Genomic DNA, 71,006 nt, shown 5'->3' with positions numbered 1-71,006 from the left:
ATACAATTCTTAAATTTCGTGTCAATATTCATTTAAAATCTAAAAAATTACTTCAGGTGGAACAAGAAAATCACAGGACCTCATCTAAAGGTGCTTGACCAACAACCCCTGAGCTCCCTAAATAGTGTCAATCAAATTATTTGTTTCCATAAGCAGTTCACTGCTACAGGAAAGAAATAAATACAATAAACCACAGACCCTCTTTGAAAAATTAGTTAAGAATACAATAAACCATAGCCCCTCTTTGAAAAATTAGTTAGTAACAAGATTATAAAATAAAAAAAAGTGGCAACAAATAAGCAAGTGCTTTCTCATCAAATTGAATGTTTCTTGCTGGCTTCAACTTTATCCTATATCGTCCATGATATATGGCTGGGTGTGACAACCACCAGATTCTCTCATGGTATTCTTGTGAGAGCTACAATATATAGAAAGGAATATATAAAAAACATATACGTGATTAGTACTGTATTGACTTCTCTATCATCATCCTAATCATCATCACGAGCCTTATCCCAACTATTTAAGGTCGGCTACATGAATTGTGTTCCGCGATTCCACTTTATTAAGGGCCATACCCTCAATCAGACCATAAGTCCCCATATCTTTTCGCACTACTTCCATTCATGTCCTTTGGGCCTTCCCCTTGCCCTTTAGAGCCCTCCAACTTGAACCAAATCACCCCTCCTTACTAAAGTTGTTCTAGGTTGACGCTGCATATCACCAAACCACCAAAGTTTATTTGCCCTCATCTTATCGCCTATTGGAGCTCACCCTAAGTTTCGGTGAATGTATTAATTCTGAATTCCAACTTTCTTTGTCTTGACATTTATCCATCTCAACATCCTCATCTCAGCTATACACATTCTATGGATATGTTGTTTCTTGATTGCTGAACATTCAGTCACATAAAACAGGGCTGGTCTTACAACCGTCCTATAGAATTTCCACTTTAGTTTCATTGGTATGCAACAATCATAAGACTCCAAAAGCACATCTCTACTTCATCCACTAAGTTCTAATTCTATGAGCATCTATCTTCCTCAATCACTCATTTCTCATGAATTATCGATCCAAGATATCAAAAATAATCTCTTTTAGGTACTTTTTGGCCATCAATCTTAACTAATTCCCCGTTTCTACTCCTATCATTACCAAACTTGCATCCCACATATTTTGTTTTAGTCCCGCTAATTTTAAAACATTTAAATTCTAAAGCATCCCTCAAAAGTTCTAACTTTGTGTTAACGTTGTCTCTAGTCTCGTCAATCAAAACTACGTCATTTGCAAACAACATACACCACAGGACCACATCTTGAAGATGCCTAGTCAACTTGTCCATAACAAAATATGAGATATGACCTCAACATTGACCTCCTGATTGTAGGCCTATTGTCACTAAAAACCCACTTGTCTCTCCAGTAGTTGTCATCACATTAGTTAGTGCTCCCTAGTACATATCCCTAACCATGTCATTTTAAATCATTCCAATATAGCCAATGAAAGCACACTTCATTTCTCTTTGGAGTCTACTTGTTAAGCAACATACTGGAACGAGGAGATTCTGGAACTAGAACACAAGTTGAGTATTGAAGGAATTTAGTTTTTTTAATGAATAAGAATTGAAGGATGCATAAATAATATGGTCTAAGCCCATAACCTTATGTTCATGGTTACCAAAAATCTTCAATTAAGTGATATTTCTTCTTTCTACATTCCACTTTGTAGCCTTCTAGAACTATCTCAGCAATATCATTTCTTGGAGCACTCACAATTTAAGAATAATTTTACTTTTTCAAGGGAAGTGATTCAAGCCAGAGAAAATCTCACAGTATGCATTAAAAATACATTCCTTAACATCATGTAATTCAAGCCAGAGAAAATCTCAATGATTTTTAAAAATAAGATTTTTACACCTTCATGACCCCACAGTAATATGATTTAGCCAAAAATGAAAAATGGAGGATTAGTTATATTTTCTCTTTGGTGTTGCATGCCCAATATCATATTTATGTCCATTAGTGATCCCCAGGTAAATTAATAATCAATATCCCAACAAATCATGCCTACTGAACTGCTCAGTAGGAATTTGATATAATTACCCAATGGAATAAGAAATCTTACATACTTTTGAATAATAGAGAAACCGTACTGCAATGACAAAGGAAGCACGCCAACGGCACTGCAAACTGCCATAATATGCCACATGCAGTGACTATCAGTCAATAAACATCAGAGATTGTGACACTATCCAAATATCATACTCAAAAAGTTCACTGCTAACTAGACTTACCACTATAGCGACCTCCAACCCAATCCCAAAACGCAAAAGCATTGTCAGGGTTGATCCCGAACTTCTCCACAAGCTGAAACATAATAAGATGGTGACAAGCAAATATTCAGTAACATTATAATAGCCAATATATAAACAGGCAACCATTCCAGGTTGTGCATTTATACAGTTTCACTAGTCATGATTGATGAATTGATGACCTTGGAGATAAAGACTCGTACCAAAAGGCCCAAATCCAAGCATGGTAACAAAGAAAAGACACGTAAAATTATGATGAATTTTTACCATAATCACTCACACAAAAGTTCTGAGTATGGACAATGACCCCCATAAGGCATGCTGCAAATGTATCAAGGTCACTTCTCCAAATCCCTTTAATCATTTATATTGGCTTCTTCTGACAAATATTCTTTCCCTTCAGTAAACCTTCTATATTATCAATCCAACTCCACCATGCACCTTCAACTTGTAGGGACAAAGAAGGAAAAGGGTAGCGCAAGCACAGTTTCTATGGTTTCCTCTTTGAGGCTCTGCCTCAGCCCTTCGTCCCTCATCATTCTAATTATCTATTTTTTTCAAATTGCCACGAGAGCTGATGCATTACATGCATCAATAAGCTAGGATAAGGAATCCCAATAGTTGGCATTCAATTCCCTTTGTTTCAAAACAATCCATGTCGCTGCTCTTTACAATTTACAAAATTATTGACCCAATTTTTTGGTACACCCTTAACCTAAGTCATCTGGTTCATCATCAAGATGGTGAGTATACACATATATTTCACAATAGTATTAACTTCATGGATAGATAGTCCACCATCTGATTAGGAATATCAAATAGTACACCAGAGAACTTTTCTAGACTTGTAATCCGAAAAGTCAATATACTTTTGTGTTAACAAAACAGGCGAAGTTAAATTTAAACAATCAAAGGCCTGAACAAAATCCAAAATTATGCACGAATAGATATGTTCAGAAATGATACAAAAGCAAATATGCAGGAAATGACAATTCAAAATATCATGCATGGACTAAATATTGATATGAAACCAGCCAAGGGAACAAGGGGGACATTTGTAACTACAAGAATCATGAGAATGAATAAACCACGTACAAACACAGGCACAAAACAAGAAAGCAAGATAGTAAAATGGAATTGAAAGTAGTACCGTGAGGTTAGTACTGACTGCTACCATATGCTTTGCAACTGCTTTGGGCCTGCAGTCAGTTGAGCAAAAGCTAATTAGAAATGCCCGTGAAAACAAACAATGATCCAGAGCAATATCTGCAACAAAACCACAATCTCACCCAAGAGCCGATACAATCCATTCCCTCAAAGTTCGAGCATTCAACATTGTTTCAGCTGTAGTAAAAGTCTTTGAAACCACGACAACTGTAGATCTCCAGAAAAAGAGAGATGTTAAAAAAAAAAAAAAATAGTAACAATTCGTTGATGTAAATATGGAACATTGGAAGCATAAAAAGATAGAAATCCATCCACCTACCCAATGTAGTTTCAGGGTTCAGTCCAGTGATATTTCGAGCAACGTCAATTGGATCAACATTTGCAAGACTAAGAAAGGCAATAAGTTAGAACCCCAGAACCTAAAATTTAGCAACGTATTATACTGAGCGAAGCTGCAAAAACTCAACTCATAAGTGATGGCCATAAACGAACAAGCTTAAATTAGAAAAGCATAGTTCGGGTTATAAATGCTAATGCTCCTTTGTATCATCACATGTTTTTGCCTTAAGACATTAAAGAGTTATTGATCCTATGTCTCAAATGGAATTGCAATTATGAACTTACAAGCGAAGCTGTCGACCTTTTGCACATTTTGCAGCCTCTGGATCTGCAAAGATTTTGTATTCGAGTGCAGAATTACACACTGAAACTCCAATCACATGCTCAAAAAGTATTTGTAACAATAGGAAAATCAAAATACAACTAGACCAGCCCTAAGATGGGCTAATTTATTTATTAACAGAAAGAAAAAAGGCATGTTTAATCTTTAGCTAACTAGTTATCTCTCAATGCTTTGTTTATCACATTTGGAAAAGGAAATGGGCCACCATCAGGCAGACTATCACAGTACCACCCTAGTTGAATACCATTGCTATAAATGTTAGGGATGTGTGTTACTCATCCAGCAACAAAACCCCCCATGCAAACGCTAACATACACACACAAGCTCATGCACACACACACGCAAAAAAAAAAAATGCCATTCTTACAAAATGCCACCCACCCAATAATGAACACAGACTGTCCATTTTTTGGATGGTCAGATATGGGTCACAAAGGTCAAAATCACTTTTTTTTTGAAAGTGAGTTTTTTTAAATCCTTTTATGCTGTACTCGCTTTTTGGCTCAAAGTTCTATCAGCATATGCCCATTTGAGCTACCAGAGTTTGCGGGACCCTAAATTTTGCACACATGTTGATCTCAACTAGTCGAACAAAATAAAAAGTAAAGCAAAGAAAAAAAATTTGAACTTGCGCAAAAATGGTCCACCATATTCAGCGTATGCAGACTGTCCCTTTGATGGATGGTGGGTCTTGCCATTCAAGAATTCAAAATGACAGCTTTTTTTCTTTTTCTTTTTTTCAATTGCCTCTTTCTAGCATCAAAGATATTCAGCAAAATTTTCAGAAAAGATCCCACCAGCTATATGTTAAGTCAACAGCCTCACATTGTAGTATAAGCCTGTTAATCTTCTTCCTACATCCGTAAGTGCGTTTGTGTGTGTCTTGAAAGCAAAATCAGTACCTGTTTGAAGAGCAGTGTGCACAAATAAAGGACCTAAGAAACTGCCACCAATACCAACAGAAACAACATCTGTTAATGGTTTTCCTGTCACTCCGACCTGCAAATATATATGTAAGAGAGCCTACACCAAATAATATCATAAATCAAATGAGGTTGAAAGATTGTGCGCGTCGTACCCAAGAACCGCTTCGAACCCTTTCAGTAAAGTCCTTGATTTTGTCAAGAACTTTCCAAACATCCGTAACCACATTTTTCCCATCACAATTGATGACAGAATCTCTTGGAGCTCGAAGAGCCACGTGAAGTACCGGCCTGTCCTCAGTGCTGTTTATCTGTAGAAGCATTCTCAAGTAACACAAATACCATATGAATTATTTAAACAAAGATGAAGAGCCCACCAGTCATCTCCCCACTGCACAGAATATAGTAGAGGAAAGAACAATATACATACATGTTCTCCATTGTACATGTTGTTAATCTTCTGCCTCAGATGAGCTGCCTATAAAGGACATTTAAAGAGTATTTATATATAGATATTGAGCTTGCTTTGGATCAATGAGCTATCAAGCTAGGCTGTAGAAACAAAAACACCAAAGAACAAACCTCAGCAAGTTTAAAGAGTTTGTCCAAGGTCTCCTGAGAAATCCTTTGTCGAGAATAGTCCAACAGTATCCCATCAAACTCCCTATAAATGAAAATACGAGCCCGACATATTCCCACAATGAGAAACATTTTAGATGCATTACAGAAGAAGGAAAACTTCTAATGAGACCATTTACCTTCTGTCAAAAAAGTAAAAACATCCTAACCTGTTTGATGCGAAAGTGGACAGCTTCGAGCGTACCATAGACCACGCTCAAAATCATGAAAGTTTTAGCAAGACTTTGTGACCCCTGCCCATTTGATTTTACATCCGAAGGCTTGGGGTAATTTTTTACCTTTTATTTATGAAAGGTAAATAATCTCATTGTATTCATTCCCTCATAAAATCCTTAAATTTGCCACATAGTATTCATTCAAACATACAGCTCTAAAATAGAAAAAGGAAAGTATACTACAATCCAATGGACTGTGGAGAGAAAACAGTCCACAGGGACATCGCTATCCATGGACATGATTTGATGATGGAGATACAGCAGACACACCACAACAAGACAATCACAAAATGGTTGGTCCCATTCTCTACATCACCATCCATCATTACAATCAATGGTGATGACCCAATAGACTACTATCTTTCAACGGCACATTAAATTGTGGCATACTTCCTCGACAAAAAAATACTTGCAGAGTTTTTGGGTGACATACATCATCATTGATTTACAGCGTTCAGAATCATTCATAAGATCCCGTAAATGGGTTTTGTTGATATCCTCCACATGGACCTATATAGCAAATAATTGTACGTGATACATCTCTAAAACATAATAATTACGACAAGCAATTAGGGCATAAAGCATTGCATTAGCCATGGGTAAATACACACCTTTAAGTCCTTCCACGGTTGTGTATCACTAATGAGAGTGGGGGGTGCCATCAAACTCTGAAAGAGCTACAAAAACTTTAAAGGCAATAAACCTTTAAATATTTCACAATTTCCCCATTCACAATCATAACTACAATTCACCTCAATCATCATAGATAATCAATTTTCTCTCAAACTTCATGGCAATGATTAGTTCTGTTTTGCCTAGAAAAACTCTTCTATACATCAAGTAGTCAGGACTAATTAAACTTGCTATTTAGTCTTCAACCATTTCCTGAACTAAAATTCCACAACGAACTCAACAAATTTCCTGCTGATTTCCTTGAGAAATGCTGTTATTTACAAAAAGTTCCACTTAATCTATAGGTCTCTTTTTTTTGTTCACTGGTTCTACAACTACATTCTCAATGGTCAGATAAAACCCTGTGCTTGATATTGAAAAATAAAAAGTAAGCTTAATCCAAATCTATGCCAAAAAGGAAAGCAACACTGCAATGTTTTTCTTTCTTCTCTTCACGACCAACAAAAGAACTATAATTGAAGAAAAAAAAAAAAAAAAAACTAACAATGAATCAAATTTAAGCAATCTCACTGATTATCTCATATTCCGACGATCACAATCACAGAAAAAACGACACCAATCCGTTATGATTGTCACCTGTGCAGTAGAGAAACCAGATTAAAAAAGAACTGGAAAATGAGAGAACTGCGAAATTTACCTGGAGTGGAGAGAGGAAGGCTTGAAGATGGAGGGATGAGGAGTAAGGTTTGTAGAGAGAGAGAGAGAGAAGAGATTCTAGAGAGAGAGACGATGGGTTTTGTAGAACGGGACTCAAGGATACGAAGGAATAAAGGAGTAAAAGGAAAATGCGTTTTTATAGATGTGGACTACCGGGATCAAGGAAATGTTCGTTTAAACCTTGGGTTTATAGAGAGTTTGTGCATGGAGAGAGAGAAAGTGTCGTATGTGTCCTACGTGGCGTGCAGTGTGCACTAATAGAGAGAGATTGTCCGCATGGAGAGAGAGAAAGTGTCGTATGTGTCCTACGTGGCGTGCAGTGTGCACTAATAGAGAGAGATTGTCCGGTGAGAGTTTGTAGAGAGAGAGAGAGGAGAGTTTGTAGAGAGAGAGAGAGGAGAGTTTGTAGAGAGAGAGAGAGGAGAGTTTGTTAAGAGAGAGAGAGTCTCATATGCGTGCTGCCGCTGTACAGAGTGCACTACGGGAGAGGGAGCAAAAATAGTGAGCGTCCATGTTTTCAAGATCGGATCGATCGTCGAATGAGCGAAAATTTCTGTGCAGTTGTATGGGCCAATTTGGATGGGCCGTTTAGTCACATGACACTTTCTCTTTCTACTCACCCTCACTCTTACTCTCTATACCTCTCTCCACCCATTCTCTCTCTACCCGTTTCTCCCTTTCTCTCTCTACCCTCCCTCACCATTTCTCTCTCCACATTCTCTATTCCCTGAAATTTCTTTGCCCAAGAAAACCTTGACTTTGAATCATCAAATCTCATTACAAAAACCAGACACCATTGATGCCAAAGCCTCTTCAGCTTGATTAGAACCCCAATTGTTCTCTAATCCAGGAAGCTTTCTTTAATGGCGGAGAGGGGCTTTAGGACTGTGAAAATGGAGGCTGGAACGCCATTATCGTCCTCTTTGATCTCTTGAATAGAGAGAGAAAGAAAGAAGACCGGAGGATAGATGTAGAAATATAAAGTAAGAGAGGGTGTTTAAGCTTCTCCAAACGTTTGCATAAGGCTATAAAAAGTTTTAAGGTTTCAAAACCCTTGGATATTCATTGTGGATAGGAACAAACTGAGAAGGACATGACATAGGAGTCCAAAAATGTAAACAAACATGATTGAGAGCTTGTTCCATTGGATAAGAACGAACAAGGTATCGAGAAAGAAGGTTTCCTTTTCTTTTTCCTTTTTTTTTTTTTTTAGCATTTCACTAGTGAAGGGATCCCCAGAAAAATGTAAATCCAGATGTCGTGGTGCCCCTGACCCTAGCCTTGAGCCCATCCCATTTTTTCATACTGAAAAATAAATAAATCCCACTAAATTTGACCCTACCAAATTCAAAGGATGTAATTAGCTGCTTGATATGGATAGAAAACACAAAAAAAAAAGAAAAGAAAAAAAAGATGTTTGATTTGCTTTTGTTGAGTAGAATGGCATCCCATGTTCTACTCACCCAAAAAAAAAGTGCATCCCAAGTTCTTTTTTTGGGATGGAAGAAAGTGGGGGATACTTTGGAACATTCAGTTAGGGATGTGGTTTCTATATAGAAATGTGTCCACCTCTTAACCATGTAATATCTAACATGGAGATGATGAATATAAATAAATAAATAAAATTTAAAATTTTAAAATAATAATTCCATTAAAAAAACATTTGAATCGTTGGTTTCGGGTCCATCTTTAAGATAATGGTTGCTTTATACCTCAAAGACTGCAAATGTAGAAATGCAGCCCCGGCCGCATGAAACAATTTATGTTGATTCCTCTTTTCTTTGGTTGGAATTTGTAATATGCAAATCTTCCATCATAACGCTATTTTTAGTATATAATCCTTCCATCCATAACGCTAATGTAGAGCATGTTTCTTGGAACATGTCAGGAGTTTAATTCTAGCCTTTAAAACCAATGTGTTATTATTTTCTATCTTTCATTTTTGGCAAGTAATGAAGCTCTCAGTTTTAAATTAATAAAACGGTTGTTTTAACTGAATTTGATGGCATTCAGCCAACTTTTTTTGCCACAATGTAGTAGCTTCTTACAGGTGATGGACCTCTCAGTTCTAAACTAGAAATCTAGACTCTAAATAATTTGCTATGGATTCAAGGAGGAAGATGACTGTGATCCCATGGCCATTTCTTTTGGTTTTCTTCCTTCCTCTTGTTACATTTATGGGGCAAACACAAGAAAAATCAATAAGTAAATGATTGAATGGGAATATGCATGCCTTTTCAAGGTTCCTAAGCAAACATTTATTTTGGTTAGTATGACTATAGGATCTTATTGGGCAAAAACCAAACCAAACCAACCATTGAAGTGTGACTGAGTTAATGGATGCATCTTAATTATTATGCAAAGTTGATGAGAGCTAATCTCCAACTATGCCTTTAAGAGTCACAGCACAACACACACATACATACGCACACACACAGAATCAACTTATGAAACTAACTCCCAATAGTGACCTCCCTTCTTGAGAAATACGTGTTGCTGATGCAAAAATAAACTCCTTTAGTCATTGTTTGCGAAGAAATTCATGAAATTGACATGGATTAGGAGATACCATGTTAAGTTTCATGATTTACAATGAACCTTTATGATACAGATATGTTTGATGAGTTTCTAGGGCTCTGTCCTTTTGAAAATTGCCATGCTCTTGTGAGCTGCATATGGATCAATTTTATCATTGGAACCGTCGAGTTTTAAGCTCATTCTAAGCGAAGCAATAGGATATGTTTACATTGTTTAATTCATTATCAGCTTACAAAGGATAGATGGTTTTCCTCATCATATGTCCATGCACAATCACATAAATATTGAACGTCATAATCTGCATGGTGTAGAGTGAACCAAACAAACAAGATAGGAACATTAAATCTGCAACTAAGTAACATTTGAGAGTGAGAGAGAGATGCCAAAAAAGGTTAATTAGTTAGGTCCTACAGAAAACAAAACAATAAAGAGACTATTAGATTACTTTGCCATAATCTAAGGTTCAAATTGGAAGCTTAACAAGAAAAAAGTTTGTTGTCGATAAATATCAAAAGAAAATTATGCGAATCAATCCAAGGCTATGTATGCATAGGGGCCATGTAAATTGCACATGAGCACAGAGCACACAAACTTATCTATTGATAGCAGCCTGGTATGCATAATAAATTGGCAAAATAGTGAGAATAACATAGTGTTTCAAAACTAGGATTGGCGGGGCAGATCATTCACTGGAGATCCACGTCAGATCGACGCTTCAAATCAGGTCTAGATCGATTCCAATCATTGATCCAAGAGAATATTTTAAAATAAAAATTAAACAAAAATTAATAAAGGTTTATGGGGTAGGGATTTGGAGGGACCGAAAAAAAAAGCTAGATAAGCTTTAATAAATAAATAAATAAATATAAAGGGGGTTCTGGGGAACTAGGTTGAGATTCATATCATCTTGGAATTAGTTTGGTCTCAACCGATGGATTATCTTGTTCATGAAGATTATAAAAAGAGAATAGTATTTCCTTTGCCAAAGAGAAAATCATTAAAACATGGTGGGGAAAAATAAAAAGAATTCAGTGGGTCCACAAATACTTTTGCTACTATGAAATTTGAAACACATCTCAGTATTTGTTAGATGTCCATATTTGGAACTCTAAACATGCAAACTTTGATACTTCACTAGGATTCAATGGTTAGTAAGAAAGATAAGTGGAAATAAGATAAAAATAGAGCCTACTGAAATAAGATAAAAATATTGCCTACAAGAGAGTGCCAACAAGAAAGACATGAAAATTTGAAAGTGAACCACCACGGCTAAAACTACACCACCAGAACCCTCTAGAACGAGCTTAACAATTTCTGCGATAACCCCACCCAAACCCAAAAAGAACCCACGTCTCTTCATCTCACCCAATGAGTAAGACTTGGGATAAATGGGAACCAAAAACCAGTGACTTTCATGTTCACTTTCCACATCACTCAAAACTCCCATTTCTCTCCATTGAACTAATAATTTTATTAGAACATCTTCAGCAAACACCCTTGAAAACCACCCATCTACCCAAAAAATCATCATCATTTCCCTTTAATCTATGTAGCCTTTCAATCTCTGTATCTAGGTCCTTAATTGACAACAAGAATAACCTAATATTGAGCAATTAGCTTAGGTCAAATGGCTCCTGCACCATAAAACTTGCTAGTGAACTGCCTGGTTCACTGTATGGACTCTTGGATAATCATTCTTCGCAATTGCTAAGCCAACTTGCCAAGAATTGGTACACAGCTTGGCTGGTGCCAAAGTCTAAACCAATGGTTTAAAAACCGGATCGGTGACCCGGATCGGGCTTTTCAAAAACCGATACGGATCGGCGAATCGGCGATCCGGATCGGCAAATCGGCGATCCGGATAGGAATAGGGTGAATCGGTCAGAATAAAGCTTCAAAAAAATCCGAAAAAATTATTAAAATTCATTATAAATATTGGGTTTTAGGAATTCAATAAAAAATGAGGGTACTCCATTAAGAATTTTCATGTTTTTGAATGAATATGCGAATATTGATATGTTCTTTCCCTGCATGAACCGCCATTCAGCTTTTAGTTTACAGTATTTCGTGCTCATCCCTACACTGTTGCTGTTGGGACTCGATATGTGAATAATATGGCTTGGATAGGGTGGCCTCAGAATCATCATCTCTCTCGTTTTCTCTTCGAATAATATGGATTAAAAAAAAAAAAAACAAATTTTCAAAAAAATCGATCATGGATTAAAAAAAAAATCACAAATTTTCAAAAAATTCTATCATGGATTACAAAAAAAAAGTCGATCATGGATTAAACAAAAAAAATCACAAATTTTCAAAAAATTCAATCATGGATTACATAAAATTAGATCATGGATTACATAAAATTCGATCATGGATTACATAAAATTCGATCATGGATTACAAAAAAAAACAAACAAAAAAAACAAAAAATTCAATCGTGGATTACAAAAAAAGAAAAAAATAGTTCGATCATGGATTACAAAAAATTCAATCATGGATTACAAAAAACTCTATCATGGGTTACAAAAAAAGCAAAAAACAAAAAATTCAATCATGGATTAAAAAAAAACAAACAAACATTTCGATCATGGATTACAAAAAAAAAACAAACATTTCGATCATATATTACAAAACATTCGATCATGGATTACAAAAAATTCTATCATGGGTTACAAAAAAAAAAAAAAAAACAAAAAAATCGATCATGGATTACAAGAAAAGAAAACAAACATTTCGATCATGGATTACAAAATATTCTATTATGGGTTACAAAAAACCAAAAAATTCGATCATGGATTACAAAAAAATCTATCATGGATTACCAAAAAAAAAAAAAAAAAAAAAAAAAAAAAAAAAAAAAAAAAAAACCGTACGGAATCGCCGATTCACTGTTCGGACTCGCCGATTCCGTACAGTGAATCGGCGATTTACTGTACAGAATCGTCCGGTTCTCTCTAGAACCGGACGATTTCCGATTTTTGGGCGATCCGGTTCCTTTTTCACTATTTCCGAGTCGAACCGGGCGAGTCCGGTTCGACTCGGCGTTTTTTAAAACGCTGGTCTAAACCGATTTCAGGTTTTTAAACACGGGTTAGATCTGGACCCAAATAGTTCTAACCTCTCTTTTTTTTCAGCTCAAAAGAGAGAAAATAGTGAAGCCTTAAAAAAAATCTATTAAAGTATACAACATAGAAATCAGAACATGCAGAACAAAAAGAAGAAGACGAAGAAGAAGAAAATAAAGAAATAATAGAAAATGAAGAAACCATAGAAGAACATGGATTGTAGTTGGGGCCATATTGAAATCAGAACTGAAAACTAGTCATTTTAGCAAAATATAGAAGAACATATTCATGAACAAGTATCAGTTATAAACAACCACAAAACTAAGGTGTCCAACACGAGAGAGAGAAAACAACGGAATATAGAACCCTAAATGAACCCAAAAAAAGGAGGAATGACGTGCAATACCTAAACTCTCAATGAACTTCATCACTCAGAATAGAAATATTGCCAAGCCAAAGCACAGGGCAAGACCAGCAAGTGTTGCTGTTGAAATTCTTCATATCTACACTAACAATTTCCATCCACTTCTTTTCAGTCAGAATCCACGCCTTCACAGTTGAGCCTTTATCCATTTTTGCAACATAGATTATATCCACCTTTTCTAAAATTTTGACGGTATGTTTGCTGCCCTCGACCTTTGGTAGATGCAATTGAATCTCTACTTTCTCTGTTTTCATGTCTAAAGCCACCAAATAATTGCTATCTGCAGATATGTAATAACAAACAGAACCAATAGACACCATGTCAGACTCTGATCCCGAAGCCTTACGAACACTGCTTCGAGTTCTAGGCTTCCTCCATTTTCCCTTTGATGAATCAAATACTCGGTTTTCTTCAAAGTTTTTGATCCAGTCATCACTGCAAATCCCCACCATTATCTTGAAATCACGACTTTCAGAATGAAACCCAAAAAAGGCATCAACCGAGAAATCCTTCTTGAATTGATCAGGAAAGTAGGGGATAGCAGTGAATTTACCAGTTGCAGGGTTAGCAAATAGAAGACATCGATCACTGAAATCCCACCGTTGTTTTCACTGTTAAAAATGAATGCATAGGATGTCATTGCTGACCACGGTCCGAGAACCCAGGCTTGAATGGAGGCTTGGAAGCACCCAAGGAGCTCGGATCTTAGTCTTACGACACGATAACTCGTTGTCGGTGTCGTGAAGATACATTACACAGTCATCCATAGAGAGAAACAGAGTCATCCATAGAGAGAAAGAAAGTAAAGGGATTGGATAGTGCAGATGAGCTGGAGAGAGCGTGGATTCGAGCAAACGAAGGAGAGGATAAGAAACAACAGATTGAAAGCAAATAATGCTCTTCACTGGTAATAGCAAAAGGATCTTCTCCATGAGCTCATTTGGGAGAACATTAGAGAGTCGATCTTTACCCAACTTGACAGAGACGTGAATTGTAGCGATCTCTTTACCAGAGACAACACGAGGGGTTACATCGTTTTGGAACAAAGTAATCATCAATTGTAGCAATTGAAGTCAAAATTATATACTCTCTCTCTCTCTCTATTTGCTCTTCTTCTCAAGATACTGTAGCTCTCTGATATTTCTCTGGATTCCACTCTCTAATTGTGGTCAATCTCCATTATACTCCTCTCTCTCTCTAAACTACTCTTTTTCTCTCTAAATTATACTCTCTCTCTATGATCTACTCTCTCTATTTACCTCTCTAATCTATTCTTTTCCTCATTTATTTGTCTCTAAATTCTACTATATCTCTCTCTATTTCTCTCTCTAGTTCTCTCTAAATTCTACTCTCTAATCTACTATTTCTCTCTCTAGTTCTCTCTAAATTCTACTCTCTCTAATCTACTATTTCTCTCTCTAGTTCTCTCAAAATTCTACTCTCTCTAATCTACTATTTCTCTCTCTAGTTCTCTCTAATCTACTATTTCTCTCTCTAGTTCTCTCTAATCTACTATTTCTCTCTCTAGTTCTCTCTAAATTCTACTCTCTCTAATCTACTATTTCTCTCTCTAAATTCTACTCTCTAATTTCTGTCACGATCTATTCTGCTTGCTCCCTCTCTCAAGCCGCGCTCGCCCCTTCGTTTCTTTCTCTACTTCAGGGAAATACCCATTTATATTGAGGAATAAAGGCGGGAAAAATCAGCGAGTAAAAGAGCGGGAAAAATGGACAAAAAATAGTCGAAATTGCCCCTAATATTTTACAGGAAAATCGGCGGATAAAAAGCGGGAAAAAAACTTCGACATTAAAATCTTACAGAAAGACGTGTTTTCCCAGTTATACAAAGACGAAAATACCCTCGTTTGTGCACATGCAACTGAAATTTAAAGAAATAGAATTTAGCATATTGGGTTTATACACTATGAAACCATTCATTTTTCATTAGAGGAAGTCAAAATTGCCATTAGTTACTCGATGTTAAATTTGACGTCTTGGGATGCCACACAAACTTTGAGGTTTTTTTTTTTGGAAAAATTGCATAAAATTCTAAAAAATAGACTTTTTAAGCAATTTATCCAACCTAATTTTTTTTAGCAACTTTTTTCTCAAAACCATGTTTCCTAGCAAATAACTCCAACTAAAGCAAAAAAAAAACAAAATACCCCTCGTTTGGAAAAAAAAAAGAAACTAAAATACGGTTCGTCACATCACCATGGTGGTCCGGCGTTTGGAAAAGGTCATTCCGCCGTTTTACAAGTGTGGTCCGACACTTGTTTATGGATTAATGAGCAGTATGATATTTGTGAGCGATATTGTTCGGCAAAATTGTGTCTGGAACAGGTAGCCCAGTAGTGTACAGTTTTAGTTCGGTAGAATGGATGGGTACGACAATATACAACCGCAATTCGACGTTCCTTTTATTGGGATTCGAAAAAGAAAATTTAGGGTGAGATAAAGTGCCTAGAAAGTCTACTTTTAGGTTTCCTGTAATTTTCTCTATTTTTTTTTTACTTTGAATCTAATTAATAACACCCTTACAACCACCCAATTGAAATCTAATTGACAAAGAATAATTGTGACCTCCTTTTATTAAAAGTAAAAAACAATTGTTCCATGTGGCAGGGACCGCATTTCCATATTTGTGGTTCCTGATATATAAAGCATTTACTTTAAAGATGGATGCAAATATGTGATTCATCTAAAAATAATTGAAATCAACGGTCCAAATGTTCTATAAATAAAATTATTATTTTTAATTTTTAAAATTTATTTATTCTTTCATATTCATGATCTCTATGCTAGGATCCTTAAAAATTAGGTCAAAAAATCCATCTCAAAAATAGATTTCTCAAAAGTAGATTTTTAAGAGTTGACTCACTAATTCAAAGTCCAAAAATAAATAGTCTCTATGTATACTTTTCCTGTTATAAGCACACAAGATAGCTTGAATGAGAATGTTAGAAAGGGAAAAAGAAACCTAGAAATTAGTTGACGGGATTGCCATATCCCCTCCCTTATCTATTTGCCTTGGTGTTGCAAACAACCTTCCATCCATGAGAAATTTATGTCTTTCATCAATGGGAACCGAGGCTCTAACCAATCAAATTAGAGCCTACCTTCAAAAGTGTTGAGAAATGTGGTTTCAATACTTAAAATGTTTGTGAGTCTTAAAATATATTTTTATCTTCAAAAATATGCATATCAACATATCTATGAAAACTTGAAAACCTTGAAAATTGACGGTAAAAAAATGTGTTACAAAATATACTATTTCCAAAACTTGAAATCCATTTTTTTTCTCATGTTCATGCATCTTGATGTCTAGATGATCAACTTGATGATATTTGTACATCAAAACAACCTTTTCCAATGAAATTTTTGATGTAGGCTCTAATTTGATTGTTCAGAGCCTCGGCTCTATATAAACTTTTCCCTTCATGAATTCCTGAGAAATTGATTTCTTTCTTCACTAGAAACCTCATTAGGCACAAAAACTTTTGGACAATGAGACCTTTTCTTCACCAGAAGCCTTAGTAGGAAAAGAAACTTGGACAATGAGACCTTAGTAGGCATAGAAACTCAGATGTTGTGGGACTAGGGCAAGCAACTGGCTAGGTTTGGGGTGGGCCATTCTTGGCCTAGCCCAACTTTAGTCCCTAAAGAGCTGACTGGCTTGAGGCTGGCCTCCCTGACCATGCCAAATTGGCCATGGCCCAATCCCGGCCTTGACCCTTTCAAGGCTGGGCTGGGCTAAATACGACCCAATAAAGAAAAATTAAGAAAAAAGAAGAAAGTGTTGGGCTTGGCCAACCCGGTTGTGGATGTGATTCAAGCAAGATAGACTCTGCCTTACCTGTGTAGGCTGTAGTGACCTTCCTCTTGGACAATATCTTTTGGCTCGGGCCCTAAAGTTTTGGGTCAGGTTGACAGGATCAGGCAAGGCGACCCAGCTCTTTGCCCGGCCTATGCAGCATGTTACCACCCTCACCTTTCGGCCCCAGGGGGCATTACTTGACCATACTCACTTTATTATCTCATATAATCACATAACACTTAGCCTCTCTACCTATAGAACTTGGACTCACTTACTTTTTGAATAATCATGCAGTAAGCGTAGTTTTTAGTCCAGTTAATCTCTTTAAACCACCGTCCAAGTTGACTCGCTCCAATACCATATCCTTGTTAGTCCAAGTTCAAAAGCCAAAAATACCATATCCAATTACATATCTTAATTGGTTTGGTTTGAAAGGAGCAGACAGCCTATGCAAGCATGTGAAGTGTAAAGTATGCCAATTAAGCATATTTCCACGCGCAACCACGCGTATAGCACGCGCTTCGCGTGTTTTGTAAATGCACCATTACTCTCACCTTTGTTCTAAAAATACAAAGCACGAGAACACCCACACCTAAATACTCGTTAATTTACATTCTCTTTTTCATTATGGGGCTAAAAGCCCTTCTCTCTCTTTATAAATAAAAAACTTAAGCAAAACCACACAAAACATAATCTTATTTTGATAAAGAAGTATTTTTATGAAACCAAAAATACTAACAATCCATTCTCTCTCTACTAGTGCTGCACGAAACTTTTTCCCATATTCTACACATTGCAAGACACGCATACCATATTTTTGCACAAGCACTGTACTTTTTTCAAACCCTTTTCTTGCAAAGCTTAAGGATTTCTCCAATGGATTCTCCCTTGGATTTTATAGTTTTTTTAGCTTGAAGAGAGAGTATTTGGGTTGAACACATTTTGCAAATTGCAAAGTCATTTAACTGTGTTTGAATTAAGTCTTCGTTTTAACAATCCTAAAACTGAGTGTTTAAGCTTCTCCAAACCTTTCTGTTGGGTGATGCAAAGTTTAAAGGTTTCTAAACCCTTGGATATTCATTATGTACAGGCGCAAACTGAGACAGATATAACAGGAGTCAAAAAATGTGAATAAACGTGATTGAGAGCATGTTCCATTGGATGAGAAAGAACAAGGCATTGGGAAAGAAGGTTTTTTTTTTTTGCCATTTCACTGGGGAAGGGGTCCCCAACTGTGGTAGGAATGTAACTTGGCACCCCTTGACCACCTGACTTTGAGCCTATTTCTGGTACTAAGAAAGAAATTTAAGTTAGAGAGATATATGTTGATTTCTCTCTTCTTTGGTTGGAATTTGTAGTATGCAGATCTTCCATCAATAATGCTATTTTTAATATGTAATCCTCCCATCCATAATGCTAATGTAGAACATGTTTCTTGGAACATATAAGAAGTTTAATTCCAACCTTTAAAACCAATGTGCTATTATTTTCTTTCATTCTTTCATTTTTGACAAATAATGAAGCTCTCAGTTCTAATAACTGGTTGTTTTAACTGAATTTGCTGGTCTTCAGCCAAATTTTTTGGCCACAATGTAGTAGTTTCCTACATGTAATGGACCTCTCAGTTCTAAAGGAGGAACTTTTTTATTGTAAATAATTTGTTATGGATTCAAGGAGGAAGATGACTGATCCCATGGCCATTGAATTTAAACCCACTTCCATTTGGAGCCATGACACATGAACTTCTTCTCTACATATTCTCTTTTGGTTTTCATCCTTCCTCTTGTTACATTTCTGGGTCAACAAAGTATAAATAATAAATAAATGATTGAATGGGAATATATGAACACGTTCACAAGATCGTTAAGCAAACATTTGTTTTGGTTTGGATGGTTATAGGATCTTATTGGACAAAAACCAAGCATTGAAGTGTGACTGAATTAATGGATGCATCTTGTTTATGATACAAAGTTGATGACAGCTAATTTCCTACTATGCCTTAAAGAGTCCGAGCACAACACAACACACACACACAGAAAATGAGCTCCTTTAGTCCTTGTTTGTGGAGACATCTATGACATTGACATGGATTAGGAGATATCATGTTAAGCTTCATGATTTACAATGACCCTTTTTATAACAGATGTCTTTGATGAATTTCTAGTGCTCTCTGTCATTTCAAAAATTCCCATGCTCTTGGGAGCTGCATATGGATCAATCTTATCATTGGAACTCTTGAGTTTTAAGCTTCCTTCTAAGCGAAGCAATAGGATATGTTTACAACTGTTTAATTCATTATCAGCTTACAAAGCATAGATGGTTTTTGTCAGCATATGTTCATGCACAATCATAGAAATATTGAATGTCATTCTGTATGGTGTAGAGTGAACCAAACAAACAAGAAGTTAGGAACATTAAATCTACGATTAAGTACCAGTGGAGAGTGAGAAAGAGAGATGCCAAAAAAGGGTTATTAATTGGCTCCTACTTCCTACAGAAAACAAAACAAAGATACTATTAGATTTCATTGCCATGATCTAAGGTTTAAATTGGAAGATTAGCAATAAAAAAGATTACTGTTGATAAATATCACAAGAAAATTTTGCGAACCAATGCAAGGCTAAGCATAGGGGCATTGAGTGTTCAAAACCAGGATCAGTGGGGCAGATCATTCACTCAGAGATCCATGTCGGATCAACAATTCAGATTGGGTCTAGATTGAATCAATGATCCAAAAAATTATTTTAAATAATTAAAATAAAATAGAGGTTTATCAGGTGGGGATTTAGAGGGATCTAAAAAAAATTAGATAAGCTTTAAAAAGAAAAAAGGAAAAGAAAAGAATTATACAAGGGGGGTTTTGGGGGGAACCAGGTTAAGACTTATATTATCCCACCACTTTGGTCTCGACCAATTCTCATCTGGATCAATCATCCAGCTGGAAAGTCACTAGGTTTTAAAACAGCGGAATATTTTGTTAATGAAGAATATAAAAGAGATCAGTATTTCCTTTACCAAAAATAAACTCATTAAAGCATGGTGGGGAAAAATAAAAAGAATTTCGTGGGCTTACCATGAAATTAGACAATATGGAGATACTTGTACAGTGGACAGATCTCAGTATTTGTTAGATTTCCATATTTGCAGCTCTAAATGTGCAAACTTTGATACTTCACCTGGATTCAGTGGTTAGTAAGAAAGATCACTGGAACTAAGATAAAAATATAGCCCGCTGAAATAAGATAAAAATATTACCTACAAAAGAGTGCCAACAAGAAAGACATGAAAATTCCAAAGTGAACCACCCCACCCAAACCCTAAAAGAACCCACAAATGTGCTACTCTCAAATTTACCTAATGACACAAAAAGGGTGTAAAATCAAAACATATTTCATTATTGAATAACACAACCAATTTCCATGATGAAGGCAACCAAAAACCATTGAAAAAAAGAGAAAGGCAAAACAACACAAATTTGATTATCTCAATTCATAGGACAACACAAGAGAGGAGAGTAGAAATAAAATCCAAAACTGAAAATAGACAGAGTAGTAAAAGAAATAACCCAAAAAAAAAAAGACAAAAAAAAAAAAAAAAAAAAACAAATTTGATACCCACCATCCAACAGATAAACAAGAACAAATCAAACCAGCATCTCACAAACAAATGTATCAGATAATAAGCAATTAACTATCTCAAACTTCAAACTCTAGCTTTATGTTAAGGGATGCGTTTATCTTAACAATTCCCAAAAACACAGCAGACAAATATGGCTTACAACATAAACATTAGCTTTCCCTCTCATGATGAGGTTTTTGGGTGAAGAGGGGGATGGGTTTACTAATAAAAGGAGCCCCCAATATAAAGGCAGGAGTAGCATGGGATGGGTTTACTAATAAAAGAAGCCCCCAATATAAAGGCAGGAGTAGCATGCAATGTCCAAACTCTCAATGAAGTTCAATCAGAATGGGAAGTAGGCTTCTCAGCTCCAATATAGTTCTTTTGGCACCATTCATAATCCCAAGAGTGGAGAGTAGGCTTATAATTTAAGAAATTATATCCAAATATTCTGCCAATTTTACATTTGTATGGCTTCCCACTTTTTGTATCGCACTTTTGATATCGTGAGACCATTGCGATATATCAATGCCTCTCCGAGCCAGAGCATCTGGCAAGTCCAGCAAGCCTCATTGTCGACTTTCCTCATTTGAGCATAACAATTTTCACCCACTGCTTTCCATTGAGAATCCATACCACCACTCTTGAACCTTTTACAATTTTCGCGACACATATTTGATCCTCCTTGGCTAAGATTTGGGCACATATTCTTCGTCTTCAATCTTAGGCAGAGCCAGTTGGATCTCCACTTTCTCTGCTTTCATGTCTAGACCCATAAAATCAATTTTGACTTTAGATAAATAATAACAAATATTATCAATAGGTAACATCTCATATCTGCATTGGAGATTGCTTCCACCATGAGGGTTCCTCCATTTTCCCTTTGATGAATCAAATATCAGTGTTTCTTCATCGAATATATATAACTTTCTGTCACGCCCCAAGAATTTACAATACTGATATTCCTGAGATGTAACAGTCAAAACATATATACATCTCTTTTTAGGACAAATTTACAATGGCGAATTCTTACAAAGTAACAAAAGAAAGTTTAAGCACAACTACAATATCTTCCAAAGTTGATCCTGACGAGCACTCAAAATGAAACCGCAATTACCCTGAAAAAAAATGTTTGCCATAATTTGATGAGTTTGGTTACTCAATAAGTGATCATCATAATCCTAAAAATAATCATGGTTGAAAGATATCAATATTTTCAAAAAAGAGATCTACTAACAAAAACGTATTAACAGTTTCACTTTCAAAAATTCATAATTAACTTTCGAAAGCAACAATATCATGTACTCAACATATCACTGAAATTATTAATATGAATTTCACTGAAACCATTATTAACAGTCACTTTCAATAACATTTCAAAAAATAACCAGTCACATATTTTGGGCTCAAATTTAGAAAGATAGCAGTTCGTAAAGACATTCTAGCATAATTGTCAATCTAATATGTATAGAAAACTTCTTATAGAAATTCAAGAATACGGAATTATCACAATTTATGAGATGTCAATTCGCAAATAAACATTTCACAAACAATGCTATTATCAATTTTCAAATAATAAGGCAGCCATTTGCACATGAAACTTACAATGTCTAAATATTCAAAAACAGTAGAAAGAAATCTCACAATTTTACTAAAAGCAGAAATATCACATTTATTTCTAATAATTTTATAGTATCTAAAATTTTCTAACAATAGACAAGAATAATAAATAAATTTATTTCTAAGAATTTACAGCATTTAAAAGTTCTAACACAAATAAAATATCACATTTTTATTAAAAAGATTATTTTTCAAAATAATGAAGTCGCTTGCGCATAAAATTTATCGCACCTAACATTCATGATAATAAACAGAAATAATTATTTCATTTCATTTTTAAAAAGAACGAATTATTTTTTAAGATAATGAAATCACTTATCTAAAATATTTGAGATAGAGCTTCCGATAAAATTCGACTAGAGAGAGGAGCTCACTGCGTTTCAACTAGAGAGAGAAAGATCTCAAAAGTTTTCTAGAGTGGGAGTCCTCACCTCTCCTAATTTAAATTCTTAAGACATATTATTATATTATCTTATTAAGCTCCACCTCATACATGAGGTGTGACGATAATGTTGTACGTGAAGCCTTTAAGGTCCACGTCAACTATAGGACATGGTAAAGGAAAGGACAAAGTTAACAAAAGTGGAGATGGTCCCTAAGGACCATAATACTTATATGGACCATCACACTATAAAGAATTATTTATTTATTTATTTATTTATTTTTTGAAAGTTTACGATTGTTACACCTTCGTTGCGAATCTTGATGATAATCTTGAAATCACGACTCGGGGGATCAAAATAAAACCCCCAAAAGGAGTAGAGAATAAAATATAGAGGAAAATATTCATGAACAAGTATCAGTTATAGACGACAAAACTAAGGTGTCCAACACGAGAGAGATCAGGAAAAAAAGAGAAAATAGTACCCTAAATGAACCCAAAAAAAGGAGGAATGGCATGGAATACCTAAGCTGTCAATGATCATCTTCACTCATCTCAGAATAGAAAGTAGGCTTATAAGCTGCAAAGTGGTCATTTTGGCAGCCTTCATAATCCCAAGTGTGCAGGATCAGCTTATAAGTGATGAAATTATCTCCGCCACTAATTTTAGATTTGTGTAGCATCCCACTCTTTGTATCATATTTCAATATCTCGATGCCCTTGCAAAACATCAATGCATCTCCAAGCCAAAGCACAAGGCAAGACCAGAAAGAGTAGCTATTGAATTTCTTCATATATACACTAACAATTTCCATCCACTTCTTTTCGGTGAGAATCCACACCTTCACAGTTGAGCCTTTATCCATTTTTGTGACATAGAGTCGATCCTCCTTTTCAAAGATTTTGACTGTATGTTTGTCTCCCTTGACCTTTGGCATAGGCAATTGGATCTCCACTTTCTCTGTTTTCATGTCTAAACCCACCAAATCATTGCTATATTCAGATATGTAATAACAAATATAACCAATAGACACCATGTCGGACCAGTATCCCAAGGCATTAGAAATACTGTTTCGAGCCCAAGGCTTTCTCCATTCTCCCTTTGATGAATCAAATACTCCATTTTCTACAAAGATGTTGAAGCAGTCATCACTGCAAATCCCCACCATTATCTTGAAATCTCGACTTTCAGGGTCAAAATGAAACCCGAAAAGAGCATCGACCACGAACTTCTTCATGAATTGATCAGGAAAGTATGGGATAGTTGTGAATTGACCAGTTGCAGGGTTAGCGGAAGACATTGATCACTGTAACCCCACAGTTGTCTTCAACATTAAAAATGCATAGGACGCCATTGTTGACCATGATCTGACAACCCAGGCTTCAATGGATGATTAGAAGCATCCATGGATGCTCGGATCTTAGTCTCACAACACGATAACTCATTGTCGATGTCGTGAAGAGACATTACATAATCATCAGAAGAGAGAAAGAAAGTAAAGGGATTGGATAGTGCAGATGAGCTCGAGAGAGGGTGAATTCGAGCAAACAAAGGAGAGGATAAGAAACGATTCCAGAGATTTGATATAGATTGAAAGCAGAGAATGCTCTTCACTGGTAATAGCAACAGGATCTTCTCCATGAGCTTATTTGGGAGAAAATTAGAGAGGCGGTCTTTACCTAACTTGACGGAGAGGTGAATTTGAGTGATCTCTTTACCAGTGACAACACGAGCGTTTGCAACACCGCGTCTTTTCGGACCAAAGTAATCATCAATGGTGGCCATTGAAGTCATAAATCTATACTCGTTCTCTCTCTACATTCTACTCTTTCTCTCTAATTTCTGTCACGCTCCATTCTACTTGCTCTTTCTCGCTCTAGTCGCTCTCTCCCTTCCATTCTCTTTCTAAAGTTCAGGGAAATAACATTTATAAACGAATAAGGGCGGGAAAAATCGGCGAATAAAAAAGCGGGAAAAAATGGGCTGCAAAGAGCAGGTAAAAGTCGCCATTACCCCTAGTATTTTACACAAAGACATGTTTACCCAGCGGGAAAAATTGGCGAATAAAAAAAAGCGGGAAAAATGGACGAAAAAGAGCAGGAAAAAAGTCGACATTGCCCCTAATATCTTACGTAAAGACGTATATATTTAGTTACAAAAGACGAAAATACCCTCGTTTGGACTGCCTTGCAGAGTCAGACCCAAGAGCATGTCTGGTGGGCATTTTTGACTTGTGCAAGTGGGAAACAAAAACAATGATACAGTTACATAACCGTTCCCCCCAAATTGTTAGGGTTTTACAGTGAGCTTTCGCACTGAGAGTTCTTAGGGTTTACATAGCCATTGATCTTGGTGAGAAGTTGTAGGTCTTCAGGGTTTTCTCTTTACCTGAGCTCATTATACAGAGTCTGCGATTTTGGGGTTGTTTTATCACTTTGGTTTGTATATAGAGATCCGAGAATCTCAGGGCCAACAACAATGGCGATTTGAGCTGTGGACAGTTCCTGTTCATTTTCTAGGGCAGGAACTTGCATTTTCAGAAGGATTCGAGCCCTAGGATTTAGCATTTTGCAGAGAAAGTCAAGCTACTTCGATTTCTAGGGTTTCCGGACAACCACCATTCTCTCGGACTCAATCAGAGCTGTACGTCTTACAATGCCTTAATATGCAGAGGAAGTTGAGAGCTAAGATTTTAGAGTTTTTGGTTCCATGTGCTTGCTGAGGGATCTAGATCTGAAGTTACTGTTGCAAACTTTGATTTAATGTCATGAATACGGCTTCGGCAGTGCATAAAATGTATCGTTTGGCTACGATTTTTTAAACTAGGAAGTGAAAACCTTAAAAAATGCTAAGAAATGCATTGTAGGCCAAAAATGGTGATTATTTGAAGTGGAATATGGATTTTACTGATGCTTATAAACAATCAGGACCTTCTTGCTTCTCACCTAATGCTCGTTATTTGGCAGTGGCCGTTGATTATCGCCTTGTTATCAGAGATGTGCTCTCTCTCAAGGTAATTGTTTTATCACACTGGATTTTGAGCACAGTTTATCTAATTGACTAGAAAGTGATTTTCCGTGTTGATTATTGCCTGGTTATCTTTTAGACTAAATTTTAAGCACATTTCATCTAATTGATTTAATAAAGTGATTCATAAGAGAAAAGGTGTTTCGGATTGTGTTTACTAAGAGAACTAGTTGGATCTATGAGCATTTTGCAAGATGTCAAATGGCCTTTTGATAATTGATGCAAAGTTGCCATTTTTTCATTGAGGGAAAATAACTGAAATAGAATTGGGGTTTCTGATGTTTTTGCATTGATTACTGATGATGGTCAAAAAGTTATTGTCACCATATGTTCTTATGAGAAGTAACGTATACGTGTTCTTTTTAAGTTACTAATCTTCTTGAATAATTTTATCAAAGGAAAGGACTGCCATGGAAATTGTTATGGATGGCCTTGTGACTTGATCTTCATTGAGTTTGTTTATTTATTATTCTTGTCCTTTGGCATTTGGTTCGTTCCTTAAATGGTAATTCTTCAATTACTTAATAGGATGATAAACACTCCCTTGTAAAATAAATGAAATTTATACTGAATCCATATAAGGTATAATGCATTAAAAAAAGAGTATTGTCCAACAGAATAGAGAAAAGAAGATCTAGGTCCATCCCCATCTACGGTCCTCTTCAAGGTATGGTCCTCCATTGCCCCACTGAAGGTGCAGGCTTTTAACTGGATAGCAGGTTCTGAAAGAGCCCTACCCCAATCCCCAACAGGCACTCTTGCCTATAGCTTTTGGAGTAAAATCCTTGGAAACTTCGGTCTGACCTGGGTAACTCCAGCCTCTATTTCAGGTCTCTTTCTCCTCACTGCGGGCCCTCCTTGGCCCAAGGCAGGTAGACTCTTATGGAGGGCCTCCATAGCAGCAACCATATGGGTAATTTGGACTGAGAGAAACTCCACGATATTTATAGGTGCCAAAAGTGAGGGCCGAGCCCTTTTTCATAGAATCACTTCCATAGTGATCTTCTGGGCAACAAACCACAAAGCCTTCAATGGCATCTCAGCCACAGCCGTCATTCATAGGTGGGAAAATGTCTTTCAATTCCAACCGTGCCGGGCAGTGAGAGCAAACAATTGGTTGCCCCCTCTGGCATATCACATCAAGCTTAACTTTTACGAGTGTCCCTTGGGAATCCCCGACCATCAGGCATTGGGGGGTGTTCCGAGATCCTCTTGGACACGTTCTCAACTCACATTGGTCACGCTAATTCTCAGTTGGCCAAGTCTTTGGCTCTTCTGTTGGGACTCAAAGCATTCCAATCTGGCTGGGACCTTCCCTTGCTGGTAGAAGGAGATGCAAAGAACATCTTAACTTGGGCTGCTGGCCGCGCCGACCTAGCATCTATCTTTGATGAAATCTCCCACATATGCAGGGATCTTCCCGTCTTATGGATGCATACCTGGAGGGAATCAAACTTCCTCGCAGACCAGCTGGCTAGGGATGGGGCTCTTGCACAGACCATGGATCATGGGGCTTCAGGGACAGATTTTTAGTAGACAGGGGCCTGCCCCTTTTTTGGCACCAAAGGACTGCTCCTCTGGTTTCTTTTGTAAATGCCCGACTTCTTTGAGCCTTTTTGGCCTTCACTGTACACTGCTGTAAAGGGTAACTGATATAAGCCCCATTTTTTGTATAGGGGTACTCCTTTGGGTAACCTATTTTTGCCAGGCGACGGCTTGTGGGCCCCGTAGAGCAACCCTTTTGTACCTCTTCTTTTTTACAAACATTAACATTATCTATAAACGATAAGAGGTTTTTAGCAGAAGAATGAGAAAGATCTTGAGTCCAAATAGGGTGGTTTCCAAAGAAAACAATCAATCCTACAACACATTTAGCCAAAAAAATTGCAATAAAATTTGGCGACAAATGAGGTATACAACAACGTTCATTTGATTCCTTTCTTGAACACCATATGCTTAGCTTCAACAGTCAAAGCTAAGTCACAGCAACTCATCATCATCATTTAGCCGTTTCCCAATTAATAGGGGTCGGCTATATGAATCCTGGTTCTCCCATAAGTTTATCAGGATTCATGATGGGATTTGGCAAAATTTTACATTGGCTGCCTACTTAACACAACCATGCCCCTTTACCAGGATTCAATAGTCAAAGTAAGTCATAGCAACTAATATCCACAAACTGTTTGACCAATGTTGAGCATTAGTTATGATTCTCTTAGTTTCCTCAGGCTTGCGTGAAACTCGTTTTTTCTCTCGGTATTTTTTTTAATCATCTCTTATGATTTATTTGCTTCTTCATGGACTTATATGAATTGGGTTGTCTCTGTTCAGGTTGTACAATTCTATTCATGCATGGACAAGATAAGCTACATCGAATGGGCTCTTGATTCAGAGTACATTCTTTGTGGTCTCTACAAAAGGCCTATGGTCCAGGCATGGTCCCTAACCCAACCTGAATGGACCTGCAAAATTGATGAAGGCTGTGCTGGAATTGCTTATGCAAGGTGGAGCCCTGATAGCCGCCATATCCTCACAACATCAGACTTCCAATTGAGGCTAACTGTTTGGTCTCTATTGAATACGGCTTGTGTTCATGTTCAATGGCCAAAGCATGCATCAAAAGGTGTTTCATTTACACAAGATGGGAAGTTTGCCGCTATTTGCACAAGGAGAGATTGCAAGGACTACATAAATCTTCTATCATGCCATTCATGGGACATTATGGGTGTCTTTGCTGTTGATACAATAGACCTAGCCGACATTGAGTGGTCCCCAGATGATAGTGCGATAGTTGCTTGGGACTGTTCTCTTGAGTACAAGGTACAATAATTTGATCATCATATTTGTTCCATGAAAAAGTTGCCATGAAAATTTGTTATGAGTGGATACAACTGTATCCATTGAAAAAGAAAAAGGAAAAAAAAAAGAGGATTATTAGCATCAAGAGACAGGGTGTGCAGTCAAAGATATAATTGGCCAAATATACTGCAATTTAAAGCTCATCCTTGGATGTTAATTGCATCTTAAGAAAATAAATTGACCATGCATCTAACTACAATTTAATGTAGAGGGTCATGCTTTAGGAAAATTGTAATTGTGTGGGCTATCTATGGTGCCTTATTTGTTGCTTTAGTTATAATTGTTTTGCTTACATGTTGTCCATTCTTGGTTGATGAGTTGAACAGTCACTATTGATCTCCAAAAGTTTTTGTGCATTTAATAGATCAATCTTATTGTTGACAATTAGGTGCATGTAAACTGGCCCATTGCTGTTTATCATTGGAGCATTTCCCTTTTTTGGATAAAATTTTTAAGGCATTGAAGCATGAAGCTCTGCTTTAAATGCCATTGGCCTGATCTAATTGTTTTGTTTTTCAGACAAGCAAAAGTAGTTTGTGTGATTTTTTTTTTTCTGTAATATTTAGTAGTTCAAAAAGAGAAAATTTGGGGCAATAGCCCATTCCGCATATCCATCATGTGTTGTTTGAGAAGCACTTCAATATAGATTGATTCCAAACATTCTTTACAAGATAAGAATATGGAGTTTTCCTGGTTTTTGTTACAGATCCTTATTTACTCCCCAGATGGAAGGTGCCTCTTCAAGTATCAAGCCTATGAAAGTGGTTTGGGTGTTAAAACTGTAGCTTGGTCTCCATGTGGCCAGTTCCTAGCAGTTGGTAGTTATGATCAGATGCTAAGGGTCTTGAATCATCTAACATGGAAGACTTTTGCCGAATTTATGCACATACCCTCTGTTAGAGGGCCATGTTCTGCTGCCATTTTCAAGGTCAACATTATATTTTGAAGCAAATGGCTTGCTTGCATTATCTGAGCCCCAAAAGTATAAAAAGGGTTGTCTTTTGATAATTGCGCAGGAGGTGGATGAGCCCTGGCAACTTGATATGTCGGAACTTTCTCTCAATGATGACTTTTCTCAGAATATAGACGGCAATGGCACTCGTGAGCAGGGTTCAGAAAGCTTTATGTTATTTGGTTTATCATAATTGAAAGAAACTAAATTTATTTGGTTTAATTCTGTGTCATTTGTTGTCATGTTATATCTTGGTATTATCTTTTTTATAACCTATACAATTGACATCCATATTCTTTCAAGCTATGATCACTTAGCAAGAGAAAAAGAGAAACAGATAGGACCTGTGTACCTAGGATCGACTTATATATTGCCTGTTTAAGAAGTTTTGCTGTTTGGTCGATAATTTCACATGGTTAGGCACTGTGGATAGAGTTATTTGGATCAGAGAACTAAAGCTATTTTTTTTTGGCTAATTAAGAACAAAACATTCTCTGCCAATAAATTGTATGTAAAATTGTAATCTTGCTGTATTTCCATCTCCATTATTAATAGTGAATTGTGCTTAATTTGCATGTCATAGTCTTTGTCTGATAGATACTTTTTTGTGATGCTTATGCATGTGGTTTTTATTCAGAAAATACTCCAGAGACCCATTTTAGTGTTCGGTACAAGGTAATGGATGTTCCAGTGAATTTGCCTTTCCAGAAGCCCGCTTTAGACAAACCTAACCCAAAGCAGGGAGTTGGTAAGCCTGCAATCTGACCTTTGTTTCTGATTATGGTTCTATTTATGTGCATTGCATAGATGTTCTTTTGAATTTAGTCTTCCCATTTACATGATGTTCCATTAATTGCTGTTCGTTTAAAGAAATGAATAGGACTGCCTGTCATTACGTGAACATGACAAGTGTCTCAATTTTCAAAAACTATGACATGAGTATCCTTGAGATCTTGAGAACATTCCAGCTATTGTGAACCTCGGTCTCATGACTCTCTTCTACTCTGGTCTTTCCCTTTGCAAGGGAAGGTGTAAGAACTCTCTCTCTCTCTCCCGGTCTGCAGCTGGTAGGCAATTGCAGGCTGGCACCGAGTCCTGTTCTCTCTTCTTTCATACAGTGGGTTTATCATTTCAAGTGAGGGCCCAGGCAGCTCTGAAATTTCAAGCTGCTGCTTTTCAGAGAGAGAGAGAGCCACGGCAACTGAAAAAGAAAAGAACCAAGAGCAGCCCAACATGATATGCTAATCCCCATCATGCATATTTTCTTCTCTACTCCACTAAACTACCATCTAACCATCTACTTTTCATTCCTCATTCACAGGTTTACTTTCGTGGAGCAGCGATAGCCAATATGTAGTAACCCGCAACGATAGCATGCCTACTGTCCTTTGGATTTGGGACATTTGCCACCTTGACCTGGCCGCTATCCTTGTCCAGAAGGAGCCCATTAGAGCTGCGGCTTGGGACCCGTCAAGCCCACGCCTGGTCCTATGCACTAGTAGTCCTTACCTTTACATATGGACTCCAAGTGGTGCTTGTTGTGTTAGTGTCCCATTGCCTGATTTCTCAGTTTCAGACCTCAAATGGAACTCAGATGGAAGCTGCGTTCTTCTTAAAGATAAGGAGGCTTTCTGTTGTGCTTCTGTGCCTATCTTGCCGGATTCTGATGATGAGAGCTCAGAAGGCTGATGTGGTACTCTCTCTCTCTCTCTCTTTCTCTCTCTGGTTTTGGATTTTAAGTTTTTTACTAATTATTTTCTTCTTTTTTCTTTCGTGTTTTTAGGGTCGTGGGAATTGCAACTTTTATTGGGTTTCTAGGGTGGGTTTTGGGGACTGAGTTTTCTTCGGTTTTTAGAGTCTCATGGGATGGAAAAGTAGTAGTGTTTGGATGCCACTTGTTTTGAAAATATCAATGAAATGGATGTTAGTTTTGATGGGGGGAATGGGAGGCCAGGGTTCTGAAATGTGGTTTAAGCGTTGTGGTGTAATGTGGAACCATTGGAAGTGCTGAAGAGGTTAAAGGGTTTGATCTTCTTTGAGATAATGAGATGAGCTCAAAGAGGATAACTAGGAGGAGGTGCTATCCATTTTGGGGGTTACGAACAATAGAAGGCAAATATTGATGATAGAGTTGAACTTTCATCTGTATGGAAGTTGAAATGGTACAGCATGGTTTCTTTTCTTTCATATTCTGTTTTTTAATACTGTTGGGTTGGCCTATATTTTAAGGGCACTTCATTCAAGAGAATTTGGGTTCTCCATCACTCTGTCGTTATTTTATGTAGATTATTTTATTTGCCCAAACATTATTAAAAGCCAAAAGATATTATCCTCCTTCAGGAGTATATTATCCATTTATTCCCTTTGGTAAAACCCCATCTAAGATTAATTTTAGGATCCTAACTTTTGGGCCTCAACTCATAGATCAACCTCAATAAAAAAGATTTCCTAATTCCACCTACGCACTTGAAAAATGTGATATCCTCGAGATTGAATAACTATTTAATTTTCAGAGGGTGAGATCTAAGCAATATAAAACTCAAATTTTTATTTTTTTGTCTTTCAAGAATAATCATCTTGTGATTCTTATGTGGTTCCCAAAATTTCAAATTAAAAAAATCTTCCCAAGTAAATCCAATGGCCAAAGGAGTAAATTTAAACTATGCTCCTGAGGGAGTATAGCGTACATGTCCTTGTTAAAAATTTAAATGGCGAAGTCACCCTTAAAAATCACTTGTCAAATCAACTGTTTTATGAATGATGAATGCTTCGGCAAGATCATTTGATTGAAGTATTTCCTCTAGTAATTTGTTAGAAAATTGGCCACAACACATCTATTAAGGTTTAGAATACTTAGAATATTGAACAAGCAAAGGTATTTTGGTAATTGGATTAATAAAATAAATTTACCCCATTTGTTCAAGATTCTAAAACTTAGATAAAAGTTTTTAATAAAGAAGACTACGATTTTGGAATCTACTGCAAGCACTGGTGGTAATTTTTTCATTTTGCTCAGCCATTTCAATCGAGCTAAATAATACAGGCATTTTGCTTAGGCCCTAAACCTAAAAGCAAGAGATTTCAATGAAAAACCATTCGTTCGGTTTGGAGCTTGGAACAAGTACGTTACTTAATTTGAGCCACTCACGGAGGGAAAATTTTGTGCAAGCCAACGGGGTTGCTATTTTAGCAAAACGTGGGGTTAATGGTTGCTAATTTGGGACTCTATGCTATTCTAATTGGCCTATAGGGAAGCCAATTGGGTTGTTAATTTTTAGCAAAACGTGGGGTTAGTGGATTGCATACTGTAATTTGGGACTCTTAGCTATTGTAGTTGTTATGTTTACCTGCATTAACAATAAAAGTTTATACTCTTGTAATAAAATAAAATAAAATACCAACTTTGTTCATAAATTCTATTTGGTTTTAAACCTTTTAATAATATTTTCTCTATTATTTGGGTAGGTAAGCTAGGATTCAAGTCTTGGATAATTAGTGTTCACCATGCCTCTACACTGCCAAAACAACCATTTGTACTATAGATGTGACTAACAATTCACCTCAACGAGTTTTTTGGATCTCTGGCTTATATTTTAATTGGACCTACCTTCTAACAATATTTATAAGAAAATGCAAGATTCTGAAAAAAAGTTCATACAGGTGCGCCGATGTTGTACTGTAAAAGTATGGCATACATCAACATGCATAGGAGAAGGTTTTCCCGATATTAGAAAACCCTCGATTAATCATCGCGGTTTTAAGATGTATAGATATGGGAAAAAAATTTCAAATCCTCAAAATAGGTCATTTTATAACTTATTATCTAAACCATCTATTTTCAAGATTTTCTATCGTTTATAGTATGCACCATTTTTTAAACTTTAAATTTTATGGTTTGGGGTGGAAATAGATTTTTAATCGTGAGGGTTTCAAGTGCTAGAGCACCTAATGGCAGAGTTTGGAAGTACGCCTTACTTTGACAGTTCGAAGTTAACACCTTATATAAACTACATGATTTTAAAAATACAACCTTTAAGATCTTTTTGATGGGGTTTATTTATGGAGTTTTGGAGACTACGATATTATCATATAGAACCCAAAATTTACAGGCTTTATATTTGAACTTGAGATTTCTACATTTACATGTAGAAATAAATTATATATGGTTACAATTTTATGAGACAACTAAGAATAGGAATATTATGAGACACTAAGAGTACCAATTAGAATTACACAACATGAGAAAGAATAGGAATATTATGAGACACTAAGAGTACCAATTAGAATTACACAACATGAGTCACTCCAAAGCCTAAAGTCATGGAAGGGAATCTGATAAACCCCTAAATGACCAAGACATACAATTTCATAAACTGACCAAAAAGAACTCTTTTACACCCCCAAGTTGACAATCAACAAGGAATGCACTAGGGGGAAGCTCTACATGAACTGCGCATCCTCTTTTTGATAAATAGAAATTTATTACAGTTATAATTGCAGAGATCTAGATATCATCCACAGGTGCACTATGGTAAGCAATGTACTGCTGGTTAGAATTTACCGGGTCTGCATGGTATTGCCCATAAAATGCATAGACGCCAACCGAGAAGATGCTCAAGACAACAAATCTCACCCAACCCTCCCAATGTAGCTGCACAAAAGACCAGATTAGTCGTTCTCTCTCCCAAAAAAAACACAAAATCCCACCCCACACCAAAAATCAGATTAGTATCTCTCCCTCCCTGTCAAAAATAAAAATAAATAAATAAAATGTTTGACTCTTTGGGAACCTATATGCAATGAGTGTCACCAACTTTTGGATGGTAAAATCACATTTCCCCAAGCCATTAAATGCATTTTTTTGGCCATCAGGGAAAACTTGGAAAGCTGGGGTGTGTCATTCCTCTGCTCAATAAATCTCATGTCAAAGTTCACATTTGACAACTTGGAAGATGTGAATTTTCTGTTTAAAAGAATAACTGCGGACACCGAGTACAATTGCTTCTCTTGGGGCCCTAAGCTTGGAATTGAACCCAAGACCACAGTGCTAGGACTGCATCCCTCCAACCACAAAGCCCAGAGGATGCCAAACCATTGTTTAATCTTCTTTGTCGAAAGAACTTTGCTATTTGACTAATAAATGTGGATCTATCCTAGACCAATGCCGAAATTCTAAACCTTGGGTGTGAAGCTAATGAATGGCACCAATTCTAAGAGGTCATAGCAAAATGTTCCTAGGAGAATGTGAAGTAACCTGTTTCCACAAATGAAAAAGAAAAGACAACAATATAAAAGCGTTTGAAATTATAGTAAAGAAACTCCTAACCATAGATTCAAGTGCAACCCCATATCTCTCTCTCTCCCTCTCCCTCTCTCTCTCTCACACACACACACCCACACACACACACATCCACACAGTGAAAACAGCTTTTGTGAATGTGTGTTGTAGCCATGCTCTCTTGGAGATGGATGTTTAAAAAAACCAACACATCATTGGTAGCTTCTTTCAACACATTCCAATTCCCATGTTTGCTTCTCAAGCCTACAACACAAAAAAAGAAATTTGGTAAGAGCTTACCTGTGCAAACAAGAATATGTTGAGAAAGATGCAAACCGCCGGCACTAAAGGAACTCCAGGACATGAAAAACCAGGTGGATCTGCATATACCTGTTTAAACCAGCCAAGGAAATGGATATCATGATTCTCATACAAGAAAAAGAAAATGGAGCTAACCTAAATACTAATTTTTCCCTGAATAAGCATTTGCAATCATCACAAATTTGAGGCATACATCGATCAAGGAAATCTAATGTCATTTCTTGAATATAAACACAAGTTTGCAATTAAATAAATGGCTTTTTTTTTTTTTTAAAGAAAGGATAACTTGAATTAATAGTGATAATATTACTTACAAAAAACCATAACTAAGTGGTAAAGGCATCCCACAAGAGGATGCTCAGACAGTACAATCTACAGGACACAAGAAAGCGGCAGAAAGTAGACAAAAATTGAGAAGCACCAAGAGTCGCCATGAAAAAGACGGGGGGAAAAAAAAACAAAACAAAGAGGCAACCACCCTCAAGTGGTGTAGGCAAACCAACGCTAAAATAAATGGCACGGTACCACTACTTATTTCTCAAGTTCCATCGATTTCTATTTTTCTTTTACCGATTGATGTTAAGCACCCATAAAGTAAGTACATTCATTAGTATGCTACACTCGCATCATTTTGATAAGTTGGAAGTATGGTCATAATGCTTCCATATGAGCATGCAAGGCAAAGTTAAATGATGCATCTAAGTAGCCTTGAAAGAGGGTTCTCAAACAATTAATATAAGATAAGCATTCTCTTTTGCAACAATCAAGAGCTTTAACAGATTAAAAAGTAACAGATAAAAGGTAAATAATGGTTTGTACTCACTTGGCGAAAGTGAAGAGCAGCAATAAAGATCATGGCTATCACAATGGCCACTAGAGAAAAGAGAAATGAAGCATTGAAACGATAGCAAAGCCCTGTAACAAAGCCGCAACATGCAACTCCAAAGAGGCAGATAACACCCTTCTGCCAGGTTGAGAGTCCCATCCCCGAAACTAATCCTGCTCCCTTATCATTTTGACGTAAAGTTACAACACAGGCCGAGACAACTGAGTAGCCTGTCTGTTAACCAAATCAAGTTCAAAATGGTTTAGAAGGATTTGATTTTATGTCAATAATGGTCATTATAAACATAACAACTACTACTAACCAAAGGTAAGTTTGCAAATTCCAATGGATTACAGAAAATCCACAGTCCAACTGGTGATTGGCATCTATTGAAACGGAATGCGATGGAGAGCATAACGACCATTTGGGTCCACTCTCTGCATTGCCAACCATTCATTTCATGGAAGGTGACTATCATAGTGGACTATGGTTTTCATTGTCTTATAGTATATTTTCCCAAGGAATTATCAGAGTCCAAATAGATTGAAGAAGGGTTTAGACTTTAGACAACATACTAGAGAGCCAACTGAGAGAATATGAGAAAGATGGTGAACATCAAATACTCCAGCCAATATCCCAGCGACCATGCCAGCCCAGATCTGCGAATTTATAGGAGTATGAAATTTAGGGTGTACTTTCGCAAAGATTGAGGGCAAGAGACCATCCCTTCCAAGGCCAAGATACAACCGTGACTGCACGCAAAAAATATTCAGGTTTTCAATTTGACATATAAACTAAGTGAAAAATATGGCAAATATATTTATATCGGAAATGAAAAGTATATTGCTATACCAATAACACTCCAAAGGGCCATCCTCCGTCCACTTCCAATGACAAATGGATAAAGATTAACTGTACGTGGGTGCTGTCCTGGAGAGCCCCATTACTGTTAATCTCCTCTCTTCAATCAGGAGGACTGGATATTGGATTCCTTTTGGAGTAAGGTCAATCATAGTCCATGTCTACCATATTCCATTGGATAATGGTATACCAGGAAGGGAACATATTTCATTTGCTGAATATGCAAGGGAGTTCACCTGAACATATAAACCAACGAGGAGTGTTGTAGTAAGGCCAGCAACCGCACCTATGCTGATGAGAACGGATACAAATTTCAATCCTTTTGCAATAAAAGCATCGGCCAATGGGGCCTCTTCACCAAGTGATTGATAAGGCACCATACCAGTTATCACTAAGGAGACCCCAACATACAAAGCAGCAATGATAGTGAGGCTCACAAGTATGCCTATTGGTAAATCCCTCTGATATGAAGTTATGCAGAACAGAAGAAAGTTGTTAGAGAATCTTATTACAGAAATAAACTAAATCTAGAATTTGTTTAGAAGGTGCCGTAAAAACATAGTGCCTAATGTAAGCTTATCTCCTGAATCCAATCTTTTACAGAGAAGTTACCAAGCACTACCGAAAGAAAATCATTTCTACAGAGAAAGAAGGGAAAGAGAATACAATACCTGTGGTCTTTTTGATTCTTCAGCTGAGTTTGCAACTGCATCAAAACCAACATATGCAAAGAAAACAACAGTTGCTCCTGTTACGATTGCTTTGAATCCATATGGAGCAAAAGGGGACCAATTTGATGCATCCACCTCAAAAGCACCAGAAAAGATGACCAGAACAACAATGGTTACCTGTATAATCACTTTCTCCAATCAGGAATCTTAGAATAGCCACACTACACAATGGAAAGTTCTAAGAAAAATATTACTAAGCTTTTAATGAGAGATCTGGTTCAAGACATGCTGAGGCACGAACTGATATAATAATATCCTTTCCTTTTTTAGATTTTCCCCCTGGAATGGCAGGATCCTTAGCAAAAAAGGCGTGTCATGAAAAAAAAAAAATGCAAACACATGAATGCATTAATAAAAAATACTAGAAATTGAACAGTTCAATCCAGTAACACCTCCGCAGTAGAACAAATCAAGGAACAAGACCCAAAAAGAAACAATAAGTTGGTGAAGACAAGGATGATTCTAGTAAGCTGCTATCGCGAAATATAATGTCAAGAAAAAAGGAACTGCAAGCACTGCAAAAGTACACCTTTTTTAAATTATGAAAGAAATGCCTTCCATAATTCCATAATCGATCTAATCAGGAACATAATTAAAAAAAAAGTGCAAAGAAAACAGCCAATCCTGATGCTTTTTGGTATTGGTTCAACTAATCTCTACCTTAAATGCCATAAGAGATAATTGTTTATGCTCCAATCTGTGCCCACAGATCGGAGCGTAAACAATAATGGATATTAGAAAGTTATTACCTGGGAAAAGAAAGATTACCTTCAAGATGGTCATGAACGCATTGACCATAGCCGATTCTCCCACACCTCGGCAAAGTATTATTGTCAGGAGTATAACGAGAATTGGGGCCAAGATGTTGATGGAAAAGACCCCAAAAAGATCCAATCCATCTTGCCCAATCCAACCGGGTATGTTGTCCTTTAGAAAGGGAAAGAGTTCCAATAATGATATCAAGTAACTTGCCAAACTTCGAGCTAGGCTAGCAGCCCCTATGTGGTAATCTAACATAAGTTGAGCAAATACAAGGAAAGCAGTGAGCTCATTAAAAGCTGTATATGTGTACATATATGCTCCCCCAACAACAGCTGGAAATCGTGAAGATAGCTCTGCATAACACAGAGCATTGAGGGCAGATGCTGCTCCGGCGAGCGCAAAACTAACTGTCACACCTGCACTGAAGCAACTTAAATGAATAAGAAAAAGATATTATTAAGAATCAAGAATAAACTCGGCAAGCATGAGCAAGGTATAAAATCATTAATGCTCGCATCACCATCATCATTGAAGAATATGGAGAGAGAGAGAGAGAGAGAAGTATAAGATGAAAGGGATCCAAGTTTCTATAAATAGAAGAAATATTCCATCCTGGATGCCAATTCGATCCATCTGGGCTTTTCAATTAATAGAAGAAATATTTCACCCAGGATGCTAATCCGATCCATCTCGGTTGAAATAATCTAAGAAACATCAGCTGAAACTAAATTCAGCTCTGTACACAGCAGACTTTTCAGCCCAGTTTTGTACATTTGTAAGTTGCAATTTATGTATCAATACAAGTCACTTCACACTTTACAAAATACAGAAAAGAAAATACATTCAGCGAAGAAAAAAGAGATAAAAACTGAAAAAACAAAGTCAAAGACAAAAAAGAGAGAAAGATATTACCGAAGAAAATTAAAGTTAGTGATAATGGGCTAAAAAATGTCACCATATTGGCCAACTAGTCCAAATCCAAATGAAGTAACAATAACATATTAAAAGCAAAGAAATATCCATGCTTTTGAGATTATTCAGCCAAATCTGCAAAGTGTTATTTTTCATACCAATTCAGCCCAAAAGGATCAAAATTTTCACTGTATAACTGAAGTCGACCACTAAAATAGAAGAATTAAGATACACACCATGGCTTTGGGAAGATTATCTGACCCGTATTAACCCAATTGATCACCAAGGACATTAAAATCGCAGTTCATCACCCAAAACACAAATAAAAAATTTCACTATGCCACTAGTTACATCGAATATGAGTCATCGTCATCATCATCCAAGCCTTATCCCAACTATTGGGGATCGGCTAATTCATGAAAAGATGTGGCAAAAAAAACACTCAAAAGAACATTCAATTCAAAATCTACAATAGTGGTTTTACCTCCGAAGACAGGATTTAATATGGAACCTGGGAAAGTTCAACCAACTCATTTCCAAAATCCATAACACTGAACTTCATCAGAATTGAAAACAGAGAAACAAAAGAAATTGAGCTCATTTCTACCCCCAATAACTTCCTCTGATGCCTTACCAAATAGTTGCAAGAGAACATCAATAGCAACCCCAAATTCTTTCTTTTTTCAAAACGGAAATCCCCACATTACAAATGCCAGTAAAAAATAAAAGAATTAGAAAGGGAAGAAAATAAATGAATTACCTGGCCCTGCATCTCTAGCAACTGTTCCAGTAACCACAAAGATCCCTGAGCCAACTGAAGCTCCAATGCCGATGAGTATGAGTTGAAAAAGACCAAGGCTGCGAACCAGGCCTTCTCCGGCCACTGGTCCGCCTCCATGGCCTAGGGTTTTGGATCTGAGAGCAGCAGAGTAAAATGACCTGAACCAGGAAGAAATGGGAGAAGAAGAGGAAGAAGATGATGTGGTCATTGGATAGAGAGAGAGAGAGAGAGAGAGAGAGAAAGATATGTAGAAAGAGAAAGCTTCCTGCAAATTATTGAAAGAGGGCAATCTACTGAGGAGAGAGAAGGATTGATGTGAATTACTGGAAGAGGCAATCTAGAGAAAGAATGAGAGATTGGTACAAATTACTGGAAGAGGCAATGAAAGCGAGACAGAGAGAGAGAGAGAGAGAGAATTTGCTTGAAATTATTGCAAAGGCAATCTATAGAGAGAGGGAGAGAGAGATTGCAAATTGTAGGAAGATGAGAGAGAGAGAGGGAGACTCCCTAGCAAATTATAGAGAGAGATTACCACAATTTACAGGACGAGGAGAGAAATAGAGTTAGAGAGACCCACAAATTACAGGAAAAGGGGAGTGTGAGAGTTTTCGTTGAGAAGTTTTGAAGGGGTACAGAGAGAGATTCTAGGAAGAGAGAGAAAGTTTGCCACAAATTATACGAAGAGGAGAGAGAGAATTAGCTGCGAATGAATCAAGGGAGAGAGATTACGGCAAATTTTAGGAAGGGAGAGAATCCTGCAAACCAGTGGTGAACTCAATCTACACTTCTTTTCTATTATACATGAGGATAAATAATCTAGAGAGAGAGAGAGAGAAACATTATCCAGGGATAGGGAGAGAATCTAGAGAGAAAGTCTACAGATAAATATATTCTAGAGAGAAAGGGGAAAAGGCCGTACAACATGAAGAGAGGCTCTCGTTCCAGAGAGGGAAAAATCTCCAGAGAGTACAGAAATAATGGAGAGAGAGAGTCTCTCAGTCAAGAGAAAGAGAGAGAATCTAGAGAGAGAAAAAGAGGAGGCGTACAGTAACAGCTCTGTTCTGTCTTGTTCGGTCGTTCCCCGTTACGATTCATTGCATGAAGCTTATATACAGTAAGATTCATTACAAGGGTACAATAGTCATTTATCAAAAGGCTATTTATGCCCGATTTGTCAACCCTATATTATGTTTCTCACTCTAGAATCTTTCTGTACGATGTTTCTCTCTCTAGAATCTCTCTTTATATTTGAAATAAGTTTATATTTATTGGAGCATGCTGCACCTCAAAAACCCTACAAAAGGAAGTGCTTCAGTCTTGGAGAACCTTAAAATTGATCATATCAACCTTAAAATCTATGGATATGAAGAAAAATGAATTTTAAATTCAATAAAAAGTATAGTTAAATCTAATAAATAGCATAAATAGCAAGTTTTTAGAAGTTTAAGTATTTATTGATTTGCTCAATTTATATCATTTTAAAAATATTAAATTTTATAACTAGAGTTTAAAAATATATTTTCAAACCATCGTAAGGTTTCAAACACTGGAACAACATCTCAAGTAAATTTTAGAGATACGCTTTACTTCTATGGTATAAATAGACAACATTATACAAAACTCACCCTATTTATTACTCTTATTAATTTACCCTATTTCAATTATCTCAACCCATAGTCACTATATTTTTTGGTAGTATTTAAATTAAATAAAAAAATATTTAAAATATTAAACGGCTAAAATTATCATGCTTCAATTTTAAATAAGAAAAATTTATCAAAATACTTACGAGAGATACACTATTTAGGATATTACGCTTTCACCACTATCCAATTCATGATTATATGTCTTTTACGGTTATTTTTAATTAAATCAAACAAAATAGGGACAATGTTAAATAGTTTAAATCACATGAGTATTTTGATCGGTTTCACTTTAAATAATGATGCACATTTCCAAATCTCGTGAGAATAATGTCATAATTCACTGCAATGGCCTAAAAATCTGTTCCGCACTTAATTAGGAAATTCTAATTCTCAAAGTTTTCCATATTAAACAAAACTACAAATACAAGTCATCAAGTAGATCTACAAATACAAATCTAGGTAATGTGTTTCTAGTGTGCTATTTTAGTTCTTGAATTCTTTTTGTTCTCGTGTTTATGCTTTTTTTTTTTACTAAGATTTTTATGACCATACACCAGATTTTTATGACCATACACCACAATGTCGAGATGATCAATTTTAAGAAAATTTTCCAATTTCAAAAAAGATGGACTTTTAAAGTGTACATTATTCTTGTAATATAAGACTAGGGGATTATATACTATGAGGCTATTTAGTTTTAGTATAATAAGGTCGCAATCATTTTTAACTATTGGATGTGAAATTCAATGAATGAAAGTGTGCCACGATCTTCAAAAAAATTTGTTTTGAATTTTATGCTTAAAAAATGACACATTCTCAATCACCCAATTTCAAATCCAACACTCAATAATGACTGTGAACGCTTCATATCATCGGTTAATGGTCTCATTGATTTCCATTAAGTCATTATTTAAAGGAAATTTGTTTCATGTTAGCTGGACCGCATTTCTATAATAAGCGGTCTAGAGGTATAAAGCATTCATGTTAAAGATGGATGCAAAAAGGTGGCCCATCTAAAAACAATTGTAACTAACGGTCCAAATATTTTTTTAATATAATTATTATTTTTAATTTTCAATTTTTTTTTCCTTCATATTTATGATCTCCCCATTCAATATTATATATTCTCTAAAAATTAAGATCAAATTATATTTAAAATTTTATTTATTGCCAAGCCCTCATTTCTATAATACGCAAGTTGGATGCATAGAACTGTATCCTTATCCAAAACATCAATATTTATTTTGTCAAGGACACAGTTTCTATGCGGCCACCTCGCGTATTATAGAATGTGGGCTTGGCAATAAAGGATTGTATACAATGAAATTGTTTACCTTTTATACAAGGTACAAGGTGGTCACAATTCCTTACAACTATTTGATATGAAATTTGATAGCTCGGATGTGTCATAAAGTTATAAAAAATTTATTTTGAAGTTTGAGTTTGGTCAATGGAATAATTGCAGGCACCCAAATTTACATCCAATGGTCAAGATTATTGTGACCACATTGTATAAAAGGTAAATGGTCTCATTCTATACTTTCCCTAACAATAAATATATTTTTTAATTATAATTTGATCTTAATTTTTAGAGAATATATAATCTTTAACATGGAGATCATGAATATAAAAAGAAAAAAAAAAAAAACTAAAAATAATAATTATATTAAGAAAACATTTGGACTTTATACCTCTGAACTGCATTTCTACAATATGCAGTCCAGCCGGCATGAAACAATTTTCCTTTTATTAAACATACCCTTAGATAAGTTTTTTTATAATTTGCAAGGGAGATTTTGTTGGGTTTGGTGATAGTTAAATCACCGTACCCATATTTTCTTATAAAGATTAAGGTATTATGGAAAATGAAAATTTGACTTCTTTGGGAAGCAAAAAAGTGACATTGTTATAAAATAGTGAAAGATGACGTAATACTCATCCTTTAAAGGTCATCCATTTGGGAGTTAGGTGAATAGATCTCCATTATGGAGATGGGTCTCCAAGAAAAAGATGAATGATAAAGTTTTATGGATACATGTTTGAGGTGGAGAAATATGAAGTTTGTGAAAATTCCACAATTGAGGCAAGTGAAAAGAAATCAAAAAATATCTATGATTTGAAGTGGAGATATATGAAGGTAAAATATTTATGAAAATTCTAGGCAAATATGAAAGAATCAAGAATCTATTCAATGAAGGTTGTCAAGGCAATTATGGTGATTTTGCTATCAAGGTAAAAATTGTTGAGTTTTGTGATAGCTAAATCACTGTACCAATATTTTTTTTTAAAGATTAATGTATTATAAGAAACAAAAATTTGACTTTTTTGGGAAGCAAAAAAGTGTTATCTTTATAAGAGAGTGAAGAATGACATAATACTCATCCTTTGAGGGTCACCCATTTGGGGGTTATGAGAATGGGTTTCCAAGAAAGAGAGATATGGTCTCTTAGAGAGAGGCGATATTCTCATGAGATTTGGGTTGGTTAACTTCCACTTCTAGAGAGAGAAAATCTCTATGTTGCTCTTAAGGTTATTTTTCCAATAGCGGTATTATGGTGGGAAAAATGATGTTGATCGACAGTGTTGTTCGGTCGGGAGAGCAGGATTAGAATGGAAGATCGGTGATGGTCTTTTACCGATGTTTAGAAATAGGTATTATCTCTTGTAACTCAAAACTGCAATCTTCATTATGATAGTGGATTTATAGTTACCGAGATTGTGGATATAGCCCTACGGGGTGAATCACGTAAATATTGTGTTGTTGTGGTGTATTTTTTATGTTTGTTTTATTTCCCGCACTCGATTTATAGTTGTATTCATCTATTTCACATTTGGCCAATTGCATACATGATCTTGGGTGGGATACCGATATTTGGGATTCCCGAATTCGCAAGCTAAGTTGTTCATGAGATCCCTACATATTTTTCAAAACACAACCACACAAGGGCAACTTGGAACGTGGAGGCCATATTTAAGGGCATCGTCGTCATTTTTCACCAATCCAAAAAGAATTATCAAGTGATCAAGAACATGCTTTGATTATGAAACTACCAATGATGCATGCAATTTAAGTATGGAAAATTGTTTCATGCGGGCTTGACCGTATTTCTACATATGCGGTCTAAAATATCCATTTTGAAGATAAATGTATGTAAGTGTTTCATTTAAAAACAATAGAAATTAACAGTCCAAATGTCTTCTTATTAAAATTATTATTTATAATTTTTAAAATTTATTTATTTATTCATATTAGAGATTACATGTCCGCATAAACCGGGTCCTTTAAGTAATACCTAGTCAATAGCACGTGGGTTGGACACGGTTTCATGTATAGAATTTGATTTTTTTTTTATTAGTTTTATTTTAATTTACATTATTTCTAAGTAATATATGTCATCCTTTCATATTATGCCCCACCCCAATAATTTTAAATAGCACAACTAACCCATAAATTATTTAATTTTTCATCTAACACCTAAACAAGAAAGTAGGCTTTTAAGACCCCCAAGATTATTTATTTGTTCATCCACCCCAAACTATTTATTTTTGTTGAAAATGTGAACCAAAGTTTCTGATCATGCCCATCTCAATACTTTTAAAAAAGTAAATTTTTTATCGAACCCCCGTAACTCCAATACTAGTTATTTTTCAGTCAACCGCCCTAAATAAAAAAGTAAATTTTTAAGGATGAAAATACCCCGATGTTTTTAAGATATTTATCTCTCAAAAAACTTGAGATTTGAAATTTTAGAGAGAAACTATGTCAAAAATTTTAGATAGAGAAACCTCTCAAATGTTTTACAGAGAGAAACTACCACAAATTTCAAGTTTCAGAGAGAGAAATTATCTAAAATTTCAAATTTCCATAGAGAGAAACTATATCAAATTTATTGGAAAGAAAACTATCTCAAATTTCAAATTTTAGAGAGCAAAAATCCTAAATAATTTTTTGAGAGTGAAAATACATCAAAATTTGTAGAGAGATGAACAATCTCAAATTTCAAGTTTTTGGGAGGGGAAGAATGTGGGTTTATACATAGGATATTATTATTCTAAATAAACTATTTTCTTATTCGGGGTGGTGAATAAGTAAATAAATGATACTAAAGTTAGTGGTATGATTTTAGTACTGGTAGCAACATGCCTAGAAATGGCTCAAGGGGATAAATATAATTTTCTCTAGTTGTTTTTAGGGCAAAAATGCTCCCATATATAAACCCACATTTTTTCCATCCCCTTTCAAATTTGTAGAGTTTCACTCTCTAAAAACTTAAAATTTGATATACTGTCTCTCTAAAGCTTGAAATTAAGGGGAAAAAAAAAAAACTCTTTCTAAAAAAAGTTGAGATAATTTCTCTCTAAGAAGTTTGATATAATCTCTCTCTACAATTTCAAGTTTTTAGTGAGAGAAACTATCTTAAATACATGAGCGATATTTTTGTCTTAAAAAATTTACTTTCTTATTTACTATGTGGACGCAAAAATAAATGGTATCAGGATCAATAGTCACCATCATCATCACCATAGCCTTATTCCCAACTATTTGAGGTACGTGTTGTACTGGATATGTGTTGTACAAAGTAGTAGGATCAATGGTGTAGTTTAAAAATTATTGAAGTAAAAAATGATTAAAAAGTTTGGCTTAGAGGGTATCTATAATTTGGAAAAAAATTATGCAAGGTTGACACCTTAAAATATAGAATTAAAGTGTATATAAAAAAATCCCTCAAAAAAACCTGTTTTGATATTGGAAAAACATCTAATTGATCATCTCAACATCAAGATGAATGAATATGGAGAAAATAAAGAGTTTAAATCCCAAAAATAGCACGTCTTACAACATTTTATTTGGACCGTCTATTTTTAAGAATATTATGTATTTATAGATCTACTTGATTTAAACCATTTTTTAATTTTAAAATTTTATAATTAGACATGAAAATAGATTCTCACACCATCCTTAAAATTTTCAATTCCAAAAATACACCTTATGACAAGATTTGGAGGTATCTTATGACAAGATTTGGAGGTGCTCCTTACCATGATGGTTTATACAAACCGCACCCCTATACTTTTCCTTCCCGTTTACAACACATCATATGAAGTACAAATATTTGTATTTTACATTTAATTAATGCATTTTCAAATTATGATATTTCAAAGAGAAAATATAAAAAGGAGTTCCAACTCTTCTAATTTAAACTAACATACAAACATAAATATCTATTGACATTAAATACTATCACAATGATATATGGCCCTAATCACAATCATCTGATCTAGTCATTAATTTTTATGGGTGCCCATGATCTATTCGTTATCTATTTATATGCTACATTATTAAACTAAAATTAAAAAGTGGACACATGTTGCAAAAATAAAAAATAACTTTCTCTAAATAGCTTGCTGAATAGGTGCTTTTCAAATAATACCCACTATTTTTAGACAAGTTAATGGTGGGAATGGAGGGAAGGACGCTATGTTGAGGCTCCTACCCCTAACCACCGAGGCCCTGAGCCCATTTCCTCATGTAGGGCACCACATTACTCAAAAACATTTATTCACAAAGACGATAATCTCATCGCATTTAATTCTTTCTGGAGAAATGGTTTTTATTTTTATTTTTAAATGTTCCTGAGATATGGATAATTGAGTTACATAAGCATTTATATTGGGATTCTTGACTTGACTAAGAACAAAACCTAACAAACCCTGAACATTTACTCACAAAAAAAAAAGAAAGGGAAGAAGAAAAGAGAGCCAAATGAGAGGGACAATGATACATGAGAGGTTTGAAAATCCTAACAAGATACAGTGTGAATAAAACTGCAGGCTCAAATATTACACCATGCAGCTATCTTTTCCTCTAGGAAAGTTCATAGTAAGTTTATCTAGGTACAAGAAGGTCATATCAACCGTAACGGTTGATGTGAAATCCAACAGTCACAGATACATCATTGACCATGCTCAAAGTCCAAGAAATTTTTTTTTGATTTATGATCTTTTTGTATCAAAAATAAATAGCCATATATATAATCCATTTCCTTTTAATTATGTACATTCCAACATAAATTTCCATATACAATGCATTTAAAGTACTTTATTTCGGCCACTAACTACTGAGATTCCCCTGATGGGAGCTTATGGTAGTTGTGTTGATTGTCTGAAGCAGCCAAATTGGCATGATGTTGTCCATAAACAGCATAAAGGCCTATGCTCACAATGCCCACGACTGCGAATCTGACCCATGCCTCCCAGTGTAGCTGCAAAAGAATCAGTACACCAGTGAAATATATTACCAATCGAATGGATCCCCATCTCTCTTTCTGTGTTTGTGTGTGCGTGCGTTTATGCACTCCCACTCTATTATGCACATAAGGGACATCATAAACTATTTCAGTGTTTACCTTACAATAAGAACATGGTACATCTGTACATGTCTCTGTGTACCCGTGTGTGTGTGTGTGTGAGAGAGAGAGAGAGAGAGCATCAATGGCGAACCTTTGTTGATATTCATAGACATGGGTTATTTGAATGTGTACATGAAGTGCAATGCTCTTGGAATGAGTTCTCCAGTAGGACACTCAAAAGGGTTTGGTTGCTCAATGTGCAACCAGGTAAAACTTGTCTATAATCCAGACATCCATCAAATGCAAATAACAGTCCCCTCGAACAATAGGAACATGCAGAAAAGAAGAAAAAAACCTCTACAAATAGAATAAAAATGCATAAAAGAAAGAGAAATAATTGAAATATCCAATAGGACCGGTAAAGTTAGGGATCAAGACTAAGATTTTAATGAAAGGCACTTTGAGGAAGTCACCTGAGCAAACAAGAACAAGTTGAAGAAGATGCAAACCAATGGCACAAAGGGAACTCCAGGGCATGAGAACCCAGAAGGTGCAGCATATTCCTGATACACAGCATCAACGCAATGAGAAACCATTCCATTAATTTAACTGAAATGATTTCTTGCTCCCGCGGGAGCAAACTGTCCACTTGCACTACTGACCAACTTAAAAAAAAGAAAAATAATAAAAATAAAACACACTCTCCGTGAGCCTGGAACAAATAACACCCTAAAGTTGAACGTAGGGCATCCTATGTTGGACAGCAATATCTAAGTTTTAGAGAACTCAATTCTTTTTTTAAAATAATCATCTAGTGATTCTTAAGAGGATCCCAAAATTTCAGATAGAAAAAATCTTCCAAGTAGGTTTTTCATCCAAGGGCACATGTGGACAGTATATGCTCCTGCAGGAGTATAGTATATGCGCTATTAATTTACAATTGAAAATTAGATGTTAGTACAGGAAGCAATATATCATGAGAGAGGAGCAATTACCATGAAAAAAGAGAAAAAGGAAGGAGACATGGAATGCCATTCTTACATAGCAGCGCATTGCTTAAAGCTTCACATGTATGAAATTTGATACGATAAAGTGAATGTATGCACTAACACAGCAGCGCAAGATGTTAACCTAGCTTAAAGCTTCACATGTATGAAATTTGATATGATAAAGTGAATGTATGCAAGAGACAACGGTGGTCATCCATGGTTTCCTTTTATTGATTTATTGCACAGTTTCCTATAGTGAAAGATTGTACATCATCATGCATGATACATGATTACATGTTACCAAAGAAAAAAGAAAAAGACTAGCATGACATACGCTCCCTAATCTAGATGTATTCAGTCTGAATTAGTCTAGAAAGTGTGATATTTGAACCTCAAACCAAAATACGTTCTCAACCAGCAGTCCATTTTTAAGTTTTAGATTAAAAAAAAGCACTCCAACCTCAGAGATGTATTTGATAGTTAAGGTTTTGGAGATCTCACTGAAAGTAAGACATTATTACTGATCTGCATTGAGATTTATGATGGTATGCAACTGAAACTTCTAAAATATTTGTTCAGATACCAGAATTGGCAATTGTTAATGCTTTTCTACTATATTTACCTCTATAGTTGCTATAAAAGGAAAACATGTTTGGAAACAATTCAAAAGATGCAAGAAAAAGGACTGATTTGAGATACAAGACAAAAAAAGAAGAGTTGAAAAAAGCATCAAGAATTAGAATAAAGAATTGCTTACAAAAATATTCAAAAATATTTGTCACAAAATGCTCGAGAAAATCAAGGGAAACATGTGAAGCACTCTGTGGAATGGCGACAGCAACATCACAAAACCCCAAGGGATGGGATATCTTTCTCTCCTTGCATCAAACTTGTATTGTACTTCTTGTACTCCATGTATCAACAATAAAGGTAAATAATCACATGAGAGAGATAGAGAAAGAGATGGTGTGAAACTACAAATCCAGACTATATAAAATAACACCCACTTAGAAACATGGCTCTTGGCACAATGGTTAGAGCGGTGAAGCTACAATGTGAAATCAAGAGTACCAGCCCTACCCTGTTCAAAAAAAAAAAAAAAAGAATAAAAATAATAAACTCACTTGGTTATAGTGAAGAACTACAGCAAATAGCACTGCCATCACAACTAATGCCAAAATGCAGATATTTGAAGCATTGCATTGATATAAAAGCCCAGTAAGAAAACCACAAGAAGCAACTCCAAGAAAGCAGATGACACCCTTCTGGTATGTTGTTATCCCCAACATGTAGGTTAACCTTGTATCCTTGTGTTTTAGACGGAGAGTTACAACACAGGCTGAAACAACGGAAGAGCTAGCCTGTCAAAAAAAGGAAAATGTTTCAAAGAGAATGAATCAGTATATCACAAGGCAATGTTGCTCTTACCCATTAGAAAACTAAAGAAATATGAACCTGTTCTCTTAAAAACCAAATGGTACAACCTAATTGCTTGCATATGTATTGCATTGGAATACAAAACCAGCACAAATAAAATATTTATATATCAAACTGGAGAAAGAGCACATTCAAGGAATAAGAAGGTAGGAAACAATATAGAAAGGGAACTACAAACATACAAAATATACTTGTTTTCTCTTCTCATAGCTCAAGAAAGGAAGGAAGTGAACTATTGGCAACCTTCTCACAATGACTTAAATATCATGCAGAAGGGAGTCCAATGTTATAATAAGCAATGTTGTCTAAACCGGATCAGAGCAGCTGGTCCATACGGGGAAACTGTGAACTAGTGACCATTCCGATCTGTTTGAACCCCCAAAATGGCCAAAGAACCTTCCTCGAACCAGTAGATGGGCTGTCTACTGGTTCAAGGCCGAACTAACTAGCGCAAATAGGGTTAAAAATGAACTCTATTTTCTTTATTTTTGGGCATTTTCATCATTTTTAGTTGGTTGTTTTGTCCATTTGAAAAAGAATAGGGCATATTGGCCCTTTTTACAAACAGGGAGGGTTTTGGGGCTTTAGAGTGGATTTTGAGAGAGGGAGATAGAGAGAGAGAGCTACTTTAGCGATTTGTGCTCCGTCCACCAGGAAAACCCCAATATCTTTCGCAAAATTTTGGTGACTTTCAAGGAGGAGCCAGCCAAATTCAAGGCCCAAGTAAATTCATCACACTATTGTCTTCATTTGTTTGGTTTATACATAGAAAAATAGAAAAATTTTCAGATTTTTTTTCAGGTTTCTGTTAGAAATATTTCTTTCAAATCAATGCAATAGGTTGTTTCCTTTATTCAATTTAAAGGTTTTTTACTTTCAGTTGCTTTAATAATTTTCTTATTTTAGATTTTTGCTTTGTAGCTTGTAATATGTATTTTCTGTAAATAAATATTAGTTTTTTTTTTATTATTATTATTTGTTAATGTTTCAATGGAACTATGATTATTTTTCATAGCTGAAAAATGTTCTAATATTTTACTGGAACTTTCCTTTTTTTCCATGTTTTCCTTGATTTCTCCGTCTGTTATCTATTTTTCCTTTGTTCTTTTTTTTGTGTTTTTCTTTTATTTTATGACTGGTGCAGTCCAGCCAGTCTTGACCAGTCCAGTGTTAAAAACATTGCTAATAAGGGCACCAAGGGTTATGAGAAGATCTTTGTATTACCAAGCGATAAATTAACTCCCTTCTTATTTAAAAACGTGTCAGGTAATTTTATTGTTTATGACATAATTGGGGTGCTTTCGGCTGTTTCAAAGTAAGTTTGGAGAGCTCATACGGATATAGAAGCAAAACACACTCAAATGACTCCTAAACATTCCAAGGAAATCTAATTTGAGATGTCACCAATATTTTGATATGGTTGGGGTGGTTTAATCTACATCGGAGACAATAAATTTATGCCAAAGCAAAGGTTAGAGAGCGTACCAACCCACCAACTGAAAGAATATGAGAAAGGCGATGGACATCAAAGAGTCCAGCAATGATTCCCACGATGGTGCCAACCCAGACCTGTGAATGAATAGGGATATGGCGTGTTGGGTGCACCTTAGCAAAGATCGATGGCAGCAGACCATCCCTTCCAAGCCCCACATATATGCGTGACTGGCAGCAAAGAATGGCATACTCATAATAAAAGGCATGTTTAGTATCAATATTCAGTTCTGGATACGTATATTCAATAATTTATCGCCAAAAAAAACAAGGAATTCTGTAATTGAAAACTGAAGTCCATTGGGGTACGGTGAAATGAGGAACATTGACAGAATGACAGCTGGAACCATCAATGGGGTCATGTCCTGTTTTTGTCATGCTGGATATATCTCACCTTTGAATAAATGTGGCCAAGAAGGTTCGTCGTAAGGCCAGCAACGGCACCACCGCTGATCACAACAGAAATAAATTTTAGACCCTTTGCAGCAAAAGCTTCGGCTAATGGAGCATCCACACCAAGCGATTTGTATGAGACCATTCCAGTTATCACCAAGCAGACACCAATATAGAGTACACCACAAGATAGCACACATACAAGTATGCCTAGCGGCAAATCCCTCTGTAACATAGAAGGATACAATTAGATATTTTGTGAGAAGTGTAGGAAGGGCAGAAGCCTAGAATGTGCCATTTTATATCTATACATTAATAGAAAACTTCTAAGAACCACAACCAACAAATCCAAAAGTCTAATTATCAAGACAAGGATGATAGCACAAAAAGAACATCCCTTTTTCATACCTGAGGCCTTTTTGACTCTTCAGCTGAACTTGCAATTGAGTCATACCCCGCATATGCATAAGCGACAACAGTGGATCCCGTAATTATTGCTTTATATCCATTTGGAGCAAAAGGAGACCAATTGGATATATCCACCTCAAAAGCCCCAATTAAAATAACAAGAAGGATTATAAGCACCTGGGAGATAATTGCCTTCATATCAATCACCGTATAGGAGATAAATTGCATACTGTACAGCACCTTTGAAAAAATTGGGAATTCTTGCTTGCTTTTAAATACGATTCTTACTTGATTTGAGGTAAAATCCAATATTGAAACAGCCTAAAATTTCCATTTTCAATTTATCTTTCAAACTAGCGCAAGATTTTTTGATAGACAGTTCCACATGAAGAAACAAGGTCTGCAAACTGCGCATAGGTTTCAAAGGAGCCTTAGGAAATGTTCGTATGATCACAATTCAAAAAACTTAATCAAAGCAAAGGGCTACCTTTGTCACAGTCATAAATGAATTCATCAAGGTTAATTCCCTCAAGCCCCGGCATAATATTAGCGTCATTAATAAAACAAGAATAGGGGCCAAAAGATTGATGGATAAGACACCTCCAAATAACTCTACTCCACTTGCCACCATCCAACCAGGCCAGTTCTCCCTAAAGAAGGGGAAAATATTCAATAGCATAACCAGATAACTAGCCAGGCTACGGGCTATAGTGGCGGTCGAAATGTGGTAATCAACCATGAGTTGGGCGAAAATGAGAAAAGCTGTAAGCTCATTAAACGCCACATACGAATACATATATGCTCCCCCCACAATAGCTGGAAGACATGATGACAATTCCGCATAGCAAAAGGCATTGAGCAAGCACGTAAATCCGGCAAGTAAAAAACTAACTACAACACCTGCATTGAAGAAAACAATAAACAACTAAGAATCCACCATTAGAGCTCGATGGTAGACAGCATGAATGCTTTCCCACTCATTTATCGACTGACTTTGGAGTTACTGTATCAGTTTTAACTGGAGTCAAAGCGGAAGGATAAAATCCAGCCAAACAATGAGCTTTGTCAAGAGCAGATTGAATAATCTAAATCTATCAACCATATTATTACTTGTGGAGAACACTGTTGACTAGTTGAATGAGCTCGACTAGATTAATTGTCCCCAAATTTTAATGTATTATAAACAATTAGATCTTGGCAGAGATCAAAGAAACAAGATGTTCTTACATATAAGCGAAATAGAGAAAACAATTATTGCTATTCATTGATCAAGTAAACTGAGTCTTGAGATCAAATACAAGTGGTCATACAGTTTCCTTATCAAAGCAATAAGGGCTACATGCACACATGAATGCAGACATATATTTGCAGCTACCTCACTTTTTGCATCATCATACCCATCTTGTCTTTTGTAAATAGATGACAACTCTCATAGCAAAGAAACAAAATTTATGAGGACTAATGTAAAAGAAAAATAACCATTCAAAAGTAAGATTTTTCACTAATCCATTTACAAAGTTCAAACATCATGAAAAGGCCTAAAACTTTGAGGAAATGAAATGAGAGAAAAATGAGAGAGAGAAGTTTCCATGGAGAGAGAGAGAGAGATCACCAGGGCCAACATCACGTGCAGCTGTTCCGCAAATGACAAAGATGCCAGCACCAATAGTGCACCCAAGCCCAATGAATATGAGATCAAGGAGACTGAGTTGCCGAACCAGGCCTTCACCAGTTTCTAAAGGAACACCACGAGTAAGGGGTTTCGATCGTAGAGATGATGAACAAAATGACTTGAACCATGAAGAAGAAAAAGAAGTAGTAGCAGGAGAAGGACAATCAGAAAACATATTTGCATTCATTAAAGAGATACAGAGTGATATTCAATAGAACTGGGGTTTTCCCTTAGTTTGGAAAACCAAAAGTGCAAAAACCCTAAATCTTAAACCTCAAAATCCATGGAACAATTGGGATTTCTGCTACTTTGTTCCCAAAGTTCCGGGAATAGCTAAGAAGATTCCACGATTCCTTTGTCCTTAACCAAAAAAAAGCCATTCCTTTGTCCACTGTTGCAGGTTCTGCTATTTTTGTAGGGTATGTTATGTCAGCAACCAGCCAATCAACAATTAGGGCAAGCAAAAAACTCACAGCCAAGAAAAAACAATGGAGCATCATCTTAGGTATCACCCACCGAGAAAAACATAAAATTCTCTGAGATTTTTTTTTTTGGGCAATTAATTCTCTGAGATAATTGATGTCTGTGGAATTCACTATCAAATAATTAACTATTAAACTATTCAACAAACAAATCAATCAATTGATAAATTAGTAAACTTTTCAAGAGACGATAAATAAAGTAAGTAAGAAAATCATAGAAAAATTCAAATCGTCAGACATTTTGCTTGAGAAAGATATGAACAATGACTAGCAATGATGTTACATATAATATATATATATATATATATATATATATATATATATATATATATATATATATATATATATGTGGGAGGAAAAGAACAGATATAGAGAGAGAGGAAAAAGAATCTAATATATATGGGAGGAAAATAAAAGATAAAAACCGAGGACAAAGAACCTTACAAGTTTTGGGTTTAGCAAAAGGGATCGGGGCCACATAGAATTAGGGTTTTCATTGGGCATCGAAAGAGACAGGCAAACCAAAATAATGGGAGGAAAGGGAAAACCTCTCTCTCTCTCTCTCTCTCTCTCTCTCTCTCTCTCTCTCTCTCTCTCTCTGGTATGACGTAACCTCAAGTCTAAGTTGAAGCTTCTACGTCCAGATTTTAATCCCATCAATCTCGCTCTCTCTCTTTGTTGAAGCTTCTACGTCCAGATTTTAGTCCCATCAATCTCTCTCTCTCTCTCTCTCTCTCTCTCTCTCTCTCTCTTCTGGTTTTCCCTTCCATAACCACAACATAACAAGCTCTCTCTCTCTGCATTTTCCCGCCAGTCTCTCTTTCTCTGTTTTCCAGCCAAACTCTCTCTCTGTCTCTCTCTCTCTGGATATATATATATTCCAATTCTCTGTTTTCCGGCTGGTCCCGGTCTTTTACCGGCCAAACTCTCTCTCTCTCTTCCCCCCTCCTCTTTCCCTGGTCGCCCAATTTCCCGCCAATCTCTCTCTCTGAACCTTTTTTCCATTCTCTCTCTAGATGTAATTGCCCTCCTAGCATCTAGAGGCGTTAGAATCACAACCAGATTCTGAAAGACTGTGACTGTGGCTACGGCTTCGCCATGAGTCCTGCTCGAAGCCGCATTGTATGGCCCTCATGTGCAAGACGCATGGTCTTAAATTGCGGCCCTCAGGGTTGCGCAGCCGCATAGTGTGTTTGCAGCCTCACCCCTACAAAATCAACTGGCGTGATTAAGAAGTTTAAATTTAAGTCTTACGGGTAAGGTTTGCATGAGGTTGCAACCTTAAACGATGAAAATAAAGTGCACCTCATACTTTGTTATAAGATGTAATTTTTATATCAAAATTTTTTAGGATGGCCGAATCTATTGACATCTTTAATTATAAATTTTTAAATTTAAAAAATGATTTAAATCAAGTAGATCCATAAATACATGAAAATCTTGAAAATAGATAATATAAATAATTGTACTGCAAGATGTACCATTGTCATTTTTAATTATAAATTTTTTAATTAAAAAAATAATTTAAATCAAGTAGATCTATAAATACATGAAAATCTTGAAAATATAGAGTATAAAGAATGTAATGCAAGATGTACTATTTTGGGACTTAAAATCTTTTTTTTTGGTGAAAGGTTCTATTACTAATATATTTACTTCTATTGTAGGTAATTTATTCGAGTTCAAAGCCCTACAAGCCCACTTTTCTGTAGGCTATATATTCACTTATGCAACTTCCTTAAGGGCCCGTTTGGATCCCTAGATTTTTCAATCCTTAAAAAAGTCAATCCTGGACCTGATATTTATTGGAATTGACATTTCTTGGAAATATAGTGTATGTTGTTTGGATCGCATCAGGTAGAAATAAAAGAAATGTAAATTTCCTGTTTGGATTGTCAGGAATATTTTTTTTTAGAAATATAAATCTTTTCTTTTCTCTCTCTATAAAAATTTTGAGACAGTTTCTCGCTCTAAGAAATTTCAAGTACTTTCTCACTCTAAAATTTGATATAATTACTCTCTCTAAAATTTTAAGATGCTTTCTATCTCTAAAACTTAAATAGTCTATCTCTCTAAAATTTTAAAGTAGTTTCTCTCTCTAAACTTTTAATATAGTTTAAAATTTTAATATAGTTTATCGCTCTAATTATTTCAGGTACTTTCTCTATCTAAAATTTGATATAGTTTGTCGTTCTAAAATTTTAAAATATTTTCTCTCTCTAAGACTTAAAATTTGAAATAGTTTCTCTCTCTAAAAAATTTCAAGTTGTTTATCTATCTAAAATTTGTTATAGTTTCTAATCTCTAAAATTTTAATATGCCATCTTTAAAACTTAAAATTTGAGATAATTTTTCTCTCTAAAGGTTTTGAGATATTTCCTCTAACTAAAATTTAATGTAGTTTCTCTCTCTAAAATTTTAAGATACAATCTCTCTCTAAAATTTAAGATTTGAGATACTTTCTCTCTCTAAAACATTTTAATACGGTCTCCCTAAAACTTTAAATTTGAGAAAGTTACTCTAAAATTTTGAGATAGTTTAGCTCTAAATTTTTTTTGTATATTTTCTCTCTAAAAATTTGTGTATATTCTCTCTCTAAAATTTGATATAGCTTCCCTCTTTAAAATTTTAGTATGTTCTCTCTTTAAAATTTCATATTAAAATTTGATACAGTTTCCCTCTCTAAAATTTTAATAATTTTTTGTTCCTTAGTAACAAAATGAATGATTTCCATAAAATGTCAATTCCACCTATTTTGATGGAATTGAGATTTCTAAAATTTAAACTTAAAATGAGCATTCAAGAATCCCACATAAATCTCAAGTCCAACAGAAATGTCACCCAACTTTTTCAGAGAATGTGACTACAGAAAAACAGTTCCTAATTCACTCTACATCGCACAAATTTATGTACCTTTTCTAAAAAAAAAAACAGAGAAGCAGGTTCCTATGTGAGCAACAATTTCATTTGTTTTGTTGACAGAATAGGGGAGATCCACCTTACATTTCTGTATCTATGATCCAACCTATATCATTGATAATAATAGGAAGAAAAATCTGATTCAAAGTGAGGGGAAGAACTGGAAAAAAAAATCACTTGATTAGCTGATCCTTAATGAAATATGCAAAAACTCCACTATTGAGGGCTTCTTAGAGAAAGGCCACTTGAGTTGATTTTTAAAATAAAATGGACTTCTTAAATTTTGGTTTATGACTTTAGCCTTCCTACTTTCTTTCAGATGGCGAGCGAAAAAATAGCCCCGGTAAAACACATCAAAATGAAATTAAAAAAAATAATAAAAAATAAATTTAAAAAAATCTACTTGTGACTAGAAGTATTTTGAAATAATCCCAAAAATATGAAAAAATGTAGACATAAGTACTTCAGATCAAAACACTTTTCAATTTTGCCAAAATGATATAAAACGTTTAAAAAAAGAAAAAAAGAAAAAAAAATAAACATTTCATAAATAAATTACTTAATTTTTAGGATTTTTTTATGATTATTTTTTAATTTTTTTAATATCCTTGAGGACACCGAACTAGGGGAAAGCATGAGTACTGGGTATTCAGATCGAGTAGTCAAACACTGATGACAATCACCTTCAGTTTGATTCTCCCCTCCCAACAGGGGGGCAATGGACATTGTTGAAGGTCAAAGAAGAATCTTTTTGAACTTCGCAGCATCCCTAGCCGCTCAATTTCCGACATGACAACTAGGTATAATTGTGATCATGGACCACAACATAAAGAGTCTTATAGTATGTATCCCTTTCTTCTTGACAAATGCGACATATATCAATTTTTATATACATTGGCATTTATATACTTTTCAATCGTTTTTCCCATTAGTCCAATAATATCCGTTACAAACTACTGAGATTCCCCTGATGGGAGTTTATGGTAGGGGATGGATTGAAGGTCTGAAGCAGCCACATTGGCATGATGTTGTCCATAAACAGCATAAATGCCTATGCTCACAATGTTCACGACTACAAATCTGACCCAAGCCTCCCAATGAAGCTGCAAAAGAACCAGTTCACCATTGAAGTCAACGGCCAATCGAATAAATGTGCTGCATGTGTGTGTGTCTACTCTATTTTGCATAACAAGGGTATCATAAAGTTTTAGCATAGGAGTACAATGTACTTATACATGTGTGTGTGTGCATGAGCGTGAGCGTGGGTGCGAGGGAGAGAGACTATCAATGGAGATTCATACTAAGGGAGCAATACTGCGTGTGCACGTTATGAGATTCCTATGTGATATGCATGAGTGCACATGAAGGGGAATATTCTTAACATGAACTCTCTGTAAGGAGAGCAAAGGTTTGGTTGCTCAATGTGCAAGCCGGTGAAAACTTGTCTACTGATCCAAACATATTAGTCACTTTGTGATCCATCATGTTTAAATAACAGAGCCCTCTAAGAATGTAACCAAAAAAAAAAAGGAAAAAAAAAAGAGGAAAACTCTAAGAATAGAATAAAATTGCAAAAGGAAAGAGAAAAAACTGAAATACCCAGTAGGACCAAATATCAACACTAAGGTTTTAAACGACGACACATTAGGGATGTTACCTGAGCGAACAAGAACAAGTTGAAGAAGATGCAAACCAATGGCACAAAGGGAACTCCAGGGCATGAGAACCCAGAAGGCTCAGTAAATTCCTGATATAAGCATCAAAGGAATGAACAAAGGCAGTAAAAGAAAATAAGAACATGCACAAACCATTCCATTCCGTTGATTCAATATGGCATACTGGATGAAAGTATAGGAAGCATACATTATGAGAGAGAGGAGCAATTATCATAAAAAAGAGAAAAAGGAAGGTGACACGGAATGCCATACTTATAGCATAATAAGCATGGCAAGATGTCACATTAGCTTAAAGCTCCATACATAAGAAATTCAATATGGTAAATGGATATATGTGAGAGATAATGGTGGGCTACATCTCAAGTTCGAATCCTACGACTGAACTATCCAAAAAAAAATCTATAATTTTCTTTTATTTACCAATAAATATTACACAGCATCCCAAGTAAAAGATGTTTTTTAGTCTATATTATCATCTTGCATGATACATGAACAAAACGATTAGCATGCCATATGTTCCATAATCTAGATGTTAAAGAGTGTGATATTTGAACTTTTAGCGGAGTTACAATTTTCACTAAATAAAAGCATTCCAACTTCCGAGTTACGTTACTATATTGATATATAAATAGGGAGAGAGATAGAGACAGAGCTCATGTAGAAAACTACAAGTCCGAGCCATACACAAAATAAAACTTACTTCGTTATAGTGAAGAACTATCGCAAATAGCACTGCCATCACAACTACTGCCAAAATACTGATACTTGAGACATTGGATTGACAGGAAAGCCCAGCAAGGAAGCCACAAGAAGCGACTCCAAGAAGGCAGATGACACCCTTCTGGTATGTTGTTATCCCCATCATGTAGGCTAACCTTGTGTCCTTGTGTTTTAGACGAAGAGTTACAACACAGGCTGAAACAATGGAAGAGCTAGCCTGTCAAAAGAGGATACATGGTTAAAAATGTTCAATGTGAATGAATCAGCATCTCATAAGGTAACATTGCTCTTAAAAGCTAAATCAATGCACAAATTTCATAGTAAAAACCAAATAGTACAGAGGACAGATTAATTACTGGCATATGCATTGCACCGGAATAAGAACCAACATAAAAGAAATGTTTATAAAGCAAACAGGAACAGAGAGTACATCGAAGGCATAAAAAGCTAGGAACAATAATGAAAGGAACTATAAGCATAAATGCTACAGAAATATACATGTTTGCTCTTCTCATAGCTCAATAACATAAAGAAGTAAATAATGGGGATAACAATCATGCAGAAAGGGAGTTCGATTCTATCATGGGGATACTGAGGATTATAAGAAGATCTCCGTATTACCAGGCAACACAGTCAGCCCCAGGTACTTCTGTCATAGAATTGGGGTGTTTTTAGCTGTTCCAATAATGTTTAAATAGTTCGTAGAGAAACAGAAGCAGAAAAATTTAAATGAACCAAATATCACAGAAACTCTAATTTAGAGATGTCACTAAAAATTAATATGATTCGAGTGGTTTAATCTACTTTGAAGAAGGCGAAGACAAATTAAGCATCTTCTACGGCTCTTGTAGAATTATGAGAACAATCGTAAACCGCTTTGCAGAGAAATCCATTAGAATTTATGTCAGAAATTTATGCCAAAAGAAAGGTCAGAGAGCATACCAACCCACCAACCGAAAGAATATGAGAGAGACGATGCACATCAAAGAAACCAGACATGATTCCCGCAATGGTACCAACCCAAACCTGTGAATGATTAGGGATATGGCGTGTTGGGTGCACTTTAGCGAAGAATGATGGCAATAGACCATCCCTTCCAAGCCCGACATATACACGTGACTGGTAGGAAAGAAAGGCATATCCTTAATAAAAGGCACATTCAGCATAGATACAGTATTGGAAATGTATATTGAGAAAAAAAAAACAAGAAGAAAATTCTGTTCTAATCTAATAGATGATGAAAACATAGTCCACTAGGGTCATCAACTTTCGATGAAATGGTGAACAGTGCTAGATGGACAGTGGGACACAATAATCGAGTCATGTCCCCTCTCCCCCCCCCTCCTCTCTCTCTTCCCCCTGACCCCCAGCGGCATCATTGTTAATCATATCAATGTTCGTATTGATCAAGGAGGAAAAAAATAAAAATGTCAAGATGCAGGATATATTTCACCGTTGCATAAATTTGGCCAAGAAGGCTCGTAGTAAGGCCCGCAACTGCACCAGTACTGATCACAACAGAAAAAAATTTCAGTCCCTTTGCGGCAAAAGCTTCAGCTAATGGAGCATCCACACCGAGCGACTTGTATGATACCATTCCAGTTATCACCAAGCATACACCAATATACAGTACAACACAAGATAGCACACATACAAGCATGCCTAGTGGCAAATCCCTCTGTAACAAAGAAGGATAGCATTAGAGAATTCGTGAGCAGTGCACAAAGGAGAGAAACCTGAAAAGAGAAACCTTGCACATGCATGTGTGTGTGTATGTGTTTGTGTCTATTTGTGTATCAAAAAGACTTAAAAACGCCTATGAGATAATTTCTACATTCACGCATAGGCTTCCAACCATCAAGATTCAATCCACACCCATAGTCCCGTGTTAGTCTATGGATTTTAATTTATTTTTTTTTCAATTTGGATAGACTTGATGTTCTGAGCGACTGTGCACCTCACTTAGGTGTACCTATAAAAAAAAAATTGACCAAAATACCCCTGCAACATTCATAGGGATATTTTGATCACTTCTTATTTTTGAATTATTTTTTGTTATATTTTAAGGTAGCGGGTCAATCCAAATTTTAGACAATAAAATAAAACTTAAATACTACCAGCACGTCTTGACAGATGACTGTGGCTGTCTAATCAAATGCAGATGGTTGGGCGCTTACGAGCAAATACTGTAGAAATTCTCTCATAGATGTCTTAAGTATTTTCCTATACAAAACAATATACTCCCAATGGCCTAAATTGAATTTAGGCCGTTCAAATGGCTATGCTTGTGTGTTAGTATTTTAATTTCTAAATTCTTTTTCATAATTTGGATTGATCTCAAATTTTGAGGTTGTGCGCACCTCACTTGAGCTGGCATACAAAAGTGAGGTCCTACACACACATGCACTCACGTGTGCACACACACATACATAAAGCTATCAATAGGTTGTACCTAAAATGAATAGTAATTTAGATTATGCTCTCAACTGCCAGATCTTGATCGGACGGTTGAAAATACATGTTATTATTTGAATTTTAATCTTTTTCTACAAATCAGATTAAGCTAAAACATTAGGCGTATATACTTGATACCATTATATGCCATAGGAAAATATAACAAAATATTCTCATGAATTTAAAATAACCAAATTACCCCCATCATTTTTAGGGGTAATTTGGTCATTTTATATTTTGAAAATATTTGTTTAAATTTTATGCACCCTAATATGTAGTACACACACTTCTAAATTTCATATTGAACCAATTTGTCAAAAAATAAAAATTTAAATAATAACATGTATTTTCAACCATCCGATCAAGATTCGATAGCTGGGACCATACCTTAAATTACTGTTCATTTAAGGTATCAACCTATTGGTAGCTCTCTCTCTCTCTCTCTCTTTATATATATATATATATATATATATATAGAAAGATACTACAAAACACCTATAAGCGAAAATGAACAGTGATTTCGCCTGCCCTCATCATCATCCAAAGTTCATCGCACGGTCACGATTGTCCGATAGTATTTTATTTTTTATTTTTTTTTCTAAAATTAAAATGCCTTGAAATTTGAAGCGTGTGCTCATCAAAAATAGGTGAATCTACCAAAAATATCAAAAAAATATTTTACGTGAAAAAAATAACCAAAATACCCCAAAACGTTTCGGGGTTATTTTGGTCAATTTTTTTCACGAATTATGTTTTTTTCATATTTTTATTACGTGCTTCTCACTAAGATGTACACACGCTCCAAATTTCAAGGAATTTGGATTTGTAGAAAAAAAATGAAAATTGAAACACTACCGGACAGCTGTGACCGAGCGATGAAGTTTTGATGGTGATGAGGGTAACCGAAATCACTGTTCATTTTCGCCTATAGGCGTTGGGAAGACTTTTCCATTTATATATATGAAAAATGAAGTTTTCCAATTTACGGGGGTATTTTGATCAATTTATTTTTTGCGAATTATTTTTTTTATATTTTTATTAAGTGCACCTCACTACAATGTACACACGCTCCAAATTTTAGATCACTCTGATTAGTAAAAATAAATAAAAAATGAAACACTACTAGATAATTATGACCGTACGATGAAGTTTGGATAGTGACGAGGGTAGGCGAAGTCACTGTTCATTTTCGCCTATAGGCGTTTTGTAGTATATTCTACAAATATATATATATATATCAGAAAAGTTTCCATGAGTCAGCACGTGCAAGAGGCCGCTGACCCTTCAATGTCCATCTTAAAGATGGATGTTGTGTAAAGCGTACTGAGTCATGGACATAGCAAGTCCATGGTGGGGTAAAACACTATTAAAAAATCACGGTATTTTTAAGACTTTTCCATCTCTATCTCTCTCTCTCTCTCTCTCTCTCTCTATATATATATATATATATATATATGTGGATAAACCTTACAACAGCTGGCCAGCTATAATGAATAATATATATGTGGAATGGGAGCCGTCAGATCTTCATCATGCGGTTCGGAATGCACATTACTATTTTAATTTTAAGTTTTTTTATATAAATCTGATTAATATGAAATTGTGGGTATACCTAACACTATTGCGCACCACATAAAAGTATAAAAAAATTATTTTCAATAATTTAAAATGACAAAAATACCCCCATCATTTTTCAGGGGTATTTCGATCATTTTATATTCTAAGAAATATCTTTTATATATTTTTTATTTGTGGGCCCTATTTTTTAGTACAAATTTCCAAAATTTCATTATGATCCGATTTATAGAAAAATAATTAAAATTATAACAGTGATATGCATTCTGAACCGTATGATGAAGATCTGACGGTTTTCATTCTACCTATAGCACTATTCATTATAGCTGACCCAGCTATTGTTCGCTTTTTTCTATATATATATATATATATATATATATGAATGGAGCTTCTATGGGTCAGCCAGCTCACCTATTTATATACATATACATACATAAATACATACATATATACATATTACACAAGAGTTTATACACCCAACACTCCAGATTGAGCCCTCAGGCATTACAAAATGAGGTATCTAAGTGAGAATGCCTCATATGCTTCTTACACACATGCGCGTGCAGACACACATATTAAAAGACAACTTTTAAGAAGCACAACCAACAAATGCCAAATGTCCAATGATCAAGAGAAGGAAAATAGCACAAAAAGAAAACCCCCTTTTCATACCTGTGGTCTTTTTGACTCTTCAGCTGAGCTCGTAATTGCATCATAACCGTTATATGCATAAGCAACAACTGTAGATCCCGTAATAATTGCTTTATATCCATTTGGAGCAAAAGGAGACCAATTTGATATATCCACCTTAAAAGCCCCAAATGAAATAACAAGAAGCACTATAAGCACCTGGGAGATAATAGCATTGAATCATCCACCTGATGGAAAATGATAAACGCATAATAAACAGCACCTTTGAAGAAAAATATGACTTTTTATTGCCATTAAATTAGGACTCCTAGTTGGTTTCAAAACAAATTTTGCATTGACAGTTCCCTACAAAGAAATACGGTTTGCAAAATAGGCATGGGGAGATAATAGCATTGAATCATCCACCTTATGGAAAATGATAAACGCATAATAAACAGCACCTTTGAACAAAAATGTAACTTTTTATTGCTATTAAATTAGGATCTCCTAGTTGGTTTCAAACCAAATTTTGCATTGACAGTTCCCTACAAAGAAATAAGGTTTGTAAAATAGGCATGGTTTCCAAGTGAACAAAGAACACAATGTCACCCCGAAAATAAAATGCCTTAAAGAAAATGTTCATTTTGATTCAAATCAATACTTATGCAAAACAAAGGGCTACCTTTGTCACAGTCATAAATGAATTCAGCACGGTTAATTCTCTCAAGCCCTGGCATAATATAAGTGTCATAACTAAAACAAGAATAGGAGCCAATAGATTGACAGATAAGATTCCTCCAAATAACTCTACTCCACCTGGGTCCATCCAACCAGGCCAGTTTTCCTTAAAGAAGGGGAAAATATTCAACAGCATCACCAGATAACTAGCCAAGCTACGAGCTATGGTGGCTGACGAAATGTGGCTATCAAATATGAATTGTGCAAAAATGAGAAAAGCAGTAAGCTCATTAAATGCCGCATATGAATACATATATGCTCCCCCGACAACAGCTGGAAGACATGACGACAATTCTGCATAGCACAAGGCATTGAGCAAACACGAAAATCCAGCAAGTAAAAAGCTAACTGCGACACCTGCACTGAAGAAAATAATGAAGAAGTAAGAATCCACAATTACAGCTCCAAAGCAGAAAAACATGCACTCTTTCCTATTCATTCATCCACTGAAACTAAAGCTATTGTATTTATTTTTTTCTTAAGTCAAAGCAAAACGATACACTCCAGCCAAACAAGAGCATTGTTCCAAGCATATTGAATAATCTCAACTTCCCACATTTTTTGCCATGGAAAACATTTCTGAACAGTTGATTGAACCCAGACATATTATCCACCAATTTTTAGGTACTTTAAACAATTAGTAATAACTAAAGAAACATGAACTTTTGGGTATTTTAAAGAATTAGTAATAACTAAAGAAACATGAACTTTTTTTTAGATTCAATAGTAATAGACAAATTGTAAATTATTGGTATTAGTATTATGATGGACACAACAAGACTAAGTCCTGCCGTCAAATACAAGTGGTCATATAGTTTTCTTATCGACACAATAAGTATCATATTCCGACATGAATGTATACATGCATATGCAGCTGTATCACTACAGCATCATTATGCCCATCCTGTATTTTTTTATTTTTTTTTCTCAAAATATGACAACTCCAATGTTTAATTCACTCATAACATAAGAAAGGTAATTCATTGACCCATTTTACAAAGTTCAAACATGATTGAAAGGCATAAATCTTTTATGATTAGAAAATGAGAGATAAATGAGAGAATAAGATAATTTATCAGAGAGAGAGATCACCAGGGCCGGCTTCCCGTGCAGCTGTGCCAGAAATAACAAAGATTCCAGCACCAATGGTGCAACCAAGCCCAATGAATATGAGATCAAGAAGACCAAGTCGTCGAACCAGGCCTCCAACTCTTTCTAAAGGAACACTGCAAGTCAGGGGTTTCGATCTTAGAGCTGATGACCAAAATGACTTGAACCATGAAGAGAAACGAGAAGAACTAGCAGGAGGAGAAGAAGAAGAATCAGACAACATATTTGCATTCATAGAAGAGATACAATGTGATAATTATCTCTAAACACTTGGGTTTGGTTTCTTTGTTACTTTGTTTCTAAAGGTTCCAGGAATAGCACAGAAACAATCAGGCTTCCTTTGTCCTAATCCAAACTAAAAATGGCGATTCCTTTTAACTGTTGTTTCGGGTTTATGCAATGTTTTAGGTTTATTACGTCAGCAACCAACCAATCAATCAATAATTAGGGTTTCCAAGTCGCAATCCATGATTGGGTTTTGAAAAAATTTAAAAAATAAAAAAAAAAACCAATGGAGAATCGTGTTTTAATTACCAACCCACCTAAAAGTACAAAGAAGTACAGGACATTCTATGAGCCAATGTTAGCCTCTGTCAATATCTATTATTACAATCTCCAACAAATAATCAATCAACGATTAAACTTTTCAACAAACAAATTACTACTGTAAATAAGAAAATCATAAACTAATTCAACTCTAGCACCGAAGATGGTTAGATATTTTTGTTCAAAGTTCCAACAGTAACTGCTGACTAGCAATGATGTTACAATTAAGAAACCATTCAATTGGGAGGAAAACATGAATGTAGAAAGAGAAGTATAAGAAGAAGAATGTCTCCAAATTTTAATTTTGGGTTCAGAGAGGGGTTAAAGTAAAGTAGAATTAGGGTTTATAGTAAAGTACAAGGCGAATGAATTGGAAGAAACGGAAGACTTGTGATTGCGTTTTTCCAGCTCCGGAATCCTTTCTCTCAGTTGAATCCGAGTCCAGATTCTGGCCAATCTCTGTCTCTAAGAGCCAATTTCTCTGTTTCTCTCTAATTTTCCGTTCTCTCCAGATTCACGATAATCTATTTTTCTCGTTTCCGACCAATTTCTTTCTCTCTCAATGTGCTCTGATCTCATATAGACACGCAATTAATACCGTCAAAAATAGCTATATCACGTTGTCCAGTGTGATGATAGTTGGACCTTATTTCTTTATTTGAACAAAATTATATCACCCTCCCAAATTTGATTTTTTTAGACCATCTCCCCTAACCACTTTTATCTCCAAACAAACTTTTATATCTCTTTTATCTCAAAACAAACTTTTATAGAAAATACTTTCAAGTTGAAAAATCTTAATTTATTTAATCATAGTAAATCTTTTCAAGTTAAAAAGTCATAATTCATTTTATCGAAATGTGTAGTTATTAAATGCCTTTTGTCGAGTATGTTTTTTTTAGGTAATTCAAAGGAGGAAGACAGACCTACTTGTTTTCAATAAATTAGAGAGTTACATTTTGAAAGTATTCATTGGGGTAGGAGTTACATTTTGAATGTGTTAATTGGGGGTGTCAACAAGAGGACTAAATGGGAAGGTTTCTATATTTTCCTTATAATATAGAAGTTATATCCTTCCCCTACCATCCAGCCCTCAAATTTTGATCAAGAGAGCCACTCACCGTTTGATCTTAGATTTGATATTTCAAAGTATTTTATTTTTATAATTTTTATACAAATTGTATGAATATGAAATTTGCTACGTACCATTTTCTCATTGCGGCGCACCTATAAAAATTATTTTTTAATAAAATATAATGACCAAAATACCTTATTAAACTTTCAGAAGTATTTTGATTATTTTATTTTATTGAAATTATGTTTTTTATGTTTTTTGCTAGTGCGAGTTTAATAGATGAATAAACATCCACTATTTGGTATCAAATTAGTTTATAGGAAAAAATTTAAAAATAAAATAGTATAGAGATATGACATTGTGATTAGGGCAATCTTAGCCCTCCATTCATAATGCACGGTTAGATAATAGTATATAAGTTTTATGTTGTACGGGAAGCATAGAAAGCTTGCCCATAATAGATACCACGTTATAGTGACTCGGTATGGGGATGCTACCACCACAACCCCAACTTTTTTCTTAATAGTGATAAGTCCGTGGGATTTGGGCCCCTACCCTTTGGTGAGAATGGAGTCAGATACGTCACCATGGGGCTCAACAATACTACTGCCAATGCCCCAGGCCATTCTCATAAAAGTGGTAAAACATTGAGGATTTGGGCCCCTATCCTTTAGTGATAATAGAGTTAGATAACTCACCATAGGGCTCAGCAATACTGCCGCCAAAGTCTCAAGCAACTCTAGATCGGTCCGGCACATGTAAATGTGGTCCGGCACATGTAAATGTGGTCCGGCAACATGGCCCATATGGTCTGACAGTGTTTCTTTCAAAGCTCTGGCATATTACCCATACGGTCCAACAACAATACTTTACAGTGTTTCTTATAAAGTGGTTTGGTAGTATATTTTGCCGGTCCAGCGGTGCTATGATGCCTTGGTCCAACATAAGTTGCATGCAGTCCGACAGATTGTCGTTGCGGCCCGACAGTTAATGTGGTATGGGTTCAGATCCAATAGTAATATGCATTGAACCATCTTTGGTGATTGAACATCTACGAGAATGTGACGTCTTCATGTACAATAAAAAGTATTTTCGTCATCCAAACTGTGACTTTTTTACTTCAGGGGGTTTTTGCTATAAAAGTTAGTATTAGGGTAAAACTTGTGATAATAAAAATTAGTGGGGGAAGTTGTAAAGAAAGCTGAGTCAAGGGTTTGTTGTAATGATTCAAGGGTTTGTTGTAATTTTGTCTTTCTTGTTTTTTAATGTGTATTTTTTTTAGTAACATATTTGTTTATTCAATGAATATTTATTTTGGGGAAAAGTTTATATAGAGCAGAGGCTCTAAACAATCAAATTTGAGCCTACATCAAAAATTTCACTAGAAGAAGCTGTTTTGATGCCCAAATATCTTCAAATTGATCATCTCGACATCAAGATGTATGAACATGAGAAAAAATGGATTTCAAGTTTTGAAAATAGTGTATTTTGTAACACATTTTCTTACCGTCAATTTTCAAGATTTTTAAGTTTTCATAGATTTGTTGATCTACACTATTTTTTAAGGTTTAAACTTTATAGATAAATATGAAATAATATTTTAAGACTATTACAAAGATTTTCAGTATTGAAACCATATTTTTCGACACTATTTGAAGGTGGGCTCTAATTTAATTGTTTAGATCCTAAGATCTATACAAACCGCACCCTTTATTTTGAAAATAAAAAAATATCTTAAAAATAATTAAAAGTTTATCTACATATGCTAAATTTAAAGGACATGTTTTTCATAACATATTTTTTATTTATTTTTTACAAAATATAAAAAATTAAAACCCATATTAATTTTAAAGGTGGGACATAGTCCTTGCTAGATACCTATTTTGAAATGCCTAAGTTACGGAGGCCAATTTGTTTTTACAAAAAAGAGTTCACGTTTACCTATGAAATTGCCCGTGTTTATACAAGTCATGTGGAAATACCCATTATTATTATTATTGTTTTTTAAAAAAAACTTATAATAAAAAATAAAAACAGTTTAAATTCATAATCAGCTTAACAATTTTTGGCTTATTTTCATATTGTTACGATGCAACCTTGAGTTTGACTATAATAAATTTTAAAATTTTATGAAAAATAATTATCTTATATTAATAATTAATAATTTATTCATTTCATTTCATTTTTCAAGTGTTTTACCATGGATGTGGTCTGTATAAGGTTGCAACCTTAAACAATCCAAATAAGATGCACGTAAAATTTTATCATAAAATATAATTTTGGTGTCAAATTTTATTAAGATGGCCTTATAATCCAATTTCATATTTAATTATCAATTTTTAAACTCATAAAATGGCTCAAATCAAGTAGATAAATACATGAAAATCTTGAAAATAGATGGTCTAAATAATGTGTTGCAAGATGCACTATGTTTGAGACTCGAAATCTTTATCTTTTTATATATTCATACATCTTGATCTCGAGATGATCAATTAAAAGGCTTTCCAACATCAAAACAACAATTTTCAATAGATTTGTGAGGTGCAACCTTAATATTTCATTTTAAGATCGCGACCTTATATAAAAATTATCCTTTTATTATTGTTATGACATATGAGTTATAGTATATTTAAA

General features: G+C 35.4%; 5 protein-coding genes and 1 long non-coding RNA gene across 35 annotated transcripts in view; 1 reads left to right on the top strand and 5 right to left on the bottom strand.

Moving 5' to 3' along the window:
* Positions 1-7,447, bottom strand: part of LOC18428245 (Sugar isomerase (SIS) family protein) — a 12,753-nt gene extending 5,306 nt beyond the window's left edge. Inside the window, exons 1-14 of one of the 7 annotated variants that reach the window (XM_020663597.2) lie at positions 7,268-7,447; positions 7,115-7,206; positions 6,549-6,605; positions 6,371-6,447; positions 5,666-5,747; positions 5,514-5,561; positions 5,239-5,394; positions 5,063-5,159; positions 4,103-4,145; positions 3,798-3,865; positions 3,601-3,685; positions 3,462-3,510; positions 2,294-2,366; positions 2,129-2,189 (exon numbers count right to left, since the gene is read on the bottom strand). In XM_020663597.2, coding sequence (XP_020519256.1) covers positions 2,129-2,189; positions 2,294-2,366; positions 3,462-3,510; positions 3,601-3,685; positions 3,798-3,865; positions 4,103-4,145; positions 5,063-5,159; positions 5,239-5,394; positions 5,514-5,561; positions 5,666-5,747; positions 6,371-6,447; positions 6,549-6,599 — 890 coding nt within the window. In that variant the 5' untranslated portion in view covers positions 6,600-6,605; positions 7,115-7,206; positions 7,268-7,447. Of the gene's footprint in view, positions 1-2,128; positions 2,190-2,293; positions 2,367-3,461; positions 3,511-3,600; positions 3,686-3,797; positions 3,866-4,102; positions 4,146-5,062; positions 5,160-5,238; positions 5,395-5,513; positions 5,562-5,665; positions 5,748-5,871; positions 6,163-6,370; positions 6,448-6,548; positions 6,624-7,114; positions 7,207-7,267 lie in introns of those variants that run through there. The other 6 variants (XM_088856198.1, XM_011622883.3, XM_011622879.3 and 3 more) reach the window with 6 other exon arrangements.
* A 13,374-nt stretch (positions 7,448-20,821) lies between these two features.
* LOC110006741 (hypothetical protein) lies at positions 20,822-24,665 on the bottom strand. Its single transcript, XR_016047950.1, has 2 exons — positions 23,276-24,665; positions 20,822-21,866 (listed from the first exon to the last, which is right to left on the bottom strand). It is a non-coding gene; the product is annotated as a hypothetical protein (long non-coding RNA).
* Positions 24,666-25,050: 385 nt separating this feature from the next.
* On the top strand, positions 25,051-31,853 carry LOC18428250 (Transducin/WD40 repeat-like superfamily protein). Of its 2 annotated transcripts, XM_020663663.2 has the most exons (8): positions 25,051-25,394; positions 25,718-25,764; positions 28,110-28,598; positions 29,344-29,565; positions 29,654-29,738; positions 30,227-30,337; positions 30,911-31,282; positions 31,373-31,853. In XM_020663663.2, exons 3-7 carry the CDS (start codon positions 28,131-28,133, stop codon positions 31,276-31,278), a joined length of 1,254 nt encoding a protein of 417 aa, XP_020519322.1. In that variant the 5' UTR covers positions 25,051-25,394; positions 25,718-25,764; positions 28,110-28,130; the 3' UTR covers positions 31,279-31,282; positions 31,373-31,853. The 2 variants fall into 2 exon arrangements, with proteins under 2 accessions (XP_020519322.1, XP_006837349.1); XM_006837286.4 differs by having other exon boundaries at positions 25,051-25,764.
* Positions 31,854-33,830: 1,977 nt separating this feature from the next.
* CAT9 (cationic amino acid transporter 9) lies at positions 33,831-41,159 on the bottom strand. Of its 2 annotated transcripts, none has more exons than XM_020663685.2 (8): positions 40,041-41,159; positions 38,375-38,789; positions 37,547-37,723; positions 37,112-37,336; positions 36,590-36,766; positions 36,012-36,248; positions 35,168-35,257; positions 33,831-34,240 (listed from the first exon to the last, which is right to left on the bottom strand). In XM_020663685.2, exons 2-8 carry the CDS (start codon positions 38,678-38,680, stop codon positions 34,094-34,096), a joined length of 1,359 nt encoding a protein of 452 aa, XP_020519344.1. In that variant the 5' UTR covers positions 38,681-38,789; positions 40,041-41,159; the 3' UTR covers positions 33,831-34,093. The 2 variants fall into 2 exon arrangements, with proteins under 2 accessions (XP_020519344.1, XP_006837350.1); XM_006837287.4 differs by having other exon boundaries at positions 38,375-38,784.
* Positions 41,160-47,498: 6,339 nt separating this feature from the next.
* Positions 47,499-55,487, bottom strand: LOC18428252 (cationic amino acid transporter 9, chloroplastic). 6 transcript variants are annotated; one of them, XM_088856196.1, is made up of 10 exons: positions 55,374-55,487; positions 54,388-54,510; positions 53,263-53,675; positions 53,064-53,182; positions 52,776-52,952; positions 52,369-52,593; positions 51,969-52,145; positions 50,171-50,407; positions 48,531-48,620; positions 47,499-47,970 (listed from the first exon to the last, which is right to left on the bottom strand). In XM_088856196.1, exons 6-10 carry the CDS (start codon positions 52,510-52,512, stop codon positions 47,824-47,826), a joined length of 795 nt encoding a protein of 264 aa, XP_088712322.1. In that variant the 5' UTR covers positions 52,513-52,593; positions 52,776-52,952; positions 53,064-53,182; positions 53,263-53,675; positions 54,388-54,510; positions 55,374-55,487; the 3' UTR covers positions 47,499-47,823. The 6 variants fall into 6 exon arrangements, with proteins under 6 accessions (XP_088712322.1, XP_088712320.1, XP_088712321.1 ...); XM_088856194.1 differs by lacking the exon at positions 53,064-53,182; XM_088856195.1 differs by lacking the exon at positions 53,064-53,182 and having other exon boundaries at positions 51,969-52,052.
* A 3,200-nt stretch (positions 55,488-58,687) lies between these two features.
* LOC18428253 (cationic amino acid transporter 9, chloroplastic) lies at positions 58,688-68,009 on the bottom strand. Of its 17 annotated transcripts, none has more exons than XM_088856190.1 (10): positions 67,656-67,923; positions 66,734-66,867; positions 65,720-66,003; positions 65,586-65,633; positions 64,946-65,122; positions 61,698-61,922; positions 61,187-61,363; positions 60,225-60,461; positions 59,506-59,595; positions 58,688-58,951 (listed from the first exon to the last, which is right to left on the bottom strand). In XM_088856190.1, exons 4-10 carry the CDS (start codon positions 65,598-65,600, stop codon positions 58,802-58,804), a joined length of 1,071 nt encoding a protein of 356 aa, XP_088712316.1. In that variant the 5' UTR covers positions 65,601-65,633; positions 65,720-66,003; positions 66,734-66,867; positions 67,656-67,923; the 3' UTR covers positions 58,688-58,801. The 17 variants fall into 17 exon arrangements, 15 of the variants coding, with proteins under 15 accessions (XP_088712316.1, XP_088712318.1, XP_088712317.1 ...); XM_088856192.1 differs by having other exon boundaries at positions 66,734-66,939; positions 67,656-67,888; XM_088856191.1 differs by having other exon boundaries at positions 65,720-65,998; positions 67,656-67,886.
* Between the last annotated feature and the right edge of the window lie 2,997 nt (positions 68,010-71,006).

Source organism: Amborella trichopoda, chromosome 13, assembly GCF_054954075.1.
Source record: "Amborella trichopoda isolate Santa Cruz 75 chromosome 13, AtrichopodaSantaCruz75HAP2 v2.0, whole genome shotgun sequence".
Lineage (NCBI taxonomy): Eukaryota > Viridiplantae > Streptophyta > Magnoliopsida > Amborellales > Amborellaceae > Amborella > Amborella trichopoda.
The sequence above is the reverse complement of the archived record's forward strand: the minus strand, read 5'-3'. Positions and strand labels throughout refer to the sequence as shown.

Coding starts and splice junctions, on each gene's coding strand:
- LOC18428252 (XM_006837288.4), bottom strand. CDS start 54,634: ATGAATGCAAATATGTTTTCTGATTGTCCTTCTCCTGCTACTACTTCT. Junction 52,953..53,262: donor CATTTATGACTGTGACAAAG/GTAGCCCTTTGC, acceptor ATTATCTCCCAG/GTGCTTATAATCCTTCTTGT. Junction 52,594..52,775: donor AAGAGTCAAAAAGGCCTCAG/GTATGAAAAAGG, acceptor TCTATGTTACAG/AGGGATTTGCCGCTAGGCAT.
- LOC18428253 (XM_006837289.4), bottom strand. CDS start 66,986: ATGAATGCAAATATGTTGTCTGATTCTTCTTCTTCTCCTCCTGCTAGT. Junction 65,999..66,733: donor TGCACGGGAAGCCGGCCCTG/GTGATCTCTCTC, acceptor TCTTCAGTGCAG/GTGTCGCAGTTAGCTTTTTA. Junction 61,923..64,945: donor AAGAGTCAAAAAGACCACAG/GTATGAAAAGGG, acceptor TCTTTGTTACAG/AGGGATTTGCCACTAGGCAT.
- LOC18428250 (XM_006837286.4), top strand. CDS start 25,648: ATGGATTTTACTGATGCTTATAAACAATCAGGACCTTCTTGCTTCTCA. Junction 25,765..28,109: donor GAGATGTGCTCTCTCTCAAG/GTAATTGTTTTA, acceptor GTCTCTGTTCAG/GTTGTACAATTCTATTCATG. Junction 30,338..30,910: donor TAACCCAAAGCAGGGAGTTG/GTAAGCCTGCAA, acceptor CCTCATTCACAG/GTTTACTTTCGTGGAGCAGC.
- CAT9 (XM_006837287.4), bottom strand. CDS start 40,269: ATGACCACATCATCTTCTTCCTCTTCTTCTCCCATTTCTTCCTGGTTC. Junction 38,785..40,040: donor TGCTAGAGATGCAGGGCCAG/GTAATTCATTTA, acceptor GCTTCAGTGCAG/GTGTGACAGTTAGTTTTGCG. Junction 36,767..37,111: donor TCGTTGGTTTATATGTTCAG/GTGAACTCCCTT, acceptor TTTTGCGTGCAG/TCACGGTTGTATCTTGGCCT.